At 30.2% G+C, this 72,089-nt stretch overlaps 1 protein-coding gene across 1 annotated transcript; it reads left to right on the forward strand.

Moving 5' to 3' along the window:
* Window positions 1–19,669: 19,669 nt before the first annotated feature.
* On the forward strand, window positions 19,670–32,936 carry LOC113401208 (myrosinase 1-like). The gene is made up of 10 exons (XM_026641027.2): window positions 19,670–19,827; window positions 20,516–20,649; window positions 22,940–23,108; window positions 24,346–24,616; window positions 25,231–25,366; window positions 25,760–25,857; window positions 25,926–26,057; window positions 26,471–26,644; window positions 30,580–30,824; window positions 32,448–32,936. The coding sequence occupies exons 1-10, from the start codon at window positions 19,775–19,777 to the stop codon at window positions 32,599–32,601; spliced, it is 1,566 nt and encodes a 521-aa protein (XP_026496812.2). The 5' UTR covers window positions 19,670–19,774; the 3' UTR covers window positions 32,602–32,936.
* The last annotated feature ends 39,153 nt before the right edge of the window (window positions 32,937–72,089 follow it).

A 72,089-nucleotide genomic window follows, 5' to 3' on the forward strand; every position in this document is an offset into this window, starting at 1 on the left:
ATTTCAGCCCTTGTGGTAGAATATCCAGAAACGCTTAAATGCGAATCAACTCATTTTTAATCGGTAGCCAAATAATTAAATTTCATGCTTCTAACTTTAAAAATAACGGACTTCCAGACTAACCTGTATACGAAATGTCAACCCCTATTTCTCCCCTTAGACGTAAAATATCCAGAAACGCTTTAATACCTATCTACTCATTTTTAATCAGTATCCCAAAAAAAGTTTCATGTTATTGATTTAAAAAAAAATTCGGACTTCCATAAAAACTTTCATCCCTTATTTCACCCCCTCAGAGGAAGAATATCAAAAAACGCTTAAATACGTATCTACTCATTTTTAATCAGTAGCCCATAAAAAATGTTTCGTGCTTCTAACTTCAAAAATGACGGACATCCAGACTAAGCTATATAAGAAATGTCAACCCCTATTAAAAACCCCTTGGAGGTAGAATATCTAGAAAGACTTAAATACGTATTTAATCATTATTAATCACTATCTCAAAAATAAAGTCTCATATTTTAAACTTAAAAAAAAATGACGGACTGCCATAAAAACTTTCATCCCTTATTTCACCTTCTCAGAGGTAGAATATCGAAAAACGCTTAACTACGTAATTACTCATTTTTATTCAGCATCACAAAAAAAAAGTTTCATTGTTTTAACTTAAAAAATGATTGACTCTCATAAAAACTTTCAATCCTTATTTCAACTCTTCAGAGGTAGAATATCAAAAAACGCTTAAATATGTTCGCTCATTCTTAATAAGTAACACAAAAATAAAATTTCATGCTTCTAACTTAAAAAATGACGGACTTCCAGACTAAACTATATAAGAAATGTCAACCCCTATTAAACCCCTTGGAGGTAGAATATCTAGAAAGACTTAAATATGTATTTAATCATTTTTAATCTGTATCCCAAAAATAAAGTTTCATGTTTTTAACTTAAAAATGACTGACTCCCATAAAAACTTTCAACCCTTATTTCACCCCCGTAGGGGTAGAATATGCAGAAACACTTAAATAAGTATCTACTTCATTTTAATCAGTATCCCATAAATAAAGTTTCATGTTTCTATCTTAAAAATGACTATTACTCTAGACTATTTGTGTACCAAATGTCATTTAAATCGGTCCAGTAGTTTTGACGTGAAAGCGAGACAGACAGACAGAGTTACTTTCGCATTTATAATATTAGCATGGATTTTATTCAATAATGGAGGTCTCATATCATTCTTCACTTATATGTATAAAAATAAAAAAAGACAGTGAAGAGAAATAGTAGTAGAAAGTTAGAACACAAATTTTAAATGAACGACAACATACTACATTCGTTCATTTGGAAAGTTTCGTCATGTCTTCATAAGTGGCACGAAATAAATATACATAAAATTTATTAGAGTCCCACATAAATTGGCCTATTCTTTTGATCAAAGAATCGTACGTTAAAAGTTTTTTTTTTTATTAATTATTTTACAAAAAGTTTATAAATATAAATTTAACACAAGTATATTAATATGATAACAAATATCCAAAATAATTTTCCAAGTAGAATGGCAGATCAAGTATTGTTGAATTGAATTTAATTAATTCACCGATGTGTTTTAATAAGTATGCATATAACAAGGGTTTAAAAAAAATAATAAAGAAAAATATATATTAATATTCAACAGCGATAATACTCGTACTTGAAAGGGCCGCAGTAATCCCTCTTTTTATCATCATACAAATTGAATATTGATGATATAATGATATGTCGTTACTTTATCAATTGTCATCAAAGTAATATAATCCAAAATCTATAATCATGACATCATTAAAATTTAATATCCTGGTGGCTTTGTCAGTATATAGATACTACTAATTTACACAATACTCAATTCTGATAATATTAATAACTCTATAAACTGGAAATTTTGTTTATAATAAAAAAAGTATACATACTTATTATAAACATTCGTAGTAAATATATTGCTTTATCTGTCTACAATATTCTGTATTTTATTAGCGACACAATCTATTTTATTTTTGCAATAAAAGTGAAGTATAACATCACGGTTCCTTCTATGTTATTTTAGACATCACCGTTATTTCTTTTTATTGTCATCGAGATCAGTATTTTAAATAAAATTAAATTCATATTAAATAAGCGTGTATGTTTGTAATCAGTCACATATGGATATTTTATAAAAAAAACACAGTCTAATCTTAGTTACTGTTAACGCTTAAATGTTCTCGCATTCATTTAGTAAGTTCTTATTAATTTAGTAATATGTTATTTGTTTAATACTTTATTTCATAAATTAAATGAATAGAACTAAATTATAGTTTATATATTTAGGTAAGTTTGAAGAAACAAATTGAAGTCGGTTTTTTTTTTTGTTTCTTATTCAAAGTTAGTTGTAACGATTATAAGTAACAATCAATCATATTGTACATGTATGATTAAATCTTATACATAATCCATTATGTATAACTTTCGTGATTTCGGCGAAAATAATAGCAACCAAAATTTAAAATAACAAGCAGACAATATACAGACTGTGGAGTGTTTAAAACGTCAGTATTTAACATAGTTGACTGATTGTTATGACGAGCCGACGGCAATTTTCCAGTTTATAAAGAACTTTTATTTAAATAAAAAAAATTAAAATTAAAGACTTTTAATCAAAACGATTTTAAAAGTGGTTCATTTAAGTAATACTTAATTCTTATAAGTAGTATTCAAAGTTCACAGTTATGTATTTGGACTGAAAATTTCATGAAGAGATAAAAAGGTCATACATAAATTCAAATCAATTCCCATCCTATAAAAGTAAATTAAAATATCGAGTTGACTTGAAACATTCCCTGAATAATTCTGGAAATTGTTGTCATTTCAGCAGACGTTTCAATTTAATCTGATTGGAATTATTCTAATGAACCTATGAAATATATGAAGAAGGTAAAATTTCACGACGGATTACTTAAATAAAATATTGTATGTATTATATAATATTTTTTGTTACCAAAATTATTTATATTTAATAACTTAAAAAGTTTATTCCCTTTTGTTTTAATCAAATTCTGTTAAGTTAAAATGTTATGATCTCTACTATTCGATCTGTTCAAATGGTCACGGATTTTATTACCGTTGATAAAAACTAATTATACTGATCAAAGTACATTGTCTTCATACTTATGATTTACTTGTGTACGTTTACCGCTTATATACGGGCGAATAAGATCACATTTGCTTATTATTCCCAATAGCGTACTTATTATAATAACTCAATTGAAAGTCTATATATATGTGTGTGTGTGTGTTTTTACGTTAGTTCCAATTGTAAATTGTTATTCGAAAGCAATGAAATTATATCCAAATTTTGAATTAGCTTTAAGAGTATTACTTAAAGTAATAAATGAAACACAGAACGTGTACCTAATATCAGACCATAATAAAAGAGCTGAAATTTACGTAAATACTAAATTATATCAAGTGGCTAGAAACGTCAGCGCACATGTTGGCTAATTTTTACATAAAAAAGCTTAATAAAGAGCGCTGCAGAATTCTTCGCGTTGCAGGGTTACAAATCGCGGGCTTGTGAAATGTATTTGAAATTATACTCTTAAATTATGTCTTTCAATATTAAAAATATATCGAAATCTATGATCCAAATGGACAAAGTCTATGCCTGTTTATAATTTTATTCGATCATTATAATATAAAGTATATATAAAGACAAATGTAACTATAATAATATAAAAAGAGTGTCGAATCAAATTTAGATTTAAAATTAATCGACCGATACAAATTAAAAATATTATTTATTCAAGTAACTTTATAAGCCCTCTAGCACTTTTAAACCGATATGTTAGTATTAAATTTAAGGTAAAGCTACGCTATAGATTTTAGGAGGATGTTTAAATAGCAATTCTTTAATTTACACATCAACTAATACGTAAGCAGGCTAAGACCATGTAGCAACCGAATAAAATGTTTAACTTTTACATTCAGAGTGAATATTTATGAGAATCACATGACCCAATGAAAGCGACAACGAGGACCCAACTCGCAATAAAATCTTACGACTATTGCTTTGTAGGATTTTTGTCGTTTCGTTTAAAAATTAACATTGTCTCGTAAATCACTGATCGATGTATTAATACTATTACTTTCGCGAACAACTTTTATATGATATTCGTTTTAAAATAAACGTATAAATAAAATAGTTAGTTTATATCGTCATATAAAAAAAACATCGGTAAATATTTCCATTCGTTCAATAATATTTTTCACATTACACACTCATCACAGTTAGTTCGGTAATGAAACGAATACTTCGCGATCGCGAACAACGATCCCTTCGGTAGGAACGACCCTCCTGTTAAGTCTCTACGATGGAACTGAAATTCCTGAGAGTAGATTGCTTTACGCATGCGGATTGCTCTGCCTTAAGCCCTGATGAGGGAACGGATGTTTTATAATTAAACCCAACAGTCACAATTAAGCATAAGCGAGTTTTCACATCATGTATTTTAAAAATATTTACTTTAGTATATAAACATTATTATATAATATTATAAATGCGAAAGTAACTCTGTCTCTCTGTCTCGCTTTCACGCCAAAACTACTGGACCGATTCAAATGAAATTTGGTACACAAATAGTCTAGAGCCTGAGAAAGGACATGGGCTACTTTTTATTTGGAAAAAGTGCTGTAAAGGGTTGAAAAGAGTGATGAAAGGTTGTAAGTTGTTGAAAGTATCATTTTTAGAACTAGAAGCATAAAACTTATACTTTTGACTGTACACTTATAAACTAACATATCATGACACCCACTAAGGAGCGAATTTTGGAAATTCTACCCCTGAAGGGGTGATATAAGGGTTGAATGTTTTTATGGGTGTCAGTCATTTATAAGTTAAAAACATGAAACTTTTTTTTTGGATACTGATTAAAAATTAGTAAATACGTATTTAAGTGTTTTTTGATATTCTACCACTAAGGGGGTGTAATAAGGGTTGAAAGTTTTTATGGAAGTCGTCATTTTTTAAGCTAAAAATATGAAACTTTTTTTAAGATACTGATTAAAAATGATTTTATGTATTTAAGTGTTTCCTTCACGTCACGTATTTAAGTGTACTTTACTCGGAGGTAGGGATTTGTGCAAGCCCGTTTGAGTAGGTACCACCCACTCATCAGCTATTCTACCGCCAAAGATAATAATTAAAATATTTAGTATTGTGTTCTCGTTTGAAGAGTGAGTCAGCTAGTGTAACTTCAGGCACAAGAGACATAAAATCTTGTTACCCAAGGTGGCACATTAACGATGTAAGGAATGATTAATATTCCTTACAGCGCCAATGGCTAGGGCTATTTTGACCACTTACCATAATCAGCCTGTAAATTTCCCACTGCTGGGCTAAGGCCTCCTCTCTCGATGAGGAGAAGGTATGGAGCATATTCCACCACGCTGCTCCAATGCGGGTTGGTGGAATACACATGTGGCAGAATTTCGTTGAAATTAGACACATGCAGGTTTCCTCACGATGTTTTTCTTCACCGCCGAGCACGAGATGAATTATAAACAAATTAAGCACATGTAAATTCAGTGGTGCCTGCCTGGGTTTGAACCCGAAATCATCGGTTAAGATGCACGCGTTCTAACCACTGGGCCATCTCGGCTCATTACCACTTACCAATGGGGGCTCAATTTGGTCCATCCGTCTACCTAAACCATAAAAAGATATATTTTTTTTCTAACTCGTCTTCAAAACTTGAGTAGAATTACTGTACTGTACTGTACTTAGTTAGTTACAGATCGAATAGCATTGTCGGTATATTATATCATCCACACTATTGCGATAACATTTGAAATCGCTAAAATTAAATATGTTCCTATACAGAATTTAACAATAAAGTTGACATAGCTTATCATATTAAATACTATCGCATAGAAATGACGGTAAATTAATAAGTTCCGACGTAGAGGGTAAGCACCTTTAATCTTCTCAAGAATCACCATAATCATGCTCTTGCGATGCTCGTTGAGCGCACATGGCTCTGTGGGGAAATTGTTCTTCCGACCTAATGACATTATCGTTACCGCCAGGAACCCCTTCAATATAACCTTTGATCCTATTAACAAGCTAATTGATATTAAAAACTATTTAATCAAACCATCCGTCTTATTAAAATTGATATTTATGTAAACAAAAAAGTATATACCACTTTAAATCAATAAAATCAAAATTAATGTAATCGATTACTAAAATTAGACTGTTATAATACGAGTAAAGTCTTTTAGTTTCCACTTGTGCACTTCTTCTCATATTGATGATGATGTTGATGTTCCACATGCATAATTAACCACGGCTACACATGTGATTGACTTTCATACGACATATACAGGCAGACAATGTGAGGATTGTCTCTGTCTCCACTACTGATCACGAAATCAATTATGAATTAAAAAATAATAATCTCATATAAAAAAATGATAAATAAGGCATATTACTCAAAACAAATTATATTAAAGAAAAAAAAGCGTGAACTTAGTATTTATTGACTTCTAGGCAGGATATATAAAAAATATATTGTTGTTTAATGACATACTCTGTAATTGAAATGGTGGAAAAGAGTAACTACTGAGTTTCCTCCCGGTTCTTCTCGGTAGAATCTATTTTCCAGACCAGTGGTAGCTTTAAATTTACTCAACAGTGTAACATTACGAATCAACGGTGCTTATATGAGCCTACTTGAATAAAGAATATTTTGATTTTGATTTTTTTATTTAAATGAAGCGCATGAAAATATTGTGATTCCAGGTTTGTAACCTTACCTTGTTTACCCGCAATTTTTGGTCTTCATACACACGTTCTGACCACTGGGTCATCGCGGCTTTATTTTATAATGGTATAATATAATTTTAATTTACAAAGAACATAAACAATCTTAATAGGTATTATTTTATTTTCGCGTCCGTAATCGAGCGGCAAGACTACGGACTCATTAACGAAGTGTCCTCTTCTTAATTTTGCGAAGCGCCTTAATTAACAAATCTAATAACAAAAGAGTTTTTACTATCATTTATCTTTAAGGATCAGTACGCTGACAACATTAGTAATTTATGTAGAAATAAGGAATTAAATCGCATAGAAATAACATTGTATATTTTGTATTGTACTAGTTTTAAAGAAAGAGGTTTGCGCGCCTTGAGTTTTAGACCGACTCGTATGCCGTGACGGTAAGCGTCATTACGTTTTTTTTATCGTATCATGCGCCTTCTTTACTGGTACGTCGAAGTCGGCTGGTGGTGCGTCGACTATAATGAATATTGCGTGTACTATATAATTATCTGTTGCTATATTTTTATTAAAAAAAAAAATATTATCGAAGCTTGTTTTGATTTTTTTTCTTACTTTATTTCTTTTTTTTTTTTTTTCACAAACCATCAATTTCGATATTTCACATATGTCGTGCGTCCCGTGACAGCCATTTTGTTAAGTCTGTAAGCTGATTTCACTGAAATAGATTGACCAATTGGAATATGTAGTTGAGGCAAAATGGTATATTTCATTTTTAAAGTTGTATTTTCAGAAAATTTTGATTAATGTTACCGTCAAATGATTGTCATGGATTTTTTTTTACAAATCAATAATGATTCCGATGTATGTATATTATTTAAATTGTGATATATTTATAGAAATTTTCGCAATTGAAATCCATTTTGGTTCAGTTTTTAGTTATCTAGTAATGCAATCTACTTAAGCCCATTTTTTTCTAAAACTTTAAATCAAAAATTTTAGGGGACAGTTTAAACACTTAACAACATGAATCTTACTTACATTAAATTATTAATATAATTATTACATTAAATTTTTTTCAAAATAAGTCAAAAATGCAACTTCAAAAATTTATTTAAAAAAAAGTATCAATTAAAATCTACTTTTTTCTTCCGATTTATAAAAACGATTAAGCACTGGATATTTTTCAATATTTAAACAATAATTATCGGTCCAAATTTAAAAATGCGACACGGAAAACGATATTATTTAAAAAAAAACAAAAATTTTTTCCATCAAATATGTCTGAAAAACAAAATTTATTAATTTGCGTTTTTCTTTTCATGATCACCTTAACATCTTATGATATACGAGACGATATTAGTCTCTTCTAGTAATATTGACATTACTGTTATATTTATTACCAAGATTCTACATAGTCGTCCCATATGAACTAAAGTTTCCTACACTATGTACCACACATATAAATTATTATGCGTCACTGGAGCTACCAACTGGATAGTTCATCTATAAGCTCGGTAGAACGATACGTTAAAATATTTTTCGAAATTATTAATTTAGCTACACAATTAAGTACTTACTAAAATTAATTAACCCTTACGTGTAACATTTTATAACAGAATTAAGTTCTGCGTACCACATGATATCAATTTTATAATACTAGTCTAAGAAAAGTATTTTATTTTTGTATTTGGACATATTATAACTTTATCATTTTAATTATAATCTTTCTGTACACATGTAAGATAATAATATCTACACAATAATTGTTAGCACGACGAACAATATTCTATTTTAAAATTAATTCAGCTTCGAACTAGAGTGACCCATTTGACGAATACCCTTAAGGTAAAATTATGCGCGACAGACAGCCTTAATCGAGCCAATAATATCACTCTAACACAACCAACCTCTGCTCACCGAACATTGAATATATGATTACACTGATCAAAACATGAACGACAGTAATTATTTGACTTAGTATTCTACGTGTATGTAACTCCACAACGCGTCTGTCTTGTATTTTTTTATGATGTAGGTAGGCGGACTAGTAATTGGGCCACCTGATGGTAAGTGGTCACCACCGCCCATAGACAATGGTGCTGTAAGAAATATAAACCTGTGCATCTATGTATTTGTAGTAACACTGGCTCACTCACTGCTATTTGGCGGTAGAATATCTGATGAATGGGTAGTAAAAAAGTTATTACTTGTTTACTATTTATGATATTATTTTTCGCATGCTTACTCAATTATAGATATTTTTTCTGCTATCAAAAATCAAAATCACAATCAAAATATACATTATTCAAGTAGGCTTATACGTGCACTTTTGAATCATCATTTAACAAACTATATTAAGTGAATCTACTACCGGTTCGGAATACAGATTCCACCGAGAAGTACCGGCAAGAAACTCAGTTGTTGGTCTTTTTCAAAATTTTCAAATACAAAGTTATGTTAATTAAATATTTGTATTTAATATATCCTGCCTGGAAGTCAACGAGTATTAGCTCCACGCTTTTTTATCATCTATATAATATTGTATTGAATAATATGCTTTCTTTACCAATGTATTTTTTACAAATGATATGGATACATGAATCGCCAAAGTTAAAAATATCTGCGGAATTTTATTATAGAAACGGATACCATGCCCCAAGAAGGATTTATTGACTTTGCGGAGTCGGAAACTTGATGTTATAAGCTTATCCTTACGCCTCGTGCACATACAATGATTATCACTTATTATATATTATATTATTATTATATATATATCAAAGTGATCAATGTTACTGTGAATATACATAATATTGTTGTATGACATCGATAGTAAATGTAATATTATGGAATATCACATCCAGATATATCATATTATATATTATGTGAATGATGTATAAATGAGTGATAATCTATATATATACTAATATTACAAAAAGTAAAATTTGTTTGTTTGTATGTATGTAGGGAGTAATAAATAAAATAATCTCCGGAACTCATGATTCAATTCTATTTTTTTACTGGTTCAAAGCTATGTTATTCCTGAGTACTATGGGATATAAATTATATTTATATCATATAATTTTTTTTATTAATAAATGCATCCAGGTCGGTCTGCCAGGTCATCAAACCTAATAGCCGGACAGACCAGCTAGTTTGGCCGGACATTTAGGTAAATGAAATGATTCCATTTCATTTACCTAAATATCTCCTTTGCGAAATAAATAAATAAAATGTATTAAAAAAAATCCAAATAATTCTTGTTGCTTACGCTATTTGTCAATGTCACAAATAGTAAAATAACTTTAAAATGATTATAAATAATCTATGACAGAATTACTTTAGCTGCTTTTGTATTTGTTTTGATATTTCAATATAGAGAGAATCTATCAACATAAAACTTGAAATACTTCTCGTTCCTATATGCATTTCTCGCTCAGAAGTTATATTATAAGTGCTTCCACGGCCATTGCACGATGTAGACACACATTGACCTCTACAAGTTTATTATAAATACTTGCCCAAGAGAATGTTATAATAATATTTCAACAAGATAATTTATTATATCTCTTTATCTGATACAATGATTACAAACGTAAACCTTCATCTCGTATATTCGTTTTTAAATGTAGTGTATAAGTGTAATATTTTATAATCGTAACTAAATTAAACTGGAACAAGTTGCTGGTATGCTGCATAGCTTAAACGAATCTTCCCAGCGTGTCGATCTCGTTATGAACTTGGACGAGCCCAAAGTCATGTCGAAGGAATGCCTCGCGCAATTGTTAATGAATATAGTTACTTGGTTTATGACATAAAGTTTGACAGAAACAACATCGAGACTAAAGCTGATCTAAGAATTCGCCGGTGAGAATGAGAAGAAATGAGATGTAGACCTTACATCACCTATCCTGCAATGTTTGAACATTTTTTTCTTAACTGACGTAATGTCATACACTAATTGCGGGATGAGTGCGCAATTTCGAGGTCACTTGGCTAGCTGTAACGCTAGCTATGCTTGGAGTATTTTGAAGCAAAATATCAAAAATTAAATTATTTAAAATTATTGTGTGTATAATTTTCTTAAGCACATAATATTGGAGTTGGTATGTTGGTTATGGCATATTACTTCGGGATAACGCTTCAGCAAAGGATAATGGAACAATTCTTTTAAATAGGGCTAGATCGAGACTCACTTCAGGATGCTTTAACACAATACAATTAGGGTACAGACAGTGGCAATACAGTATATTTGCTACACGACTACGTATATGAATAATAATTGAATTTTAATAGAATTATTTGCATTTAAATAATTAAACGTCCTTTATTATTTAAATGGTTCAATACTGAGTTCCTTGCTAATTTTACTCAGTAGCATTTAAAACCAAAGTGGTGATAGCTTTAAATTAAATTATATATTGTAAAATAATAATTTTAAAGCACTTGTTAAAGTCTTCATCAATAAAATATACACGATTTAATTCGCATTTCACTTCGACTGCTCTGATATAATAATTATTGCAAGTTATTTTTTTTAACATATTTTTTCTTAATATATCAATATTAACAAATTCAACATGAGACTAATTTTAAGTTCTAAGCCCAATTCTTATTCTGATCAAATAAATAGATGAATTTATTTCATAAATCTTTTGAAACAAAGCATTGCTTACCTCTTAATAATATTGGTATTTTTACAGAAAATATGTGGATGCGGCAATAAAACAATAAAATTATAACAATTCTAATAATAACAAGGAACTCAAGTCAATACATTCGAAAGGCCTTAAATCGATGTAGGTTCTACCAGGTCACCATAAATATAGAGTGAATTGCTAACTCCGAGCGCTGTTTCCCGACAAGTTTATTTCCGGAAGACGAGTGATGTAGTAACACGATACAAATCTGCAACTTAGCTAAGCGCTTTCTATATTCCATTTGAACTTTGTTCAAAATCATTATATTATTATTAATAAAAAATATATTTTATATAGATTGAAGAAATAATATAAAATAGAATAGAAATTTAATAAAAAATATTATCTTTATCAATCGTTTAATCTAATTAATATCTCTAAATGTTGAATTTATTTAATGTATATTAAATTTTCATCAGAATTCGATTCGATCTGAAAAAAACACTAACGATGTAAAAGGTATATTGTAATTATAATTCAAAGACATTCTTCAACGATAATACAATTGATACTAAATAAAATCTTAAAATGAATTGTGCAAATGCGGTAAGCTAGGCAAATGTTAAAAAAATAAGAGAAATAATTAATTAAACTGTTATACATCAAGAAAGCAATAAAAACACCGTTGATTTTTTTTAAATTGCTAATAGATTTATATTTTCGTATTACCAACAACAACGCGATATTATTTTGACAAAAAAGGAAGATCCTTAATATAATAATATAGTTTAAATATGTTCTTGTAAACTGGACATAATATGCAATAAATTTTATTCCATGTATAAATACTTAAATTATTCGACTTAATATGAAAAAAAGATTAAAAGCATTTCACCCAGTAGCGCGGTAAAGTTTTACCGTTATTTAAAAGGATTCATGTTCTACATATTTAAAAGTTTTAGATAAATCTAAGAATATGTCATTAGCATTTTCATGTATTGTATTTATATTATGCGTCTAGAAATAACTTTTCCTGCATCAATCTTCGAGCAACCCCTATGTTAAACTATATTGCTCAGTATTAAAAAATATTCCTTTAATTAACCTACTGAAATACTTACTGGCATGATAAATTGCTTGTGTTTCGTTTTTGAAACAAATACAATTTTCAATAAAACAGGACATAATTCCACATTCGCTGATTATTTTTTTTAAAGAAAATGAAATCTATATTATTTCTACGGAACCATATCATACTCGATTTGAAATCGAAACGCCTTTAAGCTTTATAAGAACTATTAGCGATAAATGAGAATACAATTCTACATTTGAAAACAATTAAAATGGAATAGTTATTTTATCGAACAATTTATTTTATAAGCTGAGAGTAATTTAATCTTCCAATAAAATTGAAAATATTCTTAGGTGTGAGCTGTAACTGATAGTCGGATTATCATAACTTAGTTCTGCCGGCGATGCAAATCTCTACAATATTCCTACCCATCTTCTTGTCTGCTGCCTGACCAAAGTGCAAGATTAGAATTTATAATGCTAGATCTGAAATGGTCCGGTGGTTTGAACGAGTGAATTCTGTTGAAAATTACAGGTTCACACTCAGGCAAGTATTTCTGAGTTTAATGTGCTTAAAATATTTTTTTATTTATCTCGAGTTCGGAAATGACGATGAACATCGTCGTCCGCATGGATTGTTGGTTATTATTGCATTCTGCAACATTTGTATCCCGCATTAAAAACGTGGTGGAATAAGCTCTATTAAGCCATAACCAAACAACTATGTATTTTAAAAAACAAAATAATATTAATTACTTTTCAAGTTAAGTTATTTTTAAGTGTAAGAAAAACATGCGAATTAATTTTTTACTTTTCATACATTAATTATTAATACTTGATTTACATTTAATATTGAAATGATGCAAGGTTGTATTATTCACGTACATTCGGCTGACTTAATCCACAAGCTTTCTTGTTTTCATTAAATAACAATTCTCCAGCAACATATATACGTCAAAATTCTTGCCCATATTGAAATTCAGTATTTTTTGTTCACATTTTTGTTAGCCTTAATCTCAAAATAAACAAGTATCACAGTGCTACGATATGTTTATAATGGACATTTAGTACCTAAAAAGTCAATTATTTAGAATTTCTTCTAAGTAGAATGTATCACGAGTTAACTAATATATTTATTGTACCATAATATATTCTAGTATCCATCAAAATATTAGTTATATTTTAATAAATACTTTCGATTAGAAACAAAAATATACATCTATATATTTGTTCATATAATCAGCCTTTTATTCGCTTAAACTTGAACGTAAAGAGCACTTTGTGAAACCTTCTTTTATTAAATTTTGAAGTGTCCGATAAATAAGATTAAGCACAAAGACAGCCCGTCCAATCTTAGGTCTTCAAATCGAAATATTGTAGCTAAGAGATTAGGCTTAAAAGTAAATTTCATTAACAAAGTAAAATGTTCTGAAGGCATTGAAACCGAACTTCTAAAATTCATTTCCAAATGCCAGATTATATTATATGAATTTAAAAGTTTTGCGCTAAATACTGCTCAATGAAATTTAATTAATTCCAATTCATTCATTTGTAACGAGTTGGATGATATCGATTCCAACTCAAAAATTAAATCATTCATTTCACCTATATAGATACACACACGCACAAAAACAAATTACATTATAGGTTTCGATTTTGCACTAATTAATCTTTAAGTTTTAACTATTAAATATTACAGTGGACTTATTACTGGAAGTCATCGGAAGTTTCTGATAAATGTTTTTGGATAGAATCCAAATTCTAGCCATAGTACTATATACATAGTATATATTTACGCTACTAATTACTTTCATTAGCTTAACGAAGTTGTTATTTGTGAATTCATACGGTTATATTATTTACGTGGAGTGATTACACACGTAATCTCGGTTCTGATTTGAGACGTAAGTAACTAAATAATACGTTGATTACAATCGAGATTCCCTGTATGAAATATGGTCGAGAACTACAAAGCAGATTTCGAGAATCTATATTTGAAACACCTTTGAAAGCGAATATCTTAAGGAAATAACCATGAATTTGGTTTCATCAAAACCAAAATAAAAATGTTGTCTATTTAATTACCTACTCAAATGAAATTCATATTGATTTTGATTTCGATAAACAGTATCTTTTTTTAAAATAAATGCTCCTTTAGTATATAAATTACCGACAATAATCGCAAGAAACTTAGTTTTTAGTTTATTTTCACCAAATTAATTAAATAACCATGTTTTTTAAATAAAATCAACGAATACTAACGATTTCCATCAAAATTAAAATATACTGTAATTCAATGTTTAAGAAAATATTTAAATCTATTGAAAAATAACTCTCTTTAGAATTTGATAATAGAACATAAAAAACATTTAAAAGTTTACATTAAAAAAATTTAACTACACCTATATAAATTATAACTTACAGATCTGAGACATTACATAAATATATATGTACGATTATATTACAAGTTAATATAGCATGATTTAAAATAAATAAGTATAAATATTTGAAGAAGTTACACAACAACAATAATATATATATTATTTATTATATGTTTTGATGGTAAGCATTAAATAATATATATATTATATATAAATATATATTATTTAATGCTTACCATCAAAACATATGACTTCATGTATTTACATACAAATCTTCCGTACGTGTGATGATTTTTTTTTTGTGTATGTGCGTAATTCCTTTTTGTTTAGATTAGTACCGGTAAGTACCATTGCAACCTGGATGTAAATAAAAACCTTTTATCATTCGGACAAAATCGGGACGAGTTCAGTCTATTTTGTTGAAGCTAGGCGTTAGGAGATGTTAACGCTGGGAAATTAACCATCGCCATTCGCCATCCCTAAGATCGCCAATGCGCCACCAAACTTAAGAGAACTAAGATGTTAAATGCCTTGTGTTCATAGTTACCCTTCAAATTGGAACATAACAATACTGAGTATTGGTATTTGGTATTAAAATAGGTCGTAAGTGGCTAGTACCTACCTAGACGGGCGGGCACGAAGTCCTACCACCAAAAAATATGTATGTACTTATCTATATATAGATATGTACGTATTTACATACAAAGATATGTGATTTGTTTTGCATATCTTGAAAACATATAGTAAATATTGACTCCAAGAGATTTACGCGTAAATTCAAAATTTTTTTTTGTTACTCTTGAGAATACTAAGGGCGTTAAATGTGTGATTTACGGTGTAACTAGACTAAAGAACACCACGACCAACTCTTGTATTTACCCGTGACTTGCTCTGGGTCTCCAAGGAGTTCTAACCATTAAAATTTACGATTCCCGATACATGTAGACCGTACCAGTTTTACAACAATGCAATATTCAATATAGTTTTGAAATGTTAATTTCATTTATGTGAATTAACAAGATCTAACGAAATAAATAAATTTGTATTTGCATAATAAGAAGTAATATTGCGGTTTTTTTATTTTATATTATTATTTAATGGCCGATGGTTTTTCTTTTAAATCTACGTAAAAGTCCACAAAAAGAGTTAATATAAATCATTACGTCAAGGCCTTCTTTTGATTTATTCACATACATAGGGAAGCGAGTCACAAACAAACGCCCTTTCCGCCATTGCGTTATTTATGGTTTATTTTAATAATATTCACACGTTTTTTGTTACCTGAATCTAACGAAAAGAGTAACTACTTAGTTTCTAATCGGTACTTCACGATGGAATCTACATTCAAAACCGGTGGTGGTTGTTAAAGAACATGTAATCCAATTATTCACTAAAAAGACGATTTAAAAATGCTTGTAAAGGCCTACGTGAATAAAATATTTAGTTTTGATTTTGATTCTGTAAGAAACTTTAAATACTTATTACAACCTACGTCGGTATAGTTCCAACATCATGGTTCTTCCACAGTATTGTGTACGAGTATAAAGGAGATAATAAGGCATGACTGATAATCGGTGCTAATTAGCATCAATGCTTCTTCGTTTTATACCTAAATAACATTACAAAAAATTATATAATATTGAAATAATATAACGCATATTTGTATGATTTTTTTCTCTTAAGAAGATTATAGAGTTGATGATTATTTCAATAGATATGCAATTAATTAGGCACGTGAAAACACAGTGGAACTTGCCCGGACTGAAACTCTCAATCTTTGATTAAGACAAAGCGTTACTCATTTCTACTAATTTTATAAAATTTGTATGTTTGTAAAATGCAAATTTTCACTGGTAGAAACTTAAATTATTCCTCAGTGCTATAGGGTATCGTATGGTATTAATTGCACCCGTGCGAAGTCGAGGCTGGTCGCTAGTTATATATAAAATGTCTGCAAAAATTGTTATCTAACTTTAAATCATTATTTCTTTCTTATTTGTTACACTATCGTTGTAATGTTTTTTTAATTTTCTCGTGCAATACCTTACATCAGCAATTAAAATGTTTACGTGTTTTAGCTTGGAAATCTTATCGATATTTTAGAGTACCTATTTTGTGTGTTTGTATAAAATATCTGTACAAATATGCATTCCACTCATTGACTCTATGGAATAGTGAAACACTAAAAATACAGAATCCTAAAATCGTTATTTCAAATAAAAAATGTATTTCGATAGTCTAATTCTAAAAGGTAATTACATGGAAATTTACAAAATTGATGTTTGAAATTAAGCAATGGGAAATATTCAAATTAATTGTATTATTAGCATACCTACATATGTTAGTGCATAGAAAGAAAATACAGTACAATTTTATTTATAAAATAGTTACTATTTTCTTCGTATGTTTCTTGTTAGATCTCCTAAAAATCTTATTAATTTTATCGTGAAAATGATGTTTTGTAGGTATAGACGACTCGAGTAACGTATATTTTCAACTAGGTATTTATAAATACAACTAAGAATTTATATGAACGTAACTTCCGCATCCAAACTAGGATCTAGCTTCATGTACATTGCGCCAAACACCAAGTTTATGTATTTGAATAAAAACCGTCTACAAGCCGCACTGCCGTAACGCAATTTATTATATACGGCGGTCAGAGTCATGTCACTTTAACAGCTGCTACTACAGCATTTTTATATAGTCAAAAAAAATGTCTTTGTAATATCTTAATTTTTCTAAATTAACATAAAAATTCCCCCTTTTTCCGACGCGGAATGCAGTTACATCTACATTTGTTTAATTTTCTTGCCATTGTTTGTAGATTTAGTAAATGCACATTTTTCTCTTCTAATCTAATCTGATTTCATTCGTGCGGCTATAGTGCAGTAGCGTTGCAACACTCAAACGGCGGAAGCGACGCTTTTATAGACAGTATTTTGAGTTCGGCGTCTGATCTGGCATGTTATCAAAACGAAAGCTCATTCATTTGTGTGTCATATTATAATATACAATGTATCAATTCTATTACATTGACTTATTAGTCAATGCCACAAACACAGTACCAAAACCATAAAAACCTAATTAATATGCACTACATATTATGTAATAAGTAATGAATGATTGCGTCAGAATATTTTTATTAGTAAAGATAAATAATGACCTTAAAGTGACGGGTCTTGACGACGCCGGCACTATGGAGATCTCGATTGGAAAAGATATGATGCTGGCAGTATTTGGCGAGACGATTAGGGACTAGGAATGGGGTTCTGACCTCAGAACGAACATACCTTTAAGACCCGAAGGACCTCTGGTAGGAGGAATGGGTGGCAAATACGTGGGGCTCAACAGGCTCCTAGGATACCCATCATTCCTAAGATGGTGTTGTTATTCTACGCAGAAAATAGATTTGCTGGATCAAGAGGAGTGGCACGCTGGCGTTCAGATTGACGCAGGTTACTGGTCTTAGCTGTATGGGTAAATACATGCATGGAATAGTCGGGTGGCATTATGTGGAGGTGGTGCGTTCGTTGACACTGCATGACAAATTCTGATGGAATGACTCGCGGAGACTCCAGTGATATTTCTTAGTGGCAATTATCGGCGGAGTCCTATAGTGCGGAGCCTAGCGTGAAAAACACCATGCTCGGTTGCGAGAAGTGCTGGAAGGAGATCTTGATGGGCCGCATACCATCTCCACCGATGAAGGGGGGAATGCGATAGCCGCCGGTAGCATGTGGGAGCTAACCCGTAACGTCACCCGAAGAATTGGATTTTGTACCGCTGATTTTTAGTGATTATTCCGGCGTCGTCCTAGTCCCACATAGATCACCCCCGTCAAGTGGAGGAAACGTGTAAAAGCATTTTTAGCGAAAAATAAATTAAGAAAATATAAATAAAATGGGTTTTTACTTTATAAAATACACGTACGTCATATATATATACCTACATACCTATTTAATAAATATGTTTTTAAAATTTTGTGAATAATGTGTATTCAAATATAACGATATCGGTAATAAAGGTTTATCAGATATGTATTCAATTGTTTTAATTGTAATCTTTTATTTCACAATATAATATACTCGATGAATACATTTAAATACGACTGCCTGATACGACTATATATTATAATATTCAGCAAATAAAGATTAAATTATTGATTAATGCATCATAATAATAATAATAACTAATATATTCTGAAGAGCCGAGATGGCCCAGTGGTTAGAACGCGCGCATCTTAACCGATGATTTCGGGTTCAAACCCAGGCAGGCACCACTGAATTTTCATGTGCTTAATTTGTGTTTATAATTCATCTCGTGCTCGGCGGTAAAGGAAAACATCGTGAGGAAACCTGCATGTGTGTAATTTCAACGAAATTCTGCCACATGTGTATTCCACCAACCCGCATTGGAGCAGCGTGGTGGAATATGCTCCATACCTTCTCCTCAACGGGAGAGGAGGCCTTAGCCCAGCAGTGGGAAATTTACAGGCTGATTATGTATGTTTATGTATATATTCTGATGTAAAAAATAATTTGAAAGATATACGATCAATAAAATATCAATAATAGTTCTTCCTAGTCTTTTTCATTTTTATCTTAAGACTGCAAGGTAAAATCGTAATATGCAGTTCGAATAACTGCAGATAAATAATTCGCATTGAGACATACGAATGATTGATAAATACTAGCATAACACCACCACCGCCAGGAAGGAAGTAACAGTACAATTCAAATAAATCAAACGCTTTCTGATTAGGAAGTATATCGCACGTGTCGTGCGATATATCACTATGGGAAACCCTAAGTAGAAGGTTGTTCCGCGGTAAAGGTTATAACTACAAAGTTCTCTTATTAACAACTACAGATCTTATTTTAGTTAACAAAATGCAGAGCCCGAGTAGAGTCGCCCACAAAGCCGTTATTCTAGCGTGCTTCAGGTGGTTATTTTGTAATGTTTATTTATCGTACAAATAATAATTAATTCATTATAATTTTTTGGTGACAAAACTGTGTTAAGTGCAATATATTTTTTAAAAATTATTTGTTGATCACTAAGTAAAATTTCTCATGTAGGCATTGTGTGTTATCATTAAAGTGACAATGTACATCAAGTATGGGTTTAATATATTACATAGCATAAATACAAATATAATTAATCGCGTTTATCTTAGAAGCCTCCATTGTGCTAGTTATTAATCTTGTTAATGTTAATTTTACCACGCCAACTTGTTTGTGGATATATTTTAATCCGTGACACATTTATACGATAAGGAATGTTTACATCATTTGATATTATGTAATTATTAAATAATTCGTTTGATTTTCTGACACGTCGGTATGTGGTTTTTTTTTTGTTTTGCTTTTCACGTGTTTTGCGCTAATTTAATATAAAATATATATTCATATAGAATTGTAAGACGACATAAATAATATAAACATTTCTTGTGACACATACTAAGGTAAAAAGTTATTTGCATATTCGATAGCGGTAAATATTAGAGCTTGAAAGTTCTAGTTAGTTCTATTTAATATTTCTTCTTTAGAATATGTAATCAAAATACTTGTACTGTGCTATACAGGATCCTATTATTATTTTTTCGATAGTAAGGTTTTTTTTTGTTACAGCCTTTTGTGTTTAACAAAAGGAGTGAACACGTTTGTAAACGGTAATGGGCTGAGCAACTACACGTTTCCAGACGATTTTATGTTTGGAGTCGCGACGGCTGCATATCAAATAGAAGGTGCTTGGAACGAAGATGGTGAGTTCTTAAACGTTTTATAATCTTGATTTATGCTATAGTTTTGTGAAACTGAAGGTTCAATAAGATTTGGTTGTTCGGTTATTGTTTATTACCATTATTATCGTAACAGTAGTTAAAATTACCTAAGAATAGGTAAATTTAACTACTGTTACGATAATTTACATTATCTTACTAAAAATTGTAAATAAACTCCAGAGAACTGATAAAACCGACTTAAAATAACAATGCATCTGACATATGAATGCAATACGACAAACTATGCCGGATCTTAGTTTGTTTTATTTCTCCACCGAGCACAAGATCTACATAAAAACAAATTTAACATATGAAAAATCTGTAGTGCTTCCCCTTCTAGGTTTCACGTGTACTAACAAATGGACTATCTGGCTAATAAATATTTTAACGTAATGAAATTCCAATTGCTATTGGTTAATTCAAACGTTTAGTATCGGCCTCCCTTTGCAGGTTACAGGACTTGTACCAGCGAATAACAAGGCCATTTAAGTTCAAATACTTGTTCAATTATACAGCATTTCACAAAACGACTTGACTAATTGTTACATCACTAACTCCTAAAATAAAATAATTATTTCATTTGATTTAAAAATATTAAAATAAAAATAAGTAAAAGTATTCTATATTTTTTTGTGGCTTTTAAAACTTAAGATATATCTTTGAAAACCGGATCATACGAAACCTTTCCGCCTACAAAGGCCTACAAAGGTCATAATTTATTCAAAAGTTATTTTATATCTTTTAACATTAACTTTTTCGGAACGTATTTATATTTGATTGTCTAACATCAAAAAACAAAAACATAAAAAAAGGTTTAAAAAATATATGGATTATAATTATCATGAAATTGTTAACCTTAAGATGTTATAAGGAAAATATAAAAACTATGCATCATTTGCAGTATTCTCATTAATAATTCAATACGCAATCAAGCAAGAATAATAAGTCTGTTAACCGAAATATAAAATTCTAGTTTGAAAAAACATAATATCGTATGATACTGCTGTATTCATTTCCAGCGGTATGAGTAATGCAAGGTCATGGGTTGTGTTTTTATTCAGCAATAATATATTTTTTTCTAAATAATAATGAGTTTTTTCACGGAATGTCGGGATTTTTTTTTTTCTAGACACGCCTAAAGATTCTTCACCTTTACAAAATTTATAAACAGCATAAGGATTTAATAATGTTATTCATTAAATCAACAAACTAAACTAACAAATAAATCTATCCTCATTTCATACATGAAATAGTAAATAATCTTTACGATAGGTATCAAAAGGTGTGAAAAAACAAGAAAATATATATCCAGATTGAAAGGATTTATTCTTTCTTGGATAAGAAACGACACTCTAAGCAAAAATAACGATAACAAGTATTGTTTTTCTCTTTATGTCAAACAGGATATGCTTACATTCAAATAAAAAAATCCCTATAAAAATATTTAGTCTCACAAATTGTAAAGGAAAATATTTAATATGGATATTAATGGTTTAATTAGTGGTCGCTTAATAATTTTTCTTAGTATAATAATTGTATTTTTCCATCGCATGCTTATATTTAAATGTAAATATATAACAAGTTATGTATATTATATAATTTCAGATTTTGAGTTCGTAATTGTTAGTGATAATTTTATTAATAACGTAATTAAAAATATTTGAATTCGTTCCTCGTAACAACGAGTTTTAACTAAATGTCGAAAACTATTAGTAGTGCCAAGCTTAAACTTTGCATATTAAGATCCTCTGAGTTGTCCAACTTTGAGGTCATTTAAACTTAACTAGCCGCAGTGAAATTAAAATTGAACGTTTTAGACTTCTATTTTATGTGCATATTAATATAATGAACAGGTACAGATTGTGTTTTTGTTTACTTCAGTATCTGTTCAGTTGCAATTATAAGCAAAAGCATTCTATTGCTAGCCGGTCTATTTATTTTTCGCTATTATCTGAGTTCTTACGATAAAGTATTGTATGTGAATCTGTCTATAGTATATAGAATATATCTGATTGTAGTTTCGATTTTGTATGATTGTACGTGTCGCCTAGAGGAGACCTCTTATTGAAATATGAATGACTTTTTCCCCTCCGGGATAAGCGTGTATTTTACGCTCAGATCACTTTAATATATTTTTTCTTTTTGAATTATATTGAAATGTATAATATACGTATTTTTATCACGTAAACAAATAAATGTCGAATTTTTTTTTCAAGAAAATTTAAATATTTATTTGCGATGTGTATATTCATTCTGAAAACATTTGTTTTAGGCAAAGGAGAAAGTATGTGGGATACCTACTTACACAAGCATCCACATTACACGGCAGACCAATCCAATGGAGACGTGGCCGCTGATTCTTATCACAAATACAAACAAGATATAATAATGGTACAGAGTCTTGGCGTCAAATATTACAGAGTATCATTGTCATGGCCAAGGTAATCATTTTTCAATTATCAATAATACCAATTACGTCATCACGCTTGATATGTACATATATTAGCTCGGAATTAATAACTCAGTATGTAATAATATTAAAAATCCGCAATTGTTTCAATATATTCGTCACATCTTGTATATACAATACGATAAATATACTTAACAAATTTCAATGTCATAGATTTTAATAACCTAGCGTATTATTCACGTTTTCGAATACCACTTTTAGTTTCATCTAAATATAACAATCAAACTTTTGCAAAAAAAATAATATCCACCCCAGTCTAAAACCAGGTCGCTCCGACATTATTTGTAACATTGAATACAATGGTTTCCACTTTTAATGTACACAATAGTGAGTAAAAGACTTTTCTATTTACAGTACAGGACTTCTTGAATTTGTAAATGTAACTTGCGTTTCCGGGTACTCCACCCGCATAGTAATATCTTCAAATATCCTCTTTCCGATTTTGAGTATTCATCACAGTATTTGCTTGGAAATGAAATTGAGATTTGAACATGAATATTTAATTAGAAATAATCGTTTCATTCCTTTCATTGTGTCAAAATATTAAGTTTCTTTTTAAATTATTTTTTCTAATCTTTCTTTCACGTCACGTCTTTTAACACCAATATTCTACATGATTTTAATGATCATAATTTATATATTCATTTGTTTTCTCGTACAAATACATGTATATGGGAAAAAATACAATGTGAAATATTGTTATTGTGATTGTTATAGGAACACAAATGTTTGAACATTTAAGATCTTGTTTTTCCTGCATTCCGTAAAACCTGCTCTCGTATAAAATAGTCTTACAATTCAAAGTCAATTTTGTTATTATACTTTTGTACACATTAACAAGCATTCAACTGCCTTTACTACCTGTGTAGTAGCTAGGGAACTAATCAACCAGCAAAAGGATTCCCGAGTAGGGTTGGCGTCAGGCTGCCCCAAAAAGTCCGTCAAATATTTTCCATGTAGCTTTTGCACTATTCTGGACAAGGTCAAGCGAATTACAATTATGTTATTATATAAGAGAAATTTTATGTGAAAATAAAACAATAACTTCAAACTTAAATTCTTCAATAAATTGAAGGTTATGTGTTATATAAACATTATTTTAAATACTGCTTATGTTCAATTGCGTAAATTCATATTGAATTAATTCCAAGATTTCTTGTAATTGGTAACAGTTGTCGTAATAATATATTTGTCTTAATTCCAAACAGATTGTTGCCTCACGGAACGGACAACTACATAAATAAAGCGGGTGTCAAGTACTATCGCAAGCTATTCGAAGGGTTGTTGAAAGCAAAAATAACTCCTGTTGTCACACTTTTTCACTGGGATTTACCTATAACTCTGATGGATTTAGGCGGATGGACTAATCCGAAAATGGTGGATTATTTTGAAGATTATGCGAAAGTTGCCTTTATGTTGTTTGGAGATTTAGTCAAAATATGGACAACTATGAACGAACTACATCAGCATTGCTTAAATGTAAGCATTTTACTTACAATATTTTATGAAAGTTATCACGGTAAATGTAGAAGAACATTTTGAATGTTTTGAAATTTTAGTATGAAAAAAAATCTAAACACCCTAGAACCTTGACCTCGTTTTTTGATATTACGTTTTCCAGAGAATTTTCATTTCCCGAGATAGAATAATCCTTTAGAAGCGAATATTAGAGTTTTACTTCAAGACACGTATCCGCGTAAACTACAACGCTTATAACTATATGCATATCATCTAATTTTAGTTCTCAATCCGATACATAACGTTATACTGAACCTTAAGACGAATTCCACCAACACATATATTATTTTTAATGGGGCTCTCGGGAATAACCTGTCCATGTATGCACAAATCCGGCTATACAAAATCATGCCAACATAACGTTGCCTTATATGTTATTTAATAGTACATCACATACCAGCTATTTATAATAATTATGATAGATCGATTTCTTATATAACTAATGGCATGTTTAAAATGCATCGACGAAGAGTACTCGTAGTTGGTTTTTACTATTTATTTTACCTTATAAATTGTGATGCGTGTTTAACCAGCTTGTTTTATTAAGCTTCAATAACGTCGATCTTTTTTTTCAGGGCTATGGCAGCAACTATTTCGTGCCCGTATTAGAATCGCACGGAATTGGTGAATATTTATGTGCACATTACATGCTGTTGGGACACGCGCGAGCTTATCATTTGTATGATAAAGAGTTTCGACCGAAACAAAAAGGTTTTCATTACGGACTTTCCTTTATATGTATTTTTAAACAAGGCCCATTTTTACGTCATAATAATAAAATGTTACGTAATTAATAATTGAGTGTCGAAAAGAATTATTTAGCTTTTGTTATTTTTAACTTATTACAAGGAAAATGTTTTACTAAATAAAATTGAATTCTATATTTTCTTACGATTTGCGCTAAAGGAAAATATTATTGAGTTTACTTGGAAATTTAATAAAAACTGTATATATGTCACTGTCACGGAAATTCCACCTATTTATGGAGGTGACCGCTGGGCATTAAGATTTAATGGGTTATATTATTAAAAAACCTACTCGTTCTTGTTTATTACTTTAGATCAAGATTAACAGCAAAGTTATTAGGAAATTTATAATTCGCAGGTAAAATAGGTATAACCTTAGATGCGTTTTGGGCGGAACCTAAGGACAGTAACAAAAAAGAGGACCACGAGGCCGCTGAACGGTATCTGCAAATGCATGTCAGTATTATTTTTAATTAAAACTTTTTATTTAAATACACGATTTTTAATATACTTTATTATTGCAGTTAGGGTTATACGCCCATCCGATATATTCTACGGAGGGAGATTATCCGCCAATGATTCGTGAAAGGATAGATAATATGAGTCAACACCAAGGTTACCCAAGATCGCGTTTGCCAAATTTCACTCCAGAAGAAGTAAGTATAATAATGTACTAACCGTGAATGGTAATACAATGCATTATACTATAAATGATGTATAGTCATTATATTATGAACTATTAATATAGTAACAGAAAGTAAACATCCCTTTGCTATGCAAAGTTTTGAAGTTGTACCACCACGCTACCCCACTTTATGTCGATGGATAAGTGCAGCTGTTAGATAGAAATCCTAATACATTCAAAATCACATTGATTGATTATATTATTTATTATTATTTAATATTTCATTGTTCTGACATTTGAAAGAACACACAGCATTAAGAAATCATTCCCTAAATAGCATTTATATTTAGAATCTTATCTATTATTAAAATTAAGGAGCAAAGCCATACTATAATTAAAAAATCAAAGCGAATGAATTTTATTTATAAAATATCAATATTTCAGGTCGAGATGGTACGTGGTTCATCAGATTTCTTCGGTCTCAATCATTACACATCGTACTTAATGTCCCCTTCAACTATGGAACCCACTTGGAAAGTACCTTCAACAGATCATGACACGGGTGTGAAAATAGAGCAAAATCCGAATTGGCCCATTCCAGGAGCAGAGTGGTTATCGGTATGACTTCTATATATATAATCATAATCTTCTATATATATCTATATATATAGTTTTTTTTTATAATAATTTCGAATAAAAAACACCTCGAATTTTCCTAAGAAGTTTATTAAGATTTAGATCTTATTTCGCAAAAATGAAAACTGGATTTAGTTGCCAAGGTGAAACAAAAAAATCCATGCATTAACACAAAATAAAATATAATATCTAAAAGTGTGTGTAGAATTTCAGCTCAACCTGTTGGGTAGACTTAGTTTAAAATTTTATATTTAACCACTCAGGTGAACATGACAAAAAAAAAACTGATCCTAGGTTTTAATCAATGATTATGTCATTTCGAATATTTTTTTTTACTATTGACAAAATTTGTAGACCAACCATTTTATTTTATTACGATTTGTTTTATAACATTAATGATTATGAATATAAATATTATCCTTTATCTAATATTCAGCATCTTATAATATATTGTTAGTCTCTAGTGAAGTATTAATACACCCATGAAATATACTTACATTTGCTTAAAATACACTAAAGCTTCCGCCTCATCAAAGAAAGTGGCATTCTTGGTAGAATCTATTTGAACAAAATATATTTTCATTTCATGTTTTCGTTTACAAACGTGTGTACATCTGTTATGTTTTATTCTGTATAAACATTTCCATTTGACAAGGATCTTACAACTTTGTTCATCTCTAGAGGAATATGTTATGTCACTGTGGACAGTAATTTTCTTTATTGTGACAAAGTACTCAACTATTAACAACCCGCATTTAAGTTTTTTTTTTAATGTTATATGTAGGCGGACTGGCAAATGGGCCACCTGATATTAAGTTGTCACCACCGCCCATATACATTGGCGCTGTTAGAAATATTAACCATCCCTTACTTCGCCAATGCGCCACCAACCTTGGGAACTAAGAAATTATGTCCCTTGTGCTTGTAGTTATATTGACTCACTCACCCTCCAAACCGGAACACAACAATACCAAGTATTGCTGCTTGGTGGCAGAATATCCGAGTCATAATTTACTCATTCTTTATGTTATGCATTCTTGTCACGTTACACATCCATCTCAAAATTCTCATTTCAGCTGCATCCATCATCTTTCTTTTTATGCAATATTGAAATCCATCTATTACGAATAGTCCTATTATTCATTTATAACGTATCATTTTAAGTTTAAGTAGCATTCGTTAAAATGTTTCGCTCTCATGTCCTATCGCCATTTCAACCTACGTTAATGCCCTTTTATCGTAACCATCTACCCGAATAGATTAAAAAAAAAATAGAAAGACTGCCAAAATCGCAAAACAATCAATCTACTCATACCAAAACAAATAAATACGATCCCAAAAACAAGAATTAACATTCACAGAAAATTTAAGATATTAGTTTACGTCGTCATTTTCAGTGAAGGTTGTTACTTTACCGGATACCATTAAAATAGTTTCAATCAACGAACAAAAAAAAAATTGAAAATGTCAGAGATAATTAGATTGAGTATTGATACATTAAAATTTTAAATTAACCTTAAACGAATAGGAAAAGGAATTTATACGAAAAAAAAAAACGTTAAACAAGTTTATGTTTAATCTCGTTACGATTAAAAATACATCCATTATCTCACGTACTACATATATTAAAAAAAAAAATAACTAAACTGTGTATTGAAGGTAATTACTTCCTCCTTTTTATGTACATTATTTTATTATAATTCGGAAGTTATAAATTTGGTGAAATAACATAAAAATATACTATAACATTAAGATAAAACTTATATATTTTGAGTGTATTTTCGTAAACAACACCTTGAAATTTACAATCTACTCATAAAATTGTTTAAATTAACAAGAAAATAAACATACATCACCTGTTGACTCTTCGAATATAGTTACATATTGGTTTCTTATAACTTTCTAGAAAACTCCATATTGTATAATACATATAGTTTTTGATTTAACAACCAGGTGCAATTTAATGTTCTATAGATAAATATATTTATTAATATAAGAATTAATAACATTAAGTGCTTAAATATATACAAATATGAATTAAAAAATACAGTAACTAACTGTATAAATTTTGACCGCGTGGAATGGTGGCAAGAATGCTAGCAACATTTCCCCGTTGAATCTAATTCCGATCCTCTGGGCTAAAAACGAACCAGCCCTCCTGTCACCAGTGGAGGCAATAAGTCGAGGTATTATTACTATGCTTTACTTTACTTTTTTTTTTCTACAGATACATACAATACAATAAAAAATGCTAGAAGATTAATTTAACTGTTAAAAATGGAAAAAGTGTATAACAAACATCATACTTATTTATTTCGTTTCGCTTCATTTGAGTTAATTTTTTATTTGTCTGAGTTTTCCATAGAGTTACATTTGCTATTGTCAAAAGGTTTCAATGGAGAAATATTAATAGTGCATATTGGTAGCGCACAAGTGCACTTTTCGAAGCACGGAAATGTAAACACTAAAAACTTCCAAACTCATTTTTAACATTTGAAGTAAATACTATTTATCTACCTTTATAGCTATAAAGGTAGATAAATAAATGTTTACATGGTTTTTTTTTTTAAATCGTAATATTAAGAAGTATTTTTATTCTTATAAGTTGATTTTTTTTAAATTTAATTTATGAAGTATTTATTTTTTTAAGGTTCAACTAGAATTTATGTGTTGATTCCATCACAGATAGGTAGAGATACCGAATACACAAATATAAGATTGTCTTGTGTAATTAATTCGACGTATATCGCGTGTGCCAAACTTGTTTTTTAGGGTTCCGTATTTTCATTTATTTGACTTAAAACCATTTATTGCGTCAATAAAGATACGGTTTTTACCTATGAAAAAAAGAATACCTAATATTATACGATACCTCCATTGCGCAATTTATGCTCGCCCTTTGAATTTTTTTTTAAAAAGACAAGTACCTACAAACTTGTTTACTACCTGATTTTTTTAAGTAAATGCCGTCAATTAAGTAGTAGGTACATGTGTCTGTATTTTTTGCTCGATAGTAATTAAACTTTTAATTGTAAATACATGTTATGTCCGTAATGTATTTTCAATGCTAAAATAATTGTATTCGTACAGATTTATCGTGACGCGGCCATCATATTTGGTGGTTACTATAATTTAACGTTTAACTTTACAAATTAAAGTTTAACTAAAACCTCTTTTTCCGACTTAAAAATAATGAAACTTGGTAACAAAAGTAGGTTATGAAATATATCTTTAAAATTCTTCTACCAATTGCGCTGTGTTTCTCGAATCTTATACCTTTTTTTATGTACCTGTTTGACTAACACTAATTTGAATCACGCACTTACTCACTAGCATATAGTAGCATCATCATGGAGATTAGCTCACGGCAATTAAAATATAACTTTAATCGGATCAAATGAATGCAGCGTGGACCTTAAAAAGACAGTCTATAAATTTGAAATGTCTATTTCTTGTAGCTTAAACTAGATATTGATAGACGGACAATAAATGTACATATTTCCCGAATATTCCCTTATAATAAAGTTTAAAGACTACCTAACAAGGTACTTTCGATATAGTTAAACCCGTTGGTAGTAAATTCAAATGTGGCAGCTTCATATTGTATGTATGAAATTATGACTTTTTATTAGGTCACGTACTAAGTTTCAAACCACAACTTAAAAGCATTTTGCAAAATTCAACATAAATAACCAACATAGTAGATGAACTGTTATTAATTTTGTGTTCTTAGTAAATATATGTATGTAATGCGTTTGAGATTAACGATTCTCTATCATATAAGGAATTGTGAAATAGGCATGTCAAAAGTACCACTAGGATTGTTAAATGTCATAATGTGTTATATCAATAAAGCAATTGAATTCGTTTCCATTTTATCGTTAAATAACGATAATAACATGATTATATTGTTCTAGGTCTATCCTCCTGGTTTTCGAAAACTCTTAAACTGGATCACGAAGAGCTACGGAACAAAAATACCAATAATAGTAACTGAAAATGGTGTATCAGACTTCGGTGGTTTGACAGATTTTGTGCGGGTGTCGTATTATAATAAATATCTATATCAGCTACTATTAGCAATGCATGAAGATGGGTGCAACGTTGCGGGCTACTTTGCATGGACACTAATGGACGACTTTGAATGGACGGATGGATACAAGTAAGTGGTTTTATTAATTTAATTTAACATACAATTTTGATGTACATCAACAATTTAAGCCTGTCACTAATATTTAAAACCAGTTATAAAAATATTTTGCTTTCAATACTTGGTGGTAGGGCTTCGTGTAAGCCCGTCTGATAAGGTACCACCCACTCATCATATATCGAAACTGTATCCTATGTGCCATATATTCATTGAAAATTTCCACGAGATTTACAAGCTTCACCTTATTGTAATATGTTAAAAGTTATAAAAATGAAAAAAAAATGTAAACCATTAGACGTACATTAACGTCTATAATTTTAATTCCTTTTTCAAAATAATTCGAATGTTGTTTTTTTTCCAATGTAACAATAATATTCGATCGCGGAAACGAATTATTGCTACAAATTATGATAATTAATACATTAATTGACTTCTAATGTTTTTATGTATGTAACAATTACAATATTACCGTGACTCACGATCGATCATTGCTATTCATACATAATTGTTTGCATCCGGTTAAGTTTAATTTGATAGTAAACATTTTTTACAAATAAAAATTTGTTTGGTTGAACTCGCTAATCTGAGGAAGCATGGATAGCCCATTTATCTAGGAAGGTTTACTTAGTGATAGGGCTTTGTGCAAATCCGTCTGGGTAGATACCACCGATTCATCAGATATTCTACGGTCATGAAGCAATATTTGGTATTGTTGTGTTCCGATTTGAAGGGTATTGAGCCAGTGTCACTACAAGCACAAGGGATATAACATCTTAGTTCCCAAGATTGATGGCGTCTTTGTGCGGTGGTGACCACTTAATATCAGATGGCCCATTTGCAGGTCCGCCCACGATTTAAATAAAAAAAACGTACCATCTCGTTACGTCTAATAGGAGCGATTGTTTTGCAAAATATTCCTTGACGATTGATCATCATCAATGAATATTTTGCGAACACGCAGGTTTTTTTTTCCTTTTGAGAGCTTCCATTGCGAGCACCGCGTAAACGGTTAAAGTTTTGCAAAAAATATATAGGTATGACATAATTGTTTTTGAATTTGAATTCCGCAACGGTATATGTCTTTCATCTAAAAACTTAAAGCCAACCGGCTCACTGTAACCTTTTTTTGTGATAATCAAATTTGTTCTGAATTAATTTATTATTTTCGAAGGTGTTTTATAAACATCATATTAATCCTTATCCAAACATATAGAATATCCTTAAAATTGCCCTTCACATCATTTGATTTCAATGAATATCTTACGAAATATTATAGTTTTAAAATACCTCCACAACAAAATAATCAAGTAGTACTAAATTATAGTTGCCTAGATAATAAGATTTTAAGTCCCAGTACTCTTACCTAACGTTGAAGTTTCAGTCTTACTGATAATAGCGTGATGCACCTAAAACGGCTCCTTAGTGTACTTAGACCACAAATCTTCTCAACTTCTACGCGGACGAAAAGCAGGCAAAAGCAAGTAGTTTTATCAAACAACAAAATACTGATATATCGCTCATAAAATTTACCGGAGCACAGCAATGCAATTATAACTACAGAGTGCACCACGCACAAAGCCCTGACATCAGTAAAATTTACTATTTACATTTCATATTCATATTTTTTATTTTCAGAGTCAAGTTTGGTCTCTTCCATGTGGATTTCGAAAGTCCAGACAAGACCAGAACGCCGAAATTATCTGCTCTAAATTATCATGAAATTGTTCGCACACGAAGAGTTAATTTCAACTTCATTAAAATACCTTCATATAAATACAATGATTTATAAGTTTATTATCAGTACATAGATTAAAGAAATAAATCTCGAAGGATTTGGAACTGAGAATCTTCCTTCCATTTCGCTGCAGACTGGCGAAAAAATTCTTCGATTTTTTCGGAGACATAATCTAGATTTCCTCACGATGATTTCCTTATTGAAAAGGGGAAAAGTTGAATTGTAAGCTCAAACTATTGATAAGAAAGTTATTGAACTCACGACTTACGATCAGAATCCTCGAATACTAACGACTGAGATTATTTGAAATCTATGTAGATTAATTAAATGTGTAAATAATTTATTTTATATTAATAAGCGTGTGATAAAATAAAAATTGTTTGATGTTATATACTCTTTTATTTAAATGTAATTTTTTTTTTCACAGAATATAAGTAACTTTATATTACCACTAGCTAGTTGATACATTTAAAAAAATATTATAATACATTCAATTATAAATATACTTCACAAAAATAGCAAACACAATCCTCTCTAAATGTTTTGTTATAATAATATTGAATATATTATAACAAGTGGCGGAATTCTAAATAGACTAACCTAGCAGTAGCGCCCGGCTGTAAAATTTTGAAGGTGATATTTGTTTCCGTGTCGTGTTCTTTGAATTTTAATTAGTTTAATACAAACACGTCGTTTCAAATGATCTTTATCATAGACACCAAAATTGTTCTGTCACTGGACATATTTGCTTATATAACTCTGAACATATGATACATAATATATACCTACATAAATAGATAACAAAAATAGACAAGCAGAAATTGTTAATCCCACCAACATAGTAGAACATAGCAGGATTAATAGTAGGATTACATAACCCTACTGGCTATTGGGCTTCCTTTCAATATGAAGAGAAATTTTTGAACTTATTCCACCAAAGTGATTCCATGTGGCTGATTTTCATTGCACATGTAGGTTTCCTCGAAATGTTTCAAAACCGAATATCGAAGAAGCTTCAATTCTATAATTTAAATTTTAGATTGTTTTTTGAAATTATTATTATCGTTATTATGATGTTTAATTTCACAAATTAATTATTTACTTGTTCTGCAATTTGTATTTTATTTCTAATCTACTTACTACTATGTCATTTTAATTTATTTTTTTCTATTTGATTCTTTAATCATTCATTGTCAATAAATGTATAGAATCAAATGTCAACGTTGTAAATATAATAAAAATTCAATTATTTTTTAATCTATAATTCAACATTTTAGTCCGTATTTTATTTACATCGTCCATTCTAAGTCAAACGAAGTATACTCGGTAATATTATATTTATTGTAATTCACATGTCATATAATCACAATATTAATTCAAGATCAAATCAAGTTTCGTGTTTGTTAATACATAAGTGCCTTTCCTCCTTTCTTTCCTCTTGACCACTGATACAGTACTGTCGAAAGGTCGGACACAATAATAAAAATAATCATATTAGTTAAGTTGATGATAAACGATAATTATAAGTATAATGTTTTATTAATCGAGATCCCGATATACAAACAAAAACATATGGTTTCAAAAAATTGTGACGATGATGTCAGGATCAAGATCAAGGTACCTTTGAAGAAATTTCGTTCAAGGTCTCGACGCAGAATAATAGAAAATTGATTAAAATATTATTAATAAGAAAACTTGAAAATGCATATGAGAATCATATGAATTGTTGAGAATAACATTATTTAATAATAATAACCAAATTTTTCAGAAGATATATTACAGTGTTCAAAGTTTTTCATAACCATAGTACTTCACTATCATAGTCCAGCAATTTCACAAACGGGAAAGAGTATGCGTGCAGAACAACGCTGTATGTCTCCGAGACACGGAAGTTTAAGTTTTGTCAACGTCTTAAATACTAACAGAAAAACCCATTAGCTTTTTTTAATCTATACTGGACTTGAACTCAAGACCTTTGCCTCATAAGTGAGCTACTGAAACAATGCGGCACGAGGCTAACTATATTAACACAGCAAAAGGAAATCGCTTTTTAGTAACGCTTTCGTGAATCTGCTTGCGAGACTATAACACATATATCAAAACTTTGTATTGTTTCCGGAACCAAACAGAGGAAATCCTACTAGATTGAATTACAACCGTATAATGTAACTATTTTGTTGCCATGTTAGAAAACACATAGCTCGATCAAAACCATTTCTTTGATTTAATAACACACTATTCTCTACTACAAAATATAAATAAAATATTTCATAAATAAACGCGTGCAACGCTTCCGACGGATCATTCTGAAATGTTGCTAAATATATAAATTATGAACTCAAATCTTACCCTCGATATGCCCGAAGAAATTTTAGAACTTTACTTTAGAAACCCATATTTAATTCAATTGAACCGAACCGTGGAATACCATTAATTTCAGAATTGTGTATAAATATTTCCATACCTTGAGTATTCTGTTACTCTTTCGACTAAAAAATAGCTTTAGGCATTGTTTAAATCGAAGGTTACGGCCGTTGTTTTAAGCTTACTGGTTTTATGACTTTTGAAAGGACTTACCCAACATTTACGTTACATAAATATGAAATACTGACAGAAGCAGAAACAGATTTCTATATGGTTGTATGTATGAATATGTATGTATATATGCTTGTACAAGCAAATATAAGTTGTCAGCTCATGTAAGCCACTAAGCTTGTAGTGCGCTGGTCCCGAGGTCGCAGATATCAATCCGGGTTTCATACGGCCCCATAAAAGTGATCGAGTTTTTTGACGAGATAATCTAAATAGGAGCTCGGAGTATCGTAAACAATAATACACTCCCTTATCTGGGGAAGCACAAAAAGCCATTGGAACTGCGCCTAATTATCTCCAGTCATGTCATGATGTCAGGTTGATGTCTCCTAAGATTATGAGACTGAGGAATAAAGAGAACACCTGTATTTGTCTACACGCATATTATATACTTTAATAATTAGAGCAATTGTCTTGTATTTGAGATCACCGTGGCACAAATTCGATCAGGGTGATTAGTAAGTATTACACATTAGTAAAATGAAATATATATATATATATATATATCGCTCAAAATCATTATAATAATTAGATAATTAATTATTATTATAATATCAAGATTATCTGATTAACACTGGTGTCGACTAACCTCAGATAATGTTTGAATGTAATTATTATTATCAACTATTCTGGTTTCACTTACGAAACTAGATCAAGTAGGTAACGTTTCTAAAACTTACGGTCGGTTTAGTATCTAAATGTACTAGTGTAGATTATATAGTTCCCTGTTTACACCTTAAAACTGTATTGTTATTTGTACTTCGAATAAAATAACTTGTTTTAAAATATGTTCCTAGAATGTGTTTAGTTTAAAGGCGGAAACAAGTGTTATATGGAAAATTTTATTCACTTATATCACGATAATCAATCGGAAGCTGTCAATTAAAAATTATTATACTGCCTTATTAACACCGATTGATTGATACGTGATGTTTTTTAATACTAAGACATGTCAATAATAAACCAGGAATTATTAGTACGCAGCTTGATATTAATCGTCATTATTGTTAAATGGATGAATGCCTTTGACTGGTTGACCTTCGAAGCCGGTGCAAAAATAGTTGATCGCTTGACAGAATTAAGTTCAATATTAACCTTTAAAATATCAACAACAATCTTATTCGATAATTAGGTAGATATAGAAATTTTATTTCAATCAAAATAATCAAATTTAACAACTTTTTACTTATTTCCCGAACATTTTAAGTTTTGACTTTTAATTCAGACATACTTGTGAATACAATAAAACACATCAAATACATTTTACTTTATAAGATTAATAATAAATCTATTCCGTAATAACCATTCCATCAATAAAACTGGCCGAGTTTTTCTATTTTCGCCGTATTTTTTTCGATATCCGAACATTTCGTTGAATGTCCAATCTGGATGAATTGAACTTTTTTAATGTCATCCATGTTTCAGTTTGATGGAACTTTATAATGGTAATTTGTGAAAAAATAACCAATCGTGTACTATTAAAACAATTTGAAGAGTAGCTGATTGCTTATTTATTTATTAAAGAACTTAAGCAAATATCGTACATTCGATAGCACGAGGATCAATGAGCTGTCACATTCTTTTATTTTATTACTTTACCACAATTATAAAAAAAAAATACGCGTCGAATATACACTTTTCAAACCTGATTTGAGATCAGTATTAATCAAATTCCTCATTTCTGAAATTCGTGAGACTTTCTTGACAGCTACCATGACGTTTACAAAAAAGTTTTTTGCGTTAGTCATCTTGGGTTTGCTGGTGAAAATATACGTCATAAACAAACCTGCATGTATGTGATGATTCTCATCTATATCATATTAAAATAAAAGAATAAGATATTTGGTTTAAGGAGTATCTAACAAAATTTTTAAATCGTTTCTTTATTAGATAGAGTTTTACTGAGAGTAAGAAGTAGAAACTCAGTAGTTACTCTATTTCATCAATCATGTACAATATAGAAAAATCAAATGTAATGAAATATACATTGTCCTAAACAGCATATCAACAAATACTAATCTCAAGCTTTTTAACAAAGAATCAACTAATTTATCTAACAATGAAAACAATTTTGGTAAATATAAAATAATGTATGTGATTTTATTATAGGATTGAAATACTTTGTCGCTGCATGTAGTGGATTCCCGAAATTTAAATCTAAGTTATCGTTAAAATTATATATCATAGAACACCTTGAATTGGAATAAGCAACGATCCTTCTTCAGACAAATAGCCTTTTTCGAGCTTTGAGTTTATTTACAAAAACAACTCAAATGAAAATAAGTAAATATTGGACAACATCACACACATTACTCTGATCCCAATGTTAGTAGCTAAAACACTTGCGTTATGGAAAATCAGAAGTAAAGACCGTTCCACAAACACCCAGACCCAAGACAACATAGAAAATTAATGAACTTTTTCTACATCGACTCGACCGGGAATCAAACCCAAGACCTCGGAGTGGTGTACCCATGAAAACCGGAGTAAACTACTCGACCACGGAGTTCGTCACGCACTAAGATCAAAGTTTTAACTCCGTTGAAGGCAGGGAATAATAAATAATAAATGTGTCAGGTGTGTTTTGTAAGTTTCTTACCTTCTATTTTTATTATGACAAAGAGATGAACTTTTCTCCCATTAACCAATTTAAAAAAATGAAGGAGGTTATCAATTCGTTTCTTTTTTTTAAATTTTTTACCTTAGATTTCTGTCATTTATTACACGATTGAAAAAAAAACTTTTTCTTAAGAAGGCCATTCGGAAGGTATTTTTAGTTTTATTTTAGTCATTTAAATTTGAAGCGAGTTATCTTTGTTAAAATATTATTATTTATACTTAAATGTTAACAAGTGATATTTATTTTACATAAGAAAAAAATATGTACAATTTTTTATCTATTAAATTTTAACATTAAAAAATAAAATCTTCAGTTATAAAAAGTTCGCGTTCGGGAAAATGGGCTTCCTAATGTTAAGTGGTCACCATCATCTACTGACATCGGCACCGTAAGAAAAATTAACCATTTCTTAAAACAACAACAATGCACCAACCTTGGGAACTAAGACGTTATGTCCCTTGTAGCAGACACCCTTCAAACCGGAACACAACAAAATCATGAGTATTGCTATTTGGCGGTATAATATATATGTCTGGATGCAATACATATATTAATTACTACTTCTAATATCAGAAACAATACTCTAATTAAAAAGTATATTTTGCAGAATTACAATAGGAAGAAAGTAAAGCAAGTTGTTAACGATACACACAACGTTTCGGGGTTAACTCGGTTCATTTAAACGCTATAATGAGGTGATAATTACTATTTGTTTTTTCTTAACAGTTTTTTGTTACCCGAAAAGTATTAAAGTAGCAAAAGTATTTAGAGAAAGACATAACTGATGAACTAATAATTGTATCTCCTTATAGAAAGTAACAAATATTTACATTATTTCAGTTAAAAAAAAAAGCGTTCGCTTTTCTACATAAGATTTCTATGTAGTATTTAATAAAAAAATAATTTATGAATAGCTTTTTCTGTTGGTTTAGGAGAGAGTTGTAATGCTGTATGCTTCTGAAATGGACGCTGAACAAAGTCATTAAGTCGAAACAAAAAGATAGTTTGCATAATAAAGTAAAAGCGTTGAGACCTTCGTATATATAATAGTACGATATCTTTGTTACAAGAAACACTTTAAAATGCAAATTAAAATTTACGGTATTCGACGATAAATCTTTCTTATACATACATAAAATATGTGACGAATCGCATTTCTTTCGTCAAAGAAAATTAAAGTATTGACGATATGTAAAATTTTAACAAAGTAGGCTATGTAAACTAGCTGTTCCTCGCGGCTTTGCTCGGGTGGAAGTTGATTATATTTACGGATTCACTTAAAATATTACGTAATTTTAGACCTATTTGTATACCACATTGGTGTGTATTTCACCCCTTAGGGTAGAATATCCAGAATCGCTTAAATAAAAATGTACTCATTTTTTATCAATAGTACAAAAATAAAGATTCATGTTTCTTACTTTAAAAATGACGGACATCCATACAAACTTACAACCATTATTTTACTCCTTTAGGGGTAGAATATCCAGAAACGCTTAAATACATATCTACTCATTTTTAATCAGTATCCCAAAAATAAAGTTTCATGTTTATAACTTAAAAAATGACGGACTTCCATACAACCCCTATTCCACCCCCTTAGGGGTAGAATTTCCTAAATTCCTTCCTTAACAAAACGATTGTACTCACCAAATTTCATCGCCCTAACTTTAATAGTTTGCGCTCGGTGATGATGAATCAGTCAGTCAGGACATGTTATTTTACAAGTATAGATGATAACAACATTTAGGTATTTGTAAAATAATTTACAGTAATTCTTAAGTTAAAGAATTTATATATATAGTTATAGTATGAATACTGCTCTGTAAAGATTTCTATTTGACAAAGAAGAAGATTTAATCGAATCAAAATATAATCTGTGATTCAGAATTCACTGCCATGCCACTTAGTTTAATCCGATTACAGAGATGTGGGTAAGTGTATATTTTCCTTCTAATATCTCAGTCGTGAAATTCAATAGAGATTTTAGGAAGATTTGAGATATAAAATAGTCGTGGTTTTTCACTGAAAGGCGCATTAGTGTTTTTGATATGAGTTTATCTTTCACGCTTCTTTTTTACATGCTTTAAACATTTTTATTTTAAGTAGCCTGTATTGTGGAAACGTCAGTTGACCGTATTTATTCTGAAGTATATTTTTCATAAACCGGAAAATTCACGTGATTTATGGTCGAACCTTTTCCTTTCCATATAGAGAAGTATTGAGAAAATATTCTTATGAAACCTTTTATGTGACCTCCTTCGATCCTAACACATTTCAGCTTTTGTTAAATGTGTCTGCAATTTAAAATGCGAACATATCGTACACTATTCAAATATGGACTTAAAAAACAACATTGTCTATAAATAATGGAAGTTAGACGAATACAAAATTTGTTAATCTGGTGTCATGTAGTTTACAGGGTTTGGTTAATAATTGTAATAAAAAATATTTAGACTATAAATATACGCAAACATAAGATTAGTACAATATGTACATATTTGTAAACTGACAATGTAATTCTGATAATGCTCCTGGAGTATTGAGTATAAATACTACAATTGTATATATATAAATTATGTTATAGCTGGCAAACGGGCAGGAAGCTCATCTGATAGAAAGTGACTACCACCGCTCATGGACATCTGCAACACCAGAGGGCTAGCAGATGCGTTTCCGGCCTTGATAAAAGATGTAGACTCTTTTTTTGACCATCACTATCATTGTTAGTTGATTATGACCATTCGTCTTAGTAAAATTTCATAAAAAATAAATAGTAATCGCAATATTTTCACTCCAGCTTTAAAAATGTTTGATCTTAATATTATATTAAATCATACTTTATGACCTTACAAAATAAATAAAGATAAATATAATTAATATTATTTGCAGAGACATAACTGAATTCATAATATATCTTAATATAATATAATATTTTGTGGTCATCTTATATTCCGTTCCCAAAATCAAAAATCAAAATCAAAAAAATTAAAAATATACTTTATTCAAGTAGGCTTGTACAAGCACTTTTGAATCATCATTTTACAAACTATATTAAGTGAAAGGTATTTATAAATTGTTCTGAGAACTTAATTGTAATATCCATCATTTGTAAATAAAAATAAATAACAAATTTCGTATTTTGTATTAAATTATCTCTACTAAATTAAAAAAACTCTAGAAAACAAGAGTTATTTATAGATGAAAAGCTTTAGTAATCATAATTATACTATATAATTATATTATTTATATTATATATTAATTATATTATATGTATAAACTATTGACATAATAGTAACGGTAAACGTAAAATATTACATCAACAGTACAAACAAACATTGCATATTAATTTTTTTAATATTCTTATCGACATTTATTTTTCGATTCGTAATTCGTTCAATCCTCGGATTAAGCTGTTATTGTCAACGCCTGACTTTTATTTGTTGTACTTTAAAATTTTCTTTTATATTGGAAATAAAACTATATATTAATTATTATTTTGTTAATAACGTGTCCGTTGATTCATTAAAAAAGCCCATTCAACTTCAAACTAATGTTTTCTTTACAATAGGCAATTAATATTCTTTCAAAGTATATAAGACAAAACAATAGTCATTATTTTTTAGGTTAGATAAACGTGCGCATAAATCTTATAAATATACACTCTCATAAATATTATTTCTATTATAAGTTATTCTCTCTAAAAAACACATGACAAGTAAATTGAAACACGTTTTTAAGATCTAATACTCGTATCGTCTACAAAAATCATTTTCAAGTCTGGGCCAGCAAACACTTCTGGACCAACTTTAAAGTCTATAATTAAACGAATATTATAGCTTTCGAACAAGGAACTGACCGGAAAATTGGAAAAAATTATCATTTAAATTGGCCGATTCAATTACTTTTGAGTGTCATTTAGTGGTAATAGACATAGTTATTGAATGTTTTGATATTAAATGAGAAAGGAATTTGGTAGTAACGTCGTGTATACCTCTTAAACCATATGATTTATAAATATCAGCAATGAAGAAAGGAGTAAGGATAAAAAATGCACGCATACTGCCCTTTTTATGTATAAAAATGTATTGAAATTATTTTGATGCAAAAGCCTAGCTGATTTTGTTTCTCAAATAATTGTCATTTTTTTTTTATTAGTTTGATATCCAAGCTGTATCTTAACCTAAATTTAAACACTTCGGATGACTATCAACATATTCATTTGACTCTTTTAATATTAATTCTTGTAACATTTTATTAGCTTTTATCTTCTGATGCTACATTTTTTATATTTAAAACATTTTCATTGGCCTACAATGTTGTAGTCTTTCGTAAAAGACTGTCATTGGTCTTGCCTAGACGGGATTTCTAGAATGATAGTAAAAACATATATTATTTATCGGTGGCATTTTCAAATATTTCCAAGTAAAGAAAATGCAACGCACAATACGCAGTACAGAAGCTGATTGAAGTTGCCTAATATGAAATAGCAGTTCTTACGTCCTATGAAATTTCTTGAAACCACTATATGTATATATACCAGCTGTTACCCGCGGCTTCGCTCGCGTAGAATATGAATATATTTACAAATTAACTTAAAATATTACGTAAATTTAAGACCTCTTTGTATACCACGTTGGTGTGTAATTCAGCCCTTAGGGTAGAATATCCAGAAACGTTTAAATGCGAATCAACTGATTTTTAATCGGTAGCCAAAAAATAAAATTTCATGCTTCTAACTTTAAAAATGACGGACTTCCAGACTAACCTGTATACGAAATATCAACACTTATTTCTCTCCTTAGGCGTAAAATATCCAGAAACGTTTAAATACGTATCAACTCATTTTTAATCGGTGTCCCAAAAATAAAATTTCTAGCTTCTAACTTTAAAAATGACAGAATTCCAGACTTACCTGTATACGAAATGTCAACCCCTATTTTTCCCTTTAGACATAAAATATCAAGAAACGCTTAAATATGTATCTACTTATTTTTGATCAGTATCCCTAAAATAAAGTTTCATGTTTCTATCTTAAAAATGATGGATTTCAATCAAACTTTCAACTCTTATTTCACCCCCGTAGGGGTAGAATATGCAGAAACACTTAAATAATTATCTACTCCTTTTTAATCAGTATCCCAAAAAGAAAGTTGAAACTTTCTATATTAAAAAATGACTGACTTCTCTACAAATTTTTACCCTTATTTCACCCCTGTAGGGGTAGAAAATTTAGAAACACTTAAATAAGTATCTACTCCTTTTTAATCAATATCCCAAAAATAAAGTTTCATGTTTCTAACTTAACAAATTACGAACTTCCATACAAACGTTCAACCCTTATTTCAACTCCTTTAGGGGTAGATTTTTCAAAATTCGGGTGTCATGATATGTTAGTTTTTAAGTATACAGACTAAAATATAAGTTTTATGCTTCTAGTCCTAAAAATGACAATACTTTCAACAACTTACTGCCTTTCATCCTCCTTTTCAACCCCTTACAGCACTTTTTCCAAATAAAAAGTAGCCTATGTCCTTTCTCAGACTAGACTATTTGTGTACGAAATTTCATTTAAATCGGTCCAGTAGTTTTGTCGTGAAAGCGAGACAGACAGACAGAGTTACTTTCGCATTTATAATATTAGTATGGAAGTTGGATATATATGTGTATATATATATATTTTATAATACTTTATTAAATAATTTAATTTTAAAACAACGACAATCATAATAACAATCATAATAATCTAAATGAATGAATGTAGATAATATTATTAAAAAAATATATCCAAGGAAAATATTACAGAACATATTACAATTAACATTTAATTGAAATTCAAACATTTCGAATTCTAGATAATTAAACTATTTACTGGTATAATTACTGTTAACTTTGTGCGAAATCATTAATATTGCTAATTTTATTAGCATTCAATATTAATAATATTAATATGGGATTCTCAAACAACGTAAATGTTGTTTCGTTAGAATGTTGTTGTTAGTCTGAAAATAAATGATGAGCTTCGACTTAAATCGTTTTTCATACAAATTTCACACTCTGGTACTTAATTTAAAAGTTATGTAAATTAACATTTCCATCACGTAACGAGTTTGAAGCAAACCAGGGCGCCAATAAACTTACGTTAAGTTCACTATTTGCTACATAAGAAATATATATTAGGTTTATTTAATTAATAAGTAGACGGAATTCTTATATGAAGACTTTCAATATATCTTCCTAATAGAACTCCTTCGTTGAATTTTAATTTTAACATTATATATAAGTATAAATCTTTTGCAACTGAGCTCCTCTTAAACAATTGAACCTGTTTCGAAGATTATTTTTGGGTGTATTTGACTGGGACCCCTTGTTGAGAATGGTTTTGATTGGATCCGGTAGGTGGCGGTGCAATAGAGAAGCCAATTAAATCTTTCTTTAATTCGGTCGAAGTAGAAACTGGCAGCTAGTTTATTATTAATAATTTATAATAATAGGAACTCTTCTTAAAAAAGCCGCTATTAATGAAGCCTTAATGATCTATCGATCAAAAGATATTTTTTTTAAAATGTAATCAATAACTGGGGCGATATAATTACACGGTTTTTCTTATTTAGACAAAATATTGGAACTTCAATTGTCTGAATCACTTTGCTTACTTAATGTGATATACATTAGCGATACCTAGTATCCAATTTGTCATTTTCCTTAATTATCTCTTTTATATCTAACGATAAATAAAAAAATACTAAAGTAACGTAAAGTGCTTGTAGTATACGTAACGTGCTAATGTTACGACTGGTCATGTAATTTATTACCTTATTTCGTGTGTCTTAAAGAGCAATGCGTTATCATAGCTCTTGTTAGTTCCGCTTACCATGAACGAGTAAAGATTCATATGATACTATAGTACTATTATTACCAGTATGGCAATTATTTCACCAGTTGCCTCAAATGTTACATTTACGTATATTTATGAAACTCCGAATATATGGAACATGCTTTAAATAATATGGAATATTACAGATAATAGAATATATGTGTATATGATATTTGCTTGGTGATAGAGCTCGGAATAAGCCTGTCTGGGTAGATAGTACCCACTCATCCATGTTTGTCTGTAGAATATATATTCCACAGACAAACAGTGATACTAAGTATTGTTGTGGTCCGGTTTGAATGGCTAGTGAGCTAGTATAACTACAGGCAAAAGGGATATAACATCTTATTTGCTGAGGTTTTCGCTAACGTCTTGGAGCGATGATGACCACTTACGATCAGGTGGCACATTTGTCCATCCGCCAATATCCTTGAAATAAAAAAAATAAAAAATGTGGCAACCTCTTGTGTTCTTGGTTTGGTATTATGGTTTTCAATTTACGTATATTTTGGATGAAACTGCATTTTCCTCAAGTCATAGTAATAGTGCATGTTAGCAAAAAATTTAGCAGTCGTGGTCGTTTTTTTTTAAATATTGTTCCAATATCAAGAGGCTAAGGTCAAGTCTCACTTAATCTTATGAATAGAATTTAGTTTCTAATGAAAAGATATCTTATCTGAATTATAATGAGATAAATATAAATATATGTTTAGTATCTTTTTCCTTTTGTGTTTATTGTAATTTATACATTTATTAATAATTATCTATTTAGTGTAAGTAATCCTCTCTGCATAAGACAGAGCATGTTTACGAGTCTTGTTAAATTTTGCAATAAATTAAACATATTGACAAGTTTAAAATAAATTAATACATCATCACTCATCCTCATGAGGATAAGCATTGCTCTGTGTAAATAAATAAAGAATTGATTTTATCTAAATATTTTTAGTCTCGTATTATAAATGCGAAAGAATCTCTGTCTGTCTGTTACGTTTTCACGGCCACCACTGAACCACTGAAGCGAATTAGAAAAAAATGAATATGAAGAAAGCTAGAACCCCAAGGAAGGATATAGACTTTTGTTCCTAACACCTGACAACTAAGGCATTAAACGCAAGCGAATCCGCGGCCGAACAACTAGTTTCTAATGCTTAAAAGCTTTTCAAATAAAGTGGGAACTAAATAAACCCACAAACAAACAGTGGTATAATATTAGCCAAGAACTTAAAGGATGCAAATTAAAAGTTAGTAATTTATTTTATATTACGAAGGAATTGACACAAAACTGTAACTGCCATGTTTAATTTAACGACCATGTTATCGATACAACGAATACAGCAGGTCACCATATTACTATATCAAAATATAAAAAATAAAAGATTAAAAATGTATTTTACGCGAAATCTACCGTATTATAAATGGGTATTTTACAGATGTATTTAAAATAATCCATCGCTAAGCTTCTTTAACTTTTCTTTTTTTCAATTCAACATGATAATGGCTGCAACTTTATATATATATATATATATATATATATTTATTTACTTTACAACATCCACGGGCTCACAGTTGCCCGTGCCTTTTTTTACATTTTATTTTTATAAATTGTGGCGTTATTTTATATTTTTACTGAACATCAGCAGATCTTCGCTGGACTTCGAGCTTGTCGCCTTCTTGGAAGACGTGGCCCACACCGACATTTTTTTTTCAACTAATATTTTAACTATTTACAAATTAACAAAATTTATCTATCATCGCTAATCGTGATAATGATAAACATTGCTATTCTTTAATATGCCTTAGGCTTATGGTTTGAACTTTATGAAATATTATTTTAAGAGATAATATTTTATTGGTGTTAGTGGAGATCTGGTGAAGGAGTTTACAGGAAGGAAAATGATAACATTTTTAAACATGACATTAACTTTCTAGTACATCATCTGGAGTTTTTTATCTTTTAAAATTATAACATCTCAAGATATTTCATTTCTGAATACAATAAACTGAAATAAAAAATAATTAAAACAATACATTCATAAAAAACAAGTAATTGAAAAAACTCGCCGCCTAAAAGATTTTTTTATTTTCAATAGGAAATTATTGGACATAAAAGTAAATATTACAATGACAATGATAATGAGATTTTACAACGAAACGTCTCACTGGCACTCAGGCATCATTCCACTGAGAAAATTGCCATCGAAATACGTTACACATTGGAAATTGCGGCAATTTGTTAACGTTATATGTCCCGAGGGAGCTCTCAACTCACTCACACTTTTAAAAATTTATGGCACCATATTATTTTCATTGCGCCATGCAATTGATACCATCTTAAGATAAATGGGACACATTGTCCGAATTTGTCAGTAACGATGTTGCAGGCACTATATTCGAAAACAAAAATAAATGGACGCGATCGTTTTAATGGACATATTTTTTAATCTAGGTTAAATTATGTTCGATAGTTTGAGTTGATTTTATTTTCGATCTGCCGTTGGACCGAAAATAGATTATTTTCAAAGGTTATAACAAAAACCTATTTCTTTTGAAAACTCTTAAGTTAAACTAACAAATCATACAGGGACCTGATATTTTTAAACCATTATATACACGAAATATAATTATAATATTACTTTCTAAATCCTCTGTATAACAGGAAAGAACGAACTATGAATTCATGTGTGGTTTAATTAATATGTCAAAAATACGTACGTTGTTAGTTATAGGTGTGTATCCATTAATAGTGTAATTTAAAGCTCGCTTGTATAATATTCTTCCGATATCCGATATGCCTTTCCAGAGCGTGTTTATCTTGGATAAGTATTTCATTACTAACGAAGGGAGGTTTTCGCTTCAGAAGGGATACCTCAAATAATGCAATCGCAAAATTCAGCCAGCCAACATAATAAAGGTTTCATTTCTTGTTTGGATGGATTACTAAGGTGGATAATTTGTTGCCAATTCAATGCAATTCCGACTATGTGGCAGCTAATTTAAAAATATATTTAAAAATAAAAAACAATATTTATAATATAATAAATTTGAAATCTGAGTATAGAAATAAATCAATTCTTAGCCCTAAGCCCTATAAGACCTTGACAACGTGCAAATCACTCGATATCACTGCGAACAACCTCCCTTACTCATTTACATAAACATCGCGCTCGGTGGAGCGACGAATTGAATCCACTCCACTTAAAGAAAAACGTACATAATATATAAACTTATTTTTTTCGAAGGTCTTGTCTTTCTTGTCTAGAATTCTATTACGCCATCGAAAACAGGTTAACATTTAAATTTAGATAGACATAACGTATATAATATTAAATAACAAGGCGTCGTTGGTAGTCGGTGCCTTAAATAAAAATAAAAGCAAATCTCGATGAAGGATTATTGCAATATTTTTTAACAAAGCCAATGATTTGATTTTATATGAGAGTTTCTATTACAATTATTTCAAGTTTTGATCTTTGAACTAAGAACATTTAAGTCTAAAATGTTAAATAAGAAATTATTCATAAAAAAAATATGATGGAAATAACTAAAAATTGAAAGAATATGTAATTTAATTGGTACGGTAGCTACACATAAATTAATACAAATATTCTTTCGACTTACAAAATATATTTATAATTTTCTTCATTTATATTCACAGCTCGTATTTATTTATATATTTATTTCCTAAAACCAAGATGTGCAATCGTAGAATCACATATTCGAAATCTGCTGACATTTTTGCACACCCCCTTACCCTGTATTCGTTTCATCAAAGACGTCCCTTTTGTAGGAGCTACAAATTGTGTAAGCTTCCATTGGAGTCATGCCAACTATTTATGAATACCGTCTTCTTCGCATAACGAGCGAATTATTCCAAACGATATTGAAGTTTTCAGTGCAGTTTTAGTCCAATTAAAATGTTATTGTCAGTGACACCTCCACGAAAAATTGGTCTTTAAAATATTTAAATAAAATTTACTCTTGATACTTGTGTGACTCACACTAACCACTTTCTTAGTATTCGTTTGCATTGGGCAGTTTTGCATCGTTCTAGTCTAAAAACGCCACTCACAAATAGTTGGTAATTTATAAATTATCATCTCACAATACACATAAAATCTGTATAATATCTCAAAAAGTACTAAAATGACTTATACTTGACCGTCAAAAATTATTTTTTACACTTAAACTTCTATTTTTACCAAATCTACTTAAAATGCAAATCAATGAATGTATAGTCAAATTCATGTTAATGACTTGAAATGCAGTAAGTAAATTACTGACTATACTCAAGGTGTCCATATAAAGTGAAGTCAAAGACGGTCGATCATAAATTGCTATAGTGCCCGGCCAGCAGGTCAAAGAAATTTGTTCTAACAAAGCTCTCGTGTGATACAATTAAGCGATGCTAATAACCAAACGAATTTCAAATACAATATTTCATAGAATAATCTGTAAACGACAATGAAATAAATAAACTTACAAATATTGTTTTCATCTGAACAGTATTAGATACTCTTACACAAAGAAGAAAATAAATGTCTATGAAGGATGCCTTGTTAAAAAGAAAAAAAACATAACGGTTACATGTTATATCTTTATCTAAGCAGCGGTAATAAATTTGTTTCTACGAACCGAAGTAAATAGTAAGCGATCCAACAGTGTACAGTCACTTTGCGACATCACCGATGTGGAAACTACTATAATACGTTCAAAAGAATAAGTACATCTGTAAAGCGATAAATCTATATACCTATGTGTATATGTAAGTGTATATATCAGCGAAATACCGCTGACTCATCACAATATCTCTGAAACTACAAGTCTAATTGTTTTAAAATTTAGAATAGTTTACTACTTTCGCAACGCACTCAGTAAGAAAATATTTTTTGAAATAAGAAGAATGATATTTAATATTAAAGTTTCCAAGCAAACATAAATCTATAAGTCGTCGTTCTTGGAAATTCAACACCAAACGAGAGAAATTGAGTGAAATCTTTATAAAAAAAATTTTGAAAAATGGGTCGATCTGCTTGTAATTTACTATTTGTGTTTCTTTGAAGCATTGCATGAAGAGAATTTGTTATTCATATAAACTATAAGAAAACTGAAAGTACTTCAATTCTAATTGAACTTTTTATTTCAATGAACATTATCATCGAGGTGCGGAATTTGTGGTTCAAGATGCGAAAAGTTAAGACGAAGATAATTCCTAGATTCTAAGTTCAAATTAAAGCAGTCAAGTCAGTCAGGTAAGCAACCAATATGAGTAAATAGCTGACACTCGCACTAACAAAAATATAATTATATGATAAACTGATTACAAAACAACAAAAAACACAACAACAGGGATGGGGTATAATATACTACATGCTGGCAATAAATTTTAAAAATATTTCGTAATACAACCACGGACAAAATAATACAGCAGCGCCACTACCGTCTCTATAAAAAATACAAAACCTCGTGACATATAATGCGAAGCGAACATAGTTCTGTCGTTGTGTATGTACATATATACTCGTACCGAGGATATTTGTATGCCTGACACGTAGCGTGGGCGCGGTGCAGCATTCAACATACAGTTTTTATTTCCTGGCCCATTGAAGCTACAAACAAATTCCACTCACTTGTACGAATAGGACATAAAAATGTGTTTCTTTAAAACGCTCGATAGAGTTAGGGTTAGAATAAAGTCAAAGCTAAAGTTCCATATACATATATGGAACTTTAGCTTTGACTAAACTAACTTGACGTTATACAATAACATTTGCAATTGCCTTTTAATCGTATCCTTCTTGGCGTCTTTTAAAATATTTTATTATGCAGCCGTGTGGTCCCAGCTTATCAGAGCCACCCCATTTAGTTGCGAGAGTGTTGTAAGAGCCTACCTGTTTCGAAAAATTTGGTACCAATATGTCGGCGGGAAACCAATGTATAAACAAAAGGATTGCCGCAGAACCTAAACATATGAAATAGGGGCAAGTAAATGATATTGATGATAATGGAAAGGGTATTCAATGAATAAGAAAGGTCACGAACAAACGTGATACGAATGGTATAAAGTAATACCATTACTATTAGTATGTTTTCATAGGCTTTAGTTTTTTTTTATGATAGAGGTAGACGGACGAGCAAATGGGCCACCTGATGGTAAATGGTCACCATCGCCCACAGACAATGGTGCAGTAAGAAATATTAACCATTTCTTACGTCGCCAATAATAAATAAGATTCTATGTCCCTTGTGCCTGTAGTAACACTGGCTCACTCACCTTTCTCACGGGAACAAGACAATACTGAGTACAGTTTGGCAGTAGCATATCTGATGACCCATACGGGCTTGCATAAAGGCCTACCACCAAGTAATTGTATTATACTTTAATTTAATGTTATTACAAAATTATTAAAGAATACTTTAAATTATATGTAACATATTAGAACAATATCTGATGACGGTTAAGTAGGTATATATGCTTGTCTTTGTTATGTTGCTTTTTGAAAAAACTATTATCATATTAGAAGTAAATACTATAAAACACTAGACATTTTTGACATACATTGATCGAATTAACATATTTTACAATTACATCCATTATTGATAGTTTTTATTTAAATGCAAATTGTACATTTAAATCATACCGAAAATAAATCAAGTTAAATTAACACACTAATATTTGTTGTGTACTTTAAAATTTATTGCTTCATTTACACAACTGATGCATTATTAAAATATGCAAATAAAAACCGCTTTTGGCAAATATTACTAAGTTTATATTATTTGATCTTGTCTGATTTGATCACGTATTCATACAAAATATTTGATCTTTGTCAACTATTTTTTGAACTAGAAAATTTACTTTACGTACATAAAATATGCAAATAATTCTGTGTGCATATTGAAATATCAAGTCATATTCTTACGAATTACTTTGTCAATATCGATTGAGTTTTTATGTATCATATTATATAACACCCGTTGTCGCCGACAGCTTCGCACGCATTTGATTTGATTGTTAGGCTTAAGAATAGCCTGTCCTTCCTTAGACTTCAAGTTTATTTCATACCAAATTTTATCAAATTCTAAATTTAATTAATTAATTTGCCCATGAAAGAGGAACAGACAGAGATATAAGCAGGGTTACTTTGGCTTCTCGCACGTATATTATGGGTCTATGTATATAATATTTATGGAGTAATACATACGTTTATTGGTTTACGCAGCGAACACCTGTAAAACTCTCGGTTTTCGACATCTTTAAAAGTCTTCGTTATATTTCAGTCAATTTAAAAAAAACCTTAACGAGTACACCTAAGTCTTTTTCATAAATCGCTCTGTCCGTTGGTAAGAACCTCGCCTTCAGAGAGTTACTCGCCTTCAGACAGACAGAAGCGGCGCCGAGGGGATTTTATAATAATTATAAAGTGATATTATTTTTCATCAAAAAAATGTATGAGACTGACTTCAAAAATTTACTTGAAAGACGCTCCCAATAAAAACAGCAATATCCAATTCCAATAAAAAGGAGATATAACAATATTGAGATGTAAGCACCATTTTATATGTTGCTTACATCTCAAGATTGAGCCCAAGGCAAAAATAATCATCAAAATCTATTCATAAGCACAAATGTTTTGATGAATATACATATAAAATGTAACAGCCTGTATATCTACTTGTATTTATCTACAGCTACGCTAAAACCTTCTTTTGGGAAGGAGTTTTAAAGCTTATTCCACTACGCTACTCCAATGTAGATTGGTGGATACACATGTTTTTCTATACCACCGATCAAGAATTATAAATATAAAAAGCCCAGGCCGATTTCGTTGAGTTTTCATGCGTATAGTATGAACATTTTGTGAAACTCGCACACACATACATAATATATATATTCTGACAGAAAATATTAAAACTCCGTCATTACTTAAAAATGGTTAAATAAAGGAAAAGCTAGAATATAGACTGAAATTATGACATTTCTCTTATTTTAGGTATACTAAGTCTTAGCACTAGCTAGACAAAAAATACCTAAAATAAAACTTCAAACATATGTAATAATAAAACGGTACATTCAAATTTCCTTCTAGCTTTATTTTAGCTTCGAGTCAAGTAACAAATGTTAACCGGCGTCCGTGTGAACCTTAGGCAGTTAACCCAATTAATACTGTGAAAGGGTTCACTGATGTGACATGATTATCAAAGGTGTGTAAACGAATTTATTCTCTACTATATGATACACGACTGGTGATTTCACGAATGAGTTCGTGAACATGGTGAATATTGGTATATATGAAGTCTCAGTTTTTAAGCGTTTGACTGACATAGATTGTAATTTAACAAACTTTTTATAAGGATACGGGTTCATTATAAAAAAAAAACTTATTTATATTACTTTTTTTCATACATTAATATTTTAAATTTGAGTTACAATTTTTTATGCATTGTAATATAAAGTCTTTTTCTTTTAATTGTTTTTTATAGTTTTAATATAGTTAGTTCATTTATTTTGTTTAAAATAGGGTATTAGACAGGAAAATTGATCGCCTGTTTGCAAGTGATCATCACCGCCATATCACTCCGAAATATTAACTCTCCAATGCATCGTCCGTGCGCTACAACCTTTAGGAACTAAGACCTATGTCCTTTTTACCTGTAATTATACTGGTCCACTCACCCATCCAACTGTAATACAACAATACTTAGTATTGCTATTTGGCAGTAGAATATATGATTAGTGATGTACTGGTGGTACCAACACAGACGGCCCTATCACTATGTTTATACAATAGTGGAGTTCTATTGATAAATAAATAATAAAACTCTAAACGTCTAAATTGTCTGACTAACATACACACAGGCAATTTTTTTTACTAAAAGACTTAAATGAAGTAAAATATTAAATGAAAATGTATTTTGAAGTTCGTTATTTAAATAGTTATGATTAATAAATATGTTTTAGATGATCTTTCATATGCTGACGATAGGTAATCCCATGGGCGCACGGCTAGTTTTAACTTAATTTTTATATAGAAACTCCTAAACCTAAATATAGTTGAAACGAGCTCTACGTTAGTACTAATGGGTATACAACAATTGCAATCATTCGGCTAATAAGCATTGTATAAATTAAATTCGTAGCATTCAAGAAATTTCAGAATTGGATCATTAATTATGGAGATTATCACCTACTTCCAAACAAAAAATATTACCTCTATATATATTAGTATAGATATTAAGATATTCCATACTTTTTATGTTAATTAATGCTCATATTATGTCATAAATATATCAAACTATTATATACTTAATACATAAGGTGCACCAAAAATATTATTTATAAATAAATATAGTCCAATTTCTCACCAAGTCGAAACGAATAAAGCGAAATGCTATGAATATTTTAATTAAACAATGTAAGTCACCTGCAAACGTATAAAGCCTTTGTGCGAGCAGCAGTTGTTTCTCGGTCTATTGTGTTGCGGCAAACGTCACATCCACTTCCTGCATCCGGTAGCTGCGCTTCAGACTGTTCTCATAGTGGGCCACTATCTACCATGTCAACCGTTCTTTTAAATGCATCCACAGATAAATGGGTTGTCCTACACAATACTCCTTGGATAATTCTAAGTCAATGATATATTTTTCTAGTTATATAAGATACATTGTATCTGATACGAAGATTTATTTATAAAACTTGCATTATATCTACGAAAACATAGTTTATGTTCATTTTAATAAAGAAAATAGGATAGTGAAGCTGATTGTTGATTATCGATATTGTAAAATGACTAGTATGTGCTTTACTTTTATAGAACTAGCAGCTATAGCAAATCTTACTTATTGATAAATAGTTGTTAACAAGAAAGTCAAGAATCATACAATATAGTTTGTTAAAATAACTAAATGTAATATTGAAATAGCGATTTACTTAGCTCTTTTAATAGCACAATTCCACTCATGTAGTCCACCGACATCTAAAAGTATTGAAAGTAGACCAAAAATGTTTTTTTTTTGCTTCGGTTCTTCATATGTAAATACTGTTCCATATGATGATTTGTCAAAAGTCTAATGAATAAGACTGTACACCTACAACATTCAAATAGTTTGGTTTAGATTAAAAAGAAGATCTTTATACTTTAGTTTCGCAACAAACTTTTCGTTGGACATTTTTTTACGTATCTTAAGCATATTCTTCTTTTCAATATATAAGTTCAGTTTTGAATAAACTAAAGCTAATGGCGTCTAACTATAAATAAAACAAAATTAAAATGAGCCTTAAATAAAAATTGACCGAAATAGAAGCCTGTAGAAGAATTTAAAAACCGGGATGGCCCAGTTCCTAAAACTCATTAATCTAATCGAATTCTGGACAAGCAACACTAATTTACTTAATTTGAATTTATAATCTCGTACTCAACTATAAACAATATATAAACCTTCTAAATTGGAGAGAAGGCTTTTGCCCAACATCTGTGAGACATTAACAGACTTTTACTAGATTCACTGTAGGTATTATATACACTATATATTACATTAACAGAATTTTCCTATTTTTAACCCGTTTTATTTAACTTGCCCCGATTGTGCTTTGGGTTAAATTTATAAATTGAAATTTTAACCCCTTTTTGTAGACCGATTGACATAATATCTTTTTTTTCGTTTTGGCTTTTATTTGTGCCAATAGGGCACAGATTATTTCGCCAATGTCACGTGCGATAGAGAAGACACGATGGAGATTGAACGGTACGGTCGAGATTAGAGGCTTCATTTAAATTTGAAGGCATAATAGTAGTAGACTCTCTGTTAGCCCATAACCTAAAACAACGCAATAATAAATAATTAGATAAACATAAATTATTATTAAGACAACATATAAGAACAAATACAAAAATATTCACAAGTTAATTTTATTACACTCAATATATTTACATAAAAAAATACAAAATGGACTGAACATAAACATTAACAAACATTCAACCTTAAGATATAATATTTGCTACAAACCTCAAGGTGTTATGACATACATTCGATGTCATTGTAAATCCAAGATGGCCGCCGCCACAAAATGGCAGAATACATAGATATGAAATGGACAAGACAAATTATAATTCTAAGACAGCCCCTAATAAAAACTGGCAGATTTAAAATTTATTTCAGTCCTCTTAATATGAGTAATGGATATAAGATAAAGTCGCTTTACAATTATTATAAGTATGTACCTAATAAAAAAATAACAAATAAATTATCAAATATGGTTTAATAAAAGTAATTAAAATACTATCATTAAATTAAGTTACAGTTGTAATTTTACTGAATTTGTTAAATAAATAAGCCAGCTAGATACGGCGTAAGTAAATTGGGATAAAAAAGCTTATGAAATAAGTAATTAAATTGTAATAATGAAAAATTAATACTTAGGCGTCACTTACGATATTATGATTTTATAATCAGTAAATTGAAAACCTTTCGCCTTTTTGGTGAAAATTAAGTTTGCACGTTAGACTGAATAAAAAAATAAGGGCACTACTCCTAATTTCTAGTAATACTTGGAAGACTCAAACAATTAATGGAACAAGCATGGAATCGCTGGATCAGCACCACCAGGAAACACCCGAATACACTTAGTCTAGAAACTGCAGCCGTCCACACCTTAAGTCACAGCGTTAAACTGCCCGGCCTTTATGATACGCATAGTGGCAGCACTGTAAACCACGTTGTTATGTTTGTTTTTTGTAGGAAGGGTTTGACCAGCTTACGTTGCACTGTCGAGTAAGTCGTTGTAAGTATTTTAGATTGTAACAAGAATGGTGTGCCGACTTGGACATACCAAATATTTTTTAGCTGTACATTATTATAGTCTGTCTTTTCAATAAAATATATTAACAAAAAAATATTTTTTATCCATTTTATTAAGCAATTTAATTCAGAGAATCAAAATAGCCTATTAATATTTCTTAGAATAAACTCTAAAGATAAAATAGAATTAGAATATAATAAATACATATGGAGAATATTATGTTACAGGAGACCAATTAAGCGATTTTGCAACACATCCTTCGTGGAACAATAATACGCAGATATTTTAATATTAATAAACATTAGATACATTAATCAATAAGAATCTTCTAATAAAAAAAAAACCATTACTGATACATATAACTCATAACATAATATATGGCAATATACATGATAAAGAAGCATGGAGTTAGTGTCTATCAATATCCTAAAATAATATAAATTTAATTTTAATATAATAAGTAGGTACAATATAGTCCTTACTATAAGAAATAAGTAATAACAAAAGTCTAATAAAACACTTACCAGTAGACTAAGAACGAATATAATTATGAGATGCTTTATTAAGTGAACATAATCATCAAGAGCAAGCGGTTTCACAACCGTTGTTCTTATAGATATTTCATAAAGTTTTCTTATAAAATAACGTAACAACTTTGAATAGACTTTAAACAAAAAATATTTTTAACATGTTTATCATAGGCACCACACTTAAAAACCTTTTTAAGTGCCCTAACCCTTATAAAGGATTGTTTATAATTAAATCTTGCTAGTTGGGAATGTAATTTTAATTCGTAGAAACAAGTAACTACAGAATTTCATACTGGATCTTCTCGATAGAATCTAAATTCTGAACCAGTGGTAACTTTACAATCAATTTCAATTAAATTCTATCCTGTAGAAGGACGATGCAAAAGTAACCCCAAATAGTCTTTGAATTTAAATTAGATTAATTATGTTTTAACATATTCTTGTTTAAAATAAATCTCAAAAAAAGAAAATGTTTTGTTTCACTTAAAGTAAGAAAGTGTTTCGTGTAGTTCAAGATTCAGGGTTAAAAATTTGAATCATAAAACGTAGTAAAAACTTTCTGAGTGAAATGAAATATTAATGAATCATAACTCTTCAAACCCACAGCCTTTAGGGACAATGTCGTTACGGTTAAAAGGGTTATGTGGCCTTGTATTTACATAATAAAGAACTTATTTAAACTTATGTCAACTTTTTAAATACCTTAAAACATTATGTTACATACCTCTACATTAAATGTAATGAATATTTCATTTTTTATAATATTTATTTTTTTATATTTTCCTTTTTTTATTTCTACTTCTTTTAAAAATCTAAATTAAATAACTTTGTAACATTAAAAAATATATTTTTAAATTTATTTTTTTAATAATTATCTAAAACGACATCTAAGTGTCAAGGATAGTATTTTTATGAAAATTGTTGCAGTATTTATTTAAAGGCCTTTTGCCTTATAATTGGCGTATATTTAATTAATAAAATATTTCATATTGATTCCTTTATTTAAATATGTGTATAATTCCTATTAAATTTAGTTAGTAGTAGTAGTAGTTTAGTCTTTGTAGTGATACTGGCCACACTCCCTAAACCTTTTAAAGTTTCAAGAACTTTCGTATTCATTCTTTTTAATTTTTCTAACATCAGTATAGCATCGCAATTGAACTTCAAATTCGATACAATAAAACTATCGGTAAGTTACCGTAATAATTGGGTTTTTAATGATTTTTGACCCATCGGAATGATTCTCTGGAGTTGTAATCGTCAATCATAATGCGTACTAGAAATGTAATGCTGCAATATTAAGAGTGGATGGCTGCAGTTTCCTGGTTGATTGTGTCCACATTCCTGGTGGTGCTACAACAATCATGCGATTAGGCCTGTTTTCTTAAATATCAGCATTATCCAAATATAACTGGAAATTTGGTGATGAACCCTCATTTATTTTTATGGTACATTGTATAAACTTAGTTTACACCGGCCGGCAAGCGGTATTCTAAATTATTAACAACAAATTCGTAAAAAAAATTTTTACCGTTACGTTTCGCCTAAATATTAATTGAAAAAATAGGATAAATTATTCTAAATTATAGTACATTGATTATTCAAACGTTCAAGTGAACCACACCTAGTCTAGCTGGTATCATTTTTGGTTATAGAATAATTCAAACAATTGTAACTATATTTAAAAAGGTAATACGACATAATTTAAAGTTTGTATTTCTAGTAACAATCTGTAAAACCAACCAATTATATAATAACAAATACTTAGTAGTATAGTAGTATAAAAAGTTAGTAGTATTACTATACTTATATACTTGTATAAATAGTTATATAAATAAAAAACTTCTTTCCAATAGCTAAGATTTTTAGATAACAAGTATATTGCAGTCTGTTTATAAGTGGATTTCTTTTTAAAAGCTTTTATTTAACTTGCAACGTATGTTTGGAATCTTGCTACTTAATTTTGAAGCAGATATCTTCAAACAATTGGATGACAATACACGATACGTTGTGTGACATAATTCTAAATCCAATATGGCGGACCATCTAAGATGGTGGAATAATTATTTTGAATGCATTTCTACAATATGTGTATCAAATGAAAGGGCATGTTGAGAGTAACTCGAAAAATAATATTTCCTCATTCTAAATCCAAGATGGCGTACTTTTGAACCGGCTAACGACCTTGCAACGATGTGTTGAATGAAATGAACAGACTAAGAAACCTAGCCAGTGATAACTAAAAAGTAAAAAATTATTCACTTGTGTAAATAAACTAGTAAGCGGTTTACTTGTGTAAATAAACTAGTACCTATTTAATTAAGTAACTTAATCTGCCAAGTTTTTTTTATTTTTTTTATTTCAGTTTAATTAAATACTTAAAGGTACTTACGAAAAACTCACGAAAAGCTTTGATGATCATATAAATTGTGTTTAATGAGGTTATAAGTTGATAATTAAAATTTTAAAGGAATATTTTCTTTTCTTTTTTTAGACCATTTAAATAAAAGTTTTTTAAAAAAAATAAAGGTTTTGTTTCATTTAATTCACGTTGTTATCTGAAAAATAAATGCTGATATAATTCTCTTAAACTTCTCCATATATTCTGAACTTGTTTTATCTTACGAAGACATTAATACAATAAAATGAGAATTGATTACATGATGCTTACCGAAGAGATGTGATGACTAAATGAGATTGCGGGCTTAAAAATCGGCAAACCCACTGAATTTCCAAATGTTTAATTTGTGCTTAGATAACTTCTCATCGAAACTTGCATGTCTCGGATTAAATTACCAAATACGCCACATGTATCCAGAAACCCGTATCGGAACAGAACCGTAAAATTAACACCAAATAAATTCTCCTCGAGAGAAGAGGTACCCTTAGCCCAGCAGTAGGGTATGTACAAGATTTTAATTGTATTTAAATAACTGATATTATTATACCTGGAGTAATAAAACATACTTTTCTATTAATATTCTTTATACGCAAAAATGAAATGACTGTAATGCACGGAGGCTTTTTTTAAAAAAAATTGCTAAACTTTGACTTAGTAGGTATCCGTTGCATCTTCTATATCCTCAACTTTATCCAATCAAACGTTAAACAAGTATCAGTTCGATTAACAGATCAAAATTTATAAATAACTCGTAAGCTGTATTTATCAATAAAAAAAAACATAATAATATGAATATATTTGAAGCAATTTTCTTTCGTTTCTTATCAAATGACGCGTGGAACTGAAGCACGATTGATCGCATCGAGGACTATATTTGCTCCTGAATTCCAATCGATCACAATTTACATAACTTCGCTAATTTATCAGGTGCATGAATCAGTTACATACAGCTCCGGTTAATCATATTATGCATTTAATATAAATGTTGTATTCTCCTCATAACGTCAGTGCATTATTGATGGCAGCACACTGATTTATAGCATAATGGCGTCCCGTTAAAATGAAATATAGCGTCCATTTTTTAAATAAAACGATCGTTCTCCTACCCTTGAAATATTTTATGTGCGCTTCCATAAACAAAGCTGTGACTCGAATCTAAATAATTAGTTCAAAGGTTTAAAGACAACTGTTATTAGCATTGTAGATAAAAAAAAGTATGTATGTATGTATTATAGTACTATGAGAACATTTTTAATATATGTATAATGTCTACAAATATCAAAATCAATTACTTACTTAAATTATTTACGGATTTAGAACTAAACTGAAGTAAAAGACTTTCAGATGAAGTAAAATTTAATTGATGAAATTTAATGGGTGGTAGGGTTTTGTGCAAGTGCTTGCGCAAAGTACCACCCTCACATAAGAAATTCTACCGCAAAACAGCAATACACTAAGTATTGTGTTCTGGTTTGAAGGGTGAGTGAGCCAGTATAACTATAGGAAAAAGGGATATAGCATCTTAGTTCTGAAGGTTGGTGGTGCATTGGCCATGTATGGAATGGTTAATGTGTCTTACAACGCCAACGTCTATGGGCGGTGGTGACCACTTACCATTAGGAGAACTATGTATCCAGCCATTAATTTATATAAAAAAATAAGAACAGTCAGAACGATAACCACGAATGCAATTAAATTGTCAACACTTAGGTATTTTAAAAATAACACAACGACTACATCCAATATTCAGTTTTCATAAAGGTCTTTGTATTTCTATATAATTCAATGTTTCAAACGTTTAGAATCAAATGTCCAACTGCGTACTGCAGATAATTTATCGAACTGGCTTTTCATTTCCGGTTCCACGACACATGGAAATTGGTCGTCCATCCTGACGTACGAAATGAGAACTGACATTCTTTAACACAAAAAGCATATGAACTGAAAACAGACTGGTTCCATTCAGGCTAGAGCGACAGGAGATAGGTGTGCCACATAATTACGTCAGAAACATTGTAATAAACAATATTTGTCTATTGTTTTTTTCAATATATTTGACCAAGTATAGTCTTGATATTTTTATACCATTATTATGCTGCGAAAAATTGTATTGAATATTGGTTTATATATCATAATAAAAAAAGGTTCTAAATCTACTACGACATTTTACTACTTTAAGGTGACAATCCACTCGTATTGAATAGCAGAAAATTAACTTATGTTGCACAGTGTTGAAAGTATTTCATTGAATTAAAATATTTATTTCACAAACAATTAAAAATTTTAACAAAATTTGTTATTAAGAGAGATAGCAGGCTAAAATTATGAATAAACTTTCATCATTAAGGGACTAAAGAGAGCTAAAATAGAGTATCACTCTGGAACTGTAGCCCGTCTGGGTCCGTCCTAATGAATCGTAATGGCGTCGAGTGCTCTCCCGCCAAATTCATGCTTTAGTGTTGCCGCACTTATATACATTAGTCTATGTGTTTATACGAATTGTACATTATATATTTTGAAAGCTAATTTACATGTTTTTGTCACAACAAAATCTGTTACACATTTAAAATTATTATTTTTTTCATATTACATATTTATATTATTAACAAATTCAATGAAATTGTGAGTCATGTCTAGCCAAATTTAGATTCACATCACATTTATTTAAATTGGAAAAAAACATTTTTTAAGGTTCTTTTTTATATTTCAAAGAACCACTTTATGTTTCAATTCAATCTTATAAAAATTATGTACAGAATTTTAAAAAAAAACACGTTTTTCAAATGAAGCGTATGATTTTTGTTCTTCGATCAATATATTATATGCACTCTAGAGATTCACCGTTTAAAATTCATGTCGACCTCAATGGCAGCTTTGCTTATCAAAAATTTGGTATTCGTACCTCGAAAGTAACTTTACCATTAGCTTCTGAATACAAAAGCACGAAAAATCTTTTGATATTTTTTACAAATAACGCCTTAAGAAATTCATTATGATTTCTTAAAATAATATGAAAATAAATATTTTAAAATCTTTTGATTTGAGACAATCATTTTTAATGAGATTTCGCTTTGAAACTTCATACCAAAAACTCTTTAAATATTAATATTTGGACAGTTACCTAAATTATTTACTTAAATTTATAATGAGCAGTAACAAAAAAAAATTACGAGTACAAAATATAACCCTTTTAAATATATAGTAGCCCGTTGGGCCCGTACTAAGTACATGTACTAAGTAAAATGCCACACAAATAATGATATTCGTGTAATTTGCATGAAAACCCCACCACTTGCGAGTCCAGACACGAACAGCACATTGCACGAATATTTTAAATAAACCTTAATACTATTCTCATATTATGAAGGTAAGTTTTGTTTCAGATGAAAATCAAATTATTTGAGATAAAATCTATTCACCAAATACAAAATTTTAAAAAATTTAATCAAAAGTACTAATAATCGATTTATTTATCATGCATCAATAACGTTCTTCAAAGTAAATGGTATATTCATTTTAAACATTTTCCGTCGATAGCAATAATTGGAGTACCAATTAAAATTTACAATAGTACTCTGTGTGTATGGTTTGTTATGAAAAACAACTGTAAATGATTTTATGATGATATTCGTTTTTTAACACTTTTCTTTATTAAAATCGAGAATTAAATTAATACGGTACCTGAACAAAGTCAGGGCGTGCAGCTTGTTTCATATAATATAGTCATATTATTTTTGACGACTTCCGTGTTCGAGTTGTGTGTACACCGGTTTTCATGGGTACGCCACTCCGAGGTCCCGGGTTCGATTCCCTTCCGAGTCGATGTAGAAAAAGTTCATTAGTTTTCTATGTTGTGTTGCGTCTGGGTGTATGTGGTACCGTCGTAGCTTCTAATTTTCCATAACACAAGGGCTTTAGCTACTTACATTGGGATCAGAGTAATGTATGTGATGTTATCCAATATTTATTATTTCTTTATTATTTAATATATTATTTCACAATCACGGAGTCCAATTTTCCAAAGTAGCCAACTATGCAGGAGATAAGTGCACAAATATGGGAACAACCAAGGTGCACGCTCTCTTTCTCAATCATGCATGAGTGAATGAATGAAGTCAAGCTCATTTTTTGCAATTTAATTTATAAATCATTATATTTCATAAGTCGGAAATCCGACACGACCGAAGTGAGATCGGGCACGGAAGGGTAACACTTTCAACTTGTAAACTGGGTATCGCTAATGATTAATAATTTTCCAATCTTATAACCTAGTCACTAGACTAGCAGAGTGTAGCAACTATTAAATAGTTTTAATTTAATAACGTTTCCATAAAGTTATTAAGTTAAACTATTAAATACTTTTTCTAATGCATGCACAGGAGCAACACGTAGAAAAGTAATAATTTTATGCCTCGAATTTGTTCAGAAAGATTGATTGCTGCTAATAATAAGAACCGTTTCGGTTTTTCGCCGACTCATCAAGTGCTCGTCAATTACAGGTCCTTTGTCCCCTGTTTTATGTCATATACCAATAAATGTATATATATGTATATGATATTTTTGGTGATTCATATATACCTTTGTTTGATTTGTCGATATGCATTAAATAGTCATACTGTAAATAATAATAATGAATTATTATTCAAAATATAACACGTGTTACACTGTTTGAAAGTTGTTTTTTTACGATTAATAATATTAGGTGCGTTCGAAAGAGGCTGAGCTCCGTAAATTTAAACTTTGGCAATTTAACTTTTCGTGGTTTCTCGATGACTTCTTTCTGTTGACTTAAAGTGGTGACTTAAGAATTTTTGATAATAATTTATTTTTGACGTAAAGATGAGCTATCAGAGCCATTTTCCAAAGTATTTTTGTATGGAGTTCTTACTACTTGCTATATTTACATGAAAAATATAATTTAAATATAGATATTATATGGTCTTACAATAAAAAATGATTTTCAACTACTTTTTATATGAACCTCGGGACACAATCAATATTGCAATTCAATATATCTGACTAAGCTCTTCTGAAAACCGTGTTTACCTGTTCGAAAGGGGGCCCGATGTCAACTTTTTCTTAAGACTATGAGGGTAGTTCTTGTACAATGAGTGGTTTTAATTAACTTCAAGAAAATATTGGTTCACTTTTAACAGGTTGGTAATAAAATGAGACAGTTCTATGCATCTGTGGCACACCGGAGTCAGGGAACGAATGTGTACAGTACTCAACCGACCGATAACAATACGGCCCTGTCCAAGCACACCACCCGACAGCACGTGATGCGTAACGCAGTAGCCGTAACGTGGATGCGACATGTACACATCGACGAATCGATAATAGAGCAGCGTGATAATATTAGGCTAAGGTGATAATTTAGGCTTGTGCTAAACAAGAGGAGACTTTCAACTATCACATATTATTTATCTACATTGCTTATATTTGTCATAAAGCAAACCTTTCAACGTCACGTTTAATGTACAATTTTTCCAAATTTCGAATGAATAAAATAATAATAATTTTTCTTTAATATTAGACACTCATGTCGCCGGGTACGGCAAAAATGCCATGAAATAGATAGAGTGGAGACTGGAGTTAGACAAGATCTCTCCAAGAGTAGTGGTATCGGCGATGTTCAGCAGAGAATCGGTGCTGTGAGGTTTATTATTGTATGAACGCCATGGTCTACCAAGATACCCTAAAGCAGAATCAGGAAAGAGTTGATTCGCTAATAATGTTCTGATCTACTTCTTCATTTTAGCCAGCTTACATGTCATATAGGATATCTATTCAACTTATCAAAAATCTTACCAACAATCTGTCTACAATTGTTCTTATTAAAATTTCATGAATATGATTTCGTTTTTTTGTTACTCTGTTTGTAAAAAAATCTTTGAATTCACATTTACGCTTTATTAGAGCTACGAACACTTCCGTGTATGAACTCCAGAACACACGTTCGGATATAACGATTTTATTTCCAATATCAATGTAAAATGAAGTTGAATCCTGCTTTTGAATACACTTTAAAAGCAGAATGTTATTATGTAGATATTGGTTTTTATATAGTAGTTTGCTTAGTATCTAACAAATGTTTGATAAATATTATTTATTTATTATTTTGTTTAAATTTGTACATATTTATCTATAATTCCGTAACTAAACATAGAATGTGTTTTATTTTTAAGCGAATGGTTACGACGAAAGCTGGTTTTAAATTGCTCAAGACAAAACAGAAGATATAACGTAAAACGCAGTCGGTGTTTTTATTGCTAAGACAAATAGTCGTTTGTACGACTCAAGTCGTACTTTTCAGGCCATCCATTGTCTAGTAATTTATACAGATTATCTTTTATTGTCTCTTATTTCTTAGATAATTAAAACTGCTATAGCAAAACGAGTTAATATTTTAAGTATGTCTGTATTTTTTTTTTCTATTAAATATAAATAAAATTACAAAAATCACTGCAATACACAAATTTTTAATTAATTTATCAACTTCGATCTTGAATTAAATGAATAAATAATATTGATTAAGTACACGTAAATACGTTTTATATTATGTAAAAATAATATGTCTCACCAAAATTTTATAATGAGATTGAAAGAATACTTCAAATTAATATAATAATAAAATCGCATATAAATCTAAAAACACTTTTAATTAATCAAAAGATCGTCTTGGGAATAATATCCGAAGACCTGTTTGTAAGTGTCATCAAATGCAATATCTCTAATTACAAACGGTAACTTAAACATGAGCTTTCTATGGAGCTTCGAGTTTTGGAGTCAAAAGCACGTAATATTATGTTCATCAATGACTGCGGCAAGTCTGGGCGGGGAGGAGTCACAGTGAATAATGACCACGAATTGTATTCCACAGTAATGAAAATGAAATATTCTGCTCGTTAACCTTTGTTTAACCTTTTGAGATAAAATAGTATATTTAAATATATATATTAAATCTACTAAAATATATATAAGGACATATATATTTTCATGATCATAGTATTATATAACAATATAATTTATTAGTAAATGTGATACAATGTACAACACACGTGATCACGTCGTTACATCATCTACATTCCGAAACGGTGGTTGTGGTGACGGTTGAAAAGTGTAAAAGCCTTCTTGTTAAAAGTGTATTTTCATTTGGTTGAGTAGGTGGTACCTAACTAGACACGCTTGCACCAAACACTTTCACTATACGAATATTCAGGCACACTAAAATATAAAGATTACAAATGAAACCTAAGATACACCAAAGACATCGACAACATCTGGACATAGCGAAGGCCTTATCGCGTGTGGCACAAAGCGCTTCTTTCGAAGCTTCCTTCCTATGGGCTTCCTGGGAAATTATGCAATTGGATTACCAGTTTTTTGGCAGATCGGAGCATCAAAGTCGTTGTCGACGGTGCATGCTCTCACTTAAAATTCGTCAATTCTGGTGTTCCACAAGGCTGCGTTCTATCACCCACTCTGTTTCTTCTGCATATCAATGACTTGTTGCAAATCAGTAACATTCACTGCTATGCAGACGACAGCACCGAGGACACCTCATACACCGGCTGTGCTAATATTTCTCGGAAAAACCTCGGAGAAAACCGGAACAAACTTGTATTTGAAATCGAGTCTTCGCTAAACAAAGTCTCGAATTGGGGCCGGCTAAACCTAGTCCAAAAAGATGCAAGTTTGCGCGTTAACTGCTAAAAAAACACCATTTGTCGTATCTCCACGATTTGAGAATATTCCGTTAGCTGCCACAGCTAGTATCGAAATACTTGGCGTCAATATTTCGAGCCTCGTTCAGTTCCGCGGTCAATTGGAATGCAAAGCCAAATTGACATCAAAAAAGCTCGTTGTGCTCAGCAAGGCAAGACAGTATTTCACGTCGGCCCATCGTCTAAGACTTTACAAGGCACAAATTCGGCCACACTTGGAGTACTGCTCTCACCTCTGGACAGGTGCTCCCCAGTACCAGCTCCTTCCATTTGACCGTATCCAACGTAGAGCAGCTCGAATTATCGACGATCAAGCCCTTTCCGATCTGCTTGATCCTTTGGGTTTGCGTAGAGATGTTGGATCACTCTGTATCTTCTACAGAATCTATCACGGGGAATGTTCCGAGGAATTGTTCGGATTAATCCCGGCTGCTGAATTTCACCTTCGGACATCTCATCAAAATTCCAAATATCACCCGCACCACCTAGATGTCCGAAAATCCACAACAGCGCGATTTTTAAGACATTTTCTGCCTAGCACAACCCCTCTGTGGAACCAGCTTTCGCCGGCGGTTTTTCCGAACCGATACGACTTGGGAACCTTCAAGAAAAGAGCGTACTCCTTCCTGAAAGGCCGGCAACGCACCATGCAGATGTCCATGGACGTTGATAGTCACTTTCCATCAGGTGAGCCTCCTGCTCATTTGCCACCTCTAACATAAAAAAGACGTATCTGTGGCGATACAAATTTAACAATAAAATAAAAACATTGTCACCAAGATGCACATCAATATAATCCAGTGCATGTTCGGCTAGTATCTGTACTAAGTTTGATCTAGTTCAACAAGTCAGAATTACCAATTTATAAATTAGTTCGCTCGCTTTTTAGGGGCTAGTCATCAGGTGTTAATTAATTTCATTAATAGATACAAGATAGACATAATCATAAGATAGACAGACATAAAGACAGAATCATTTTCGCATTAACAATATTAGTGTAATTTAACAATACATTTTTTCTTAACCGTGATTGTACTTTCTTACAAAGAGAAATTTTATTTATATTTGAAGTTTATATGAGCTTAATAAAATTAATGAACATTTCACCTTCCGGGGGTTAAAAGTACTTCTTACAGTAAAGTGACCATTTCTCTGGAGAGTTACTCCTAACTGAAAACAATACAAAAAATATGACTACAACACTTTAAAAAATTTAAAAGTAACCTATTGACTTGAATAAACTTTTCGGTCGATTTTTATTTCTTTTATAAATTATAATTACATTGATATTAAGTAACAAAATGTAATGTGTTATATTAAAATGTAACCGTTCCGAATATTTGCACCCTTTCTGTTGAAAAAAAAGCATTTATCAACGATTTATATTTTCGCTCAATCGTTTACCGGTATGTTAAACGGTTTATTTACAGAGCTGTAATTTTTAACCAGGTCGACAAAAGGTTGCTATAACGAAATTGAATTCAAGAAGTGAGATAGAATATAGTAAATTCAGTACGTGAGTTGGAACTAAATTTCTCATAGTAAAACCCGTTTTATATATGCGAGGAATTGACTATTACTAGCTATTTACTGACTTTCTGCATTGTGTTATACTCTGAAAGGATCTTGTTCTATTTAACGTGTAACACAATACACGTTAACATTATCCGCATATAATGTTGTAAAAACATCGGTCCGTACGTTATAATCTTAATTAAATATACATCAATCGATATATTTAAATCCATACTAATATTATAAACGCGAAAGTAACTCTGTCTGTCTGTCTGTCTCGCTTTCACGTCAAAATTACTGGACCGATTTAAATGAAATTTGGTACACAAATAGTCTAGAGCCTAAATTTTTTAAGTTAGAAACATGAAACTTTCTTTTTGGGATACTGATTAAAAAATAGTAGATGCTTATTTAAGTGTTTCTGAATATTCTACCCCTTAGGGGGTGAAAGAAGGGTTGAAAGTTAGTATAGAAATCCGTCATTTTTAAGATAGAAACATGAAACTTTATTTTTGGGATACTGATCCAAAATGAGTACATACATATTTAAGCGTTTCTAGAAAATCTACCACTAAGGGGGTGAAATAAGGGTTGAAAGTTTTTATGGGAAACAGTCATTTTTTAAGTTAAAAACATGAAACTTTATTTTTGAGATACTGATTAAAAATAAGTAAATACATATATAAGTGTTTTTTGATATTCTACCACTAAGGGGGGAAATAAGGGTTGAAAGTTTTTATGGAAGTCGTCATTTTTTAAGCTAAAAATATGAAAATCTATTTTTGGGTAACTGTTTAAAAATGATTAAATACCTATTTATGTGTTTCTTGATATTCTACCTCTAAGGGGTTAATAGGGGTTGACATTTCTTATATAGATTAGTCTGGAAGTCCGTCATTTTTTTTAAGTTAGAAGCATGAAATTTTATTTTTGTGTTACTTATTAAGAATGAGTCAATACATATTTAAGTGTTTTTCGATATTCTACCTCTGAGGGGTTGAAATATGGATTGAAAGTTTTTATGGGAGTCAATCATTTTTTAAGTTAAAACAATGAAACTTTATTTTTGTGACATTGATTAAAAATGAGTAATTACGTAGTTAAGCGTTTTTCGATATTCTACCTCTGAGGGGGTGAAATAAGGGATGAAAGTTTTTATGAGAGTCAAAGTCAAAAATATGAGTCTTTATTTTTGAGATACAGATTAAAAATCATTAAATACGTATTTAAGTCTTTCTAGATATTCTACCTCCAAGGGATTTAATAGGGGTTGACATTTCTTATATGGCTTAATCTGGAAGTCCGTCATTTTTGAAGTTAGAAGCACGAAAATTTATTTATGGGCTATTGATTAAAAATGAGTAGATATGTATTTAAACGTTTCTTGATATTCTACCTCTGAGGGGGTTAAATAAGGGATGAAAATTTTTATGGAAGTCCGTCATTTTTTAAAATCAATAATATGAAACTTTTTTTGGGCTACTGATTAAAAATGAGTAGATACGTATTTAAGCGTTTCTTGATATTTTATGTCTAAAGGGAAAAATAGGCGTTGACATTTCGTATACAGGTTAGTCTGGATGTCCGTCATTTTAAAGTTAGAAGCTCGAAATTTTATTTTTGGGCTACCAATTAAAAATGAGTTGATTCGCATTTAAGCGTTTCTTGATGTTCTACCCTAAGGGCTGAAATACACACCAATGTGGTATACAAGGAGGTCCTAAATTTACGTAATATTTTAAGTTAATTTGTAAATATATTCATATTCTACACGAGCGAAGCCGCGGGTAACAGCTAGTATTCTTATAAAAACACGGAATCTATGAACAAATAAAAGTTGTTAAATCTAAATAAATAATTTAACAAAATGTTCTAAATGGGAAATAGTACAAAGTTGATCTCAGGTCAATCGTAGGTACAAAGTGTATCGTTGATCTCTTTAATGTAGGTCGTCATAAAAAGTGCTCCCTGCTTATACACTGGAGCTATAAAAGGTCAATTTCAGATAAACTTGAAATAATTACGATGCTTTATTATAAAATAAAGCTATGTTCATATTCAAGGAAAGCTGACAACGTTTTACTTTATCGTTTTTTATTATATAGATAGGTTGACGAATGTTTCCACCTTATGATAAATGGTTACGACGCCACGGCGCTGTGAGAAATTTATCATTCCTTACAAACAGAACCATACTAAGTCTTGTTGTTTGGTGGTGTTCAACCACATATATGATAATTGGTAGAAACGGTACCTAACCAGGCGGCAAAAAAAAACAACTAATTGCAGTATTTAGTTATTTTTTAACATATTGATTTCGTTGCCGTCGTGCGTCGTAGTTATTACAAGATTTTTGAAAATATCGAAAATTGTCGGGATATCCATTTTTCTATTTGATGATATTATTTGTTTTGACAAAGGATTTTTATCATAATAGCTACTGCTATGCATCAAGATGTTGGAGACTTTACACGAGTACATACACCAAGAAATTAAAGTTCCCAGTTCCTAGATAACGAAAACATATTTGTTTTTCACGTCAAGAGACTAACGATGTCGGGAGTACGAGTGCTTGTTTATTTCAAAACAAATAAAATGATGAGAATAATTTTAAAGTTCGAAGAACTAACTATTAATTATAAGTACAATTACGAATATATGGATTTAAGCGAAATTAATCAAGTGATTTAATTATAATTCTCATTTACAGCTATAAAATTTGCGCATAAATCAGCGCTTGTATTAAATCGACATGAAAATTATTCGTATGATTACAAATTATTCGCTGTCATTTGATGCTGGCGGTATTGTGAGTGTTGTTCTTAATACATATGATTACTCGGAAAACAAAAAAACTTTATAGAATAATACAAACTATTATAATTTAACTATATTTTTATATTTAATAAAAACGTGAGTAGTGTGAACATACATCATGTGTTTTAAAATACAGATCTATTTTACTCACGAAGGCGCGCCCCTCTACATTTAATTAATATCGACGTGCGTTTGCATGAGTGAGTGACGCCCGTGCTAACAAGATGTCTTAGTGTGCGTGAGAAGATTTAGTGAAGCAGCGTCAAATACAAATTAAACTATATTTGTTAAGTTTATTCTATTAAAACGCCGATAAAATATATTGTGGAAAGTACCTTTGTAAGTGAATAGATCAATAATACTTGAAGCTAGTCATTTGTTAAAACTTATTGCTAAGCCATAATTATTATGTGAACTAAACTAATTTTACAGATGACAATAAAAAATAGATAGATATAAAAAAAGTATATAAAAAAAAATAGAATAAAGAGATAGCAAATGTATTATTCCTTTCGAATTATTTTGTTCAGATATTGCGTAAAACAGAATCGGCAATACTACAACTTTAATTAAACTAGTGCTGCGACTGGTTAGAAAAGTCCAAGTATAAACCTCAATAGGTATGAGTAGCATATATTAGTACAAGTGATATTATTGTTAATC

The sequence above is a fragment of the Vanessa tameamea genome, chromosome 7 (assembly GCF_037043105.1).
Source record: "Vanessa tameamea isolate UH-Manoa-2023 chromosome 7, ilVanTame1 primary haplotype, whole genome shotgun sequence".
Lineage (NCBI taxonomy): Eukaryota > Metazoa > Arthropoda > Insecta > Lepidoptera > Nymphalidae > Vanessa > Vanessa tameamea.

What these genes read in the sequence shown, in the direction of transcription:
- LOC113401208 (XM_026641027.2), top strand. Translation starts at nt 19,775, where the DNA reads ATGCAGAGCCCGAGTAGAGTCGCCCACAAAGCCGTTATTCTAGCGTGC. An exon ending in CAAATTTCACTCCAGAAGAA is followed by an intron (nt 26,058 to 26,470) that starts GTAAGTATAATA and finishes TCAATATTTCAG; the next exon opens with GTCGAGATGGTACGTGGTTC. An exon ending in CAGGAGCAGAGTGGTTATCG is followed by an intron (nt 26,645 to 30,579) that starts GTATGACTTCTA and finishes ATATTGTTCTAG; the next exon opens with GTCTATCCTCCTGGTTTTCG.